This window comes from Cebidichthys violaceus, unplaced genomic scaffold (genome assembly GCF_023349555.1).
Source record: "Cebidichthys violaceus isolate CVI_PGR_0920_01 unplaced genomic scaffold, fCebVio1.0.p SCAF_25, whole genome shotgun sequence".
NCBI classification, from domain to species: domain Eukaryota; kingdom Metazoa; phylum Chordata; class Actinopteri; order Perciformes; family Stichaeidae; genus Cebidichthys; species Cebidichthys violaceus.
The window spans coordinates 4879417-4940364 of record NW_027176428.1 but is presented as its reverse complement, the minus strand read 5'-3'; the positions used below and the strand labels follow the sequence as shown (position 1 = coordinate 4940364).

General features: G+C 40.7%; 8 protein-coding genes across 11 annotated transcripts in view; 4 read left to right on the top strand and 4 right to left on the bottom strand.

Annotated features, from left to right (window-relative positions):
* Positions 1–287: 287 nt before the first annotated feature.
* Positions 288–3843, bottom strand: b3galt6 (UDP-Gal:betaGal beta 1,3-galactosyltransferase polypeptide 6). Its single transcript, XM_068720083.1, has 2 exons — positions 3524–3843; positions 288–3012 (listed from the first exon to the last, which is right to left on the bottom strand). The coding sequence occupies exon 2, from the start codon at positions 3000–3002 to the stop codon at positions 1983–1985; it is 1020 nt and encodes a 339-aa protein (XP_068576184.1). The 5' UTR covers positions 3003–3012; positions 3524–3843; the 3' UTR covers positions 288–1982.
* Positions 3844–4870: 1027 nt separating this feature from the next.
* Positions 4871–14123, top strand: dnajc16l (DnaJ (Hsp40) homolog, subfamily C, member 16 like). The gene is made up of 15 exons (XM_068720082.1): positions 4871–5269; positions 5471–5537; positions 5686–5831; positions 6656–6831; positions 8322–8506; positions 8712–8816; positions 9273–9431; positions 9511–9641; positions 9931–10108; positions 10267–10449; positions 10538–10614; positions 10872–10952; positions 11238–11327; positions 11694–11864; positions 12143–14123. The coding sequence occupies exons 1-15, from the start codon at positions 5082–5084 to the stop codon at positions 12612–12614; spliced, it is 2409 nt and encodes an 802-aa protein (XP_068576183.1). The 5' UTR covers positions 4871–5081; the 3' UTR covers positions 12615–14123.
* Positions 14124–14212: 89 nt separating this feature from the next.
* Positions 14213–16194, bottom strand: LOC137879400 (cytidine deaminase-like). The gene is made up of 4 exons (XM_068720084.1): positions 15954–16194; positions 15246–15357; positions 14745–14802; positions 14213–14582 (listed from the first exon to the last, which is right to left on the bottom strand). Exons 1-4 carry the CDS (start codon positions 16138–16140, stop codon positions 14460–14462), a joined length of 480 nt encoding a protein of 159 aa, XP_068576185.1. The 5' UTR covers positions 16141–16194; the 3' UTR covers positions 14213–14459.
* Positions 16195–16900: 706 nt separating this feature from the next.
* On the bottom strand, positions 16901–20974 carry si:dkey-33m11.8 (trypsin). Its single transcript, XM_068720484.1, has 5 exons — positions 20914–20974; positions 20609–20759; positions 20258–20399; positions 19123–19380; positions 16901–17050 (listed from the first exon to the last, which is right to left on the bottom strand). Exons 1-5 carry the CDS (start codon positions 20972–20974, stop codon positions 16901–16903), a joined length of 762 nt encoding a protein of 253 aa, XP_068576585.1.
* Positions 20975–24500: 3526 nt separating this feature from the next.
* On the top strand, positions 24501–29638 carry si:dkey-33m11.7 (trypsin). Of its 4 annotated transcripts, none has more exons than XM_068720482.1 (5): positions 24501–24740; positions 25863–26022; positions 27422–27482; positions 27647–27973; positions 29156–29638. In XM_068720482.1, the coding sequence occupies exons 1-5, from the start codon at positions 24683–24685 to the stop codon at positions 29321–29323; spliced, it is 774 nt and encodes a 257-aa protein (XP_068576583.1). In that variant the 5' UTR covers positions 24501–24682; the 3' UTR covers positions 29324–29638. The 4 variants fall into 4 exon arrangements, with proteins under 4 accessions (XP_068576583.1, XP_068576581.1, XP_068576584.1 ...); XM_068720480.1 differs by having other exon boundaries at positions 24502–24740; positions 27341–27482; XM_068720483.1 differs by having other exon boundaries at positions 24504–24740; positions 27341–27482; positions 27647–27908; positions 29156–29282.
* Positions 29639–32066: 2428 nt separating this feature from the next.
* On the top strand, positions 32067–35047 carry camk2n1 (calcium/calmodulin dependent protein kinase II inhibitor 1). The gene is made up of 2 exons (XM_068720537.1): positions 32067–32919; positions 33726–35047. Exons 1-2 carry the CDS (start codon positions 32751–32753, stop codon positions 33797–33799), a joined length of 243 nt encoding a protein of 80 aa, XP_068576638.1. The 5' UTR covers positions 32067–32750; the 3' UTR covers positions 33800–35047.
* Positions 35048–48672: 13625 nt separating this feature from the next.
* Positions 48673–55002, top strand: ddx19b (DEAD-box helicase 19b). Its single transcript, XM_068720148.1, has 12 exons — positions 48673–48873; positions 49348–49387; positions 49494–49589; positions 49705–49840; positions 50140–50232; positions 50486–50588; positions 50745–50859; positions 50970–51147; positions 51353–51590; positions 51962–52124; positions 52460–52651; positions 52834–55002. Exons 1-12 carry the CDS (start codon positions 48817–48819, stop codon positions 52893–52895), a joined length of 1473 nt encoding a protein of 490 aa, XP_068576249.1. The 5' UTR covers positions 48673–48816; the 3' UTR covers positions 52896–55002.
* A 106-nt stretch (positions 55003–55108) lies between these two features.
* The window catches only part of pusl1 (pseudouridine synthase like 1), an 11014-nt gene continuing 5174 nt past the window's right edge, over positions 55109–60948 (bottom strand). The window contains exons 5-8 of the mRNA XM_068720150.1: positions 58411–58581; positions 55787–55841; positions 55395–55557; positions 55109–55247 (exon numbers count right to left, since the gene is read on the bottom strand). Of these exons, the coding sequence (XP_068576251.1) occupies positions 55183–55247; positions 55395–55557; positions 55787–55841; positions 58411–58581 (454 nt within the window). The 3' untranslated portion in view covers positions 55109–55182. The remainder of the gene's footprint in view (positions 55248–55394; positions 55558–55786; positions 55842–58410; positions 58582–60948) is intronic.

Here is a 60948-nt window from a genome sequence, read left to right as displayed (position 1 = left end):
GTTGTCAGTTAAAAAGACCATTGATTGACAAATACATTTATTTCAGATTGGAATTATCTAAATTAATTTCAATGAGACGTGCTTAATGTTTAAGTGCAAATTGATCCTGGGAATTCAGATGGCAATTTAAAGATATTAAGCTCAAAAGTGTTTTTTTGCACTAGAATTATTCCTAGATAAAATGGCATAGAGTTTTTCTGGTATTTTTGTAATATTGTTTAGAAAACATTTCATCAAGTCCTCTTAGAAGTTATTCTGACTTTTGTAGAGAATCTTACAATGTATATGCTGTGACATATACTTTAAAAAAAATGAATAAATAAGAATAAAAGTGACAAAAATACATTTCTTTTTTTAATAAAACATCAAGGGAGGCTGACCATGTACGTAAAAACAAACACTGAAACTTAGGTGATATTGAATCGCAATCTGCTGACAACAGTGAGAAAAAAGTTACGTCATAATTGACAAAAACATTAACAGCCATCATAAAAACGAGCTTGGACGCAGCCTGTTTTCCAGCATTCACAGCTGATGGTGCTCCAAACATATCGCACCCTTTAATCAATGCTGTTGACATTTCATACGTTTCGGGACACAGCTAGTGACATCACACAGTAAGTTCAGGTTGGAGACCTTCAGCAAAAACAAAACAAAACAATGAATTCACAGAACAATGATGTATGGACTTTAAAACTATAATTCTTGTTTTTAAAAAAAGTGACCAAGTGCCAGCTGGTAGTCTATATCAAGTTTCTCAATCTGAATCAAACATTTACAAATAACTTGACATTTCCACAATAGATGTATTGACCTAGCCATTACAGTGTGACTGTTTCATTGGAAATGTAAATATCCTCGTAACGGCTCCAGTATAAGGAATAAGGCGGCCTGCTGAATAAAACACATTCAACCCTTTTTCTCTTACACATTCTTTTCATGAAACCTTGTAGTACCATTGACCGTAAACAAAAGTTTTACATTTAAAAAGTGACTTTTTTTCACCCATTCATTCTGTGAATTACACATTATTCCACCCCGACACATGTATAAATACAAATCCAACTCACAAGTAGCAGCCACAGCCACTGCGCTTGTGTCCCAACTCAACACAAGTGTGTTGTTGTTTGCTGCAGAATAAATTAACAATAAATTAAAAAATACCAATAAAATTGCTTTCACAAATAAATGTAGACATCATGTACTACACTGAAATAATCGTAAAACATAATATCCCATAGTGTTGGAAAATATTTAGCAAGAGGTACAACAGAAGAAGAAGCACAGACAGAGGAGAGAAATAGGCCACCGACGTGGTAAACTGACGGCAAGGAGAGCACTGACATGAGCGTGGGTCCAAATAACAAGGCCGAAGGAGCTTACTGGCCGAAAAATGACACAAGGCTGAAGTTGGCTTCTTGTTTGAGAGTTAAATACTTTTCAATCCCATTGTTACACCACTTGAAGTTATTGTAAAGGCTGTAATGTTGTATACAACTTCATTCTACTAGCGAAAATAGAGAAAAGGTGGGATTTCATTACTTCTACTCCATCAAGACCACATTAAACCAGGTCGAGATAAAAAAGATGTTTTTTTTTTTACTTGTCACACCTGTACTAGATTAAAATGGAGACAGTACAAAAACTACAATACCTATAAATGTCAACCTATTCTAAATGAACCTGAAAACCCTTAAGATTGTTTAAAACACAATTTAAAATCGGTGGGAAAAAAAAAAAGTGCGTTTGACGAAAAAGCAGTGAAATTTGCCATTTTTGTGTTCTTGCAATAAGAAAAAAGGTTCTCCGAAGCTGAAAAGGGCTTTTTATCAACATTAAGTCATTTACTTTGTTGCCTGGAACTTGGTACATAACTTTAAAAATGGTGTAACACTGAAGAATTGGTCGAAAAACATGATCCCTTCATTTTTTCCTCACTTGAAGGATACGAATCGGAAGCCAACTTCAGGTCCACAGAAAAATTAAGGAATGCCATCCTTCCTTTGGCAGCACTGTGAGGGCGGCACACTCCAGTCATACACGTAGGACAGTCGCAGCTTGACCTCCTCCTTGCAGAGCCTGCCGTCACGCTGCAGAGTCTGGTGTTTTTCCAACATGTCCTCCAGACTCTGCTTGTGTGTCACCAAGTATTTGTTGTTGCAACCACGCGATTTATACTCCGTGTCAAAGCGCGGGTCATGTGTCCGCCGGACATCCACCGGTGCCAGCCAGGCGCCCAGCGACACATCCTCACTCTGCCATGTCTTGAAGTAGCCCGCGTTAAGATGGACATAACGTACCAGGTCGGCCGAGAGGATGTAGCCCCCGCCCAGCGCATAGGGCAGGTAGTAGTCACAAAGCTCCCAAGAGCTCTCCCGCCACTTCCCAGCAGTTTTCACTCGCCCTCTCCCTGAGAAGAAGCCCCAGTATAACCGGCTGGGCTCTTTTCCCTTCAGCTCCTCCTTCAGGAGGTCCAAACGGGCAAACGTGTCATCATCGGCTTTCAGGACAAACTTGAACTCCACATTCTGGTCCAGCCAGGAGTACATGTGCAGCAGCTTGAGAGTTAAGTTCTCGTAAGAATCCCGCAAGTCGGGCAGTAAGAGCAGGTCCTTGTGCCGCCCTTGCTCTGTGTTGAGGTTCTGAAGGTCCTCACTGGGTAGCGCTTGAGTTCCCACCACAAACATAGCCAGAACATCAGAGTCCCGCTTGGCCAGCCAGGTGCTGCGGATGATGCTCCTCCGCTCGGTGTACTTGGGTCCGGTTGTGATGAGGACCACCAGGAATGCTGACAAGTCTTTGGATGTGGAGGTGGGATTATTCTGCTCGGGACGGGATTGCAAAGCATTGGCACGAGGTGCTATGCCTGGAGGATCCTGGTGGCCCTGTTTCAGGGTTTCTGAGGTACACTTAGCCAAAAAGACCAGAACCACAGCGAAGCTGCACACGGTGCCGATGACCAGGGCAGTCTTGTGGCGGCACAGTAATCGTAACAGATTCATGGTGCCGAGTCTGGGGTGAAAAACACAAAAGATTGGTGGCGTTATTGCAGTTCAAATTACACAAGTTAATCAACAAAACAAAACACCCAAATAAGAATGCAACCATACTTTCAGCAAGCATTATCAGAAAACTGAACTGAAAATCTAAATGCATTTTGTGTGTTTCTCATCTTATGATACATTAAACGCCGGACTGAAGGTGGACAACAGGAACATAAACATAAACAAACATGCATTAGCACCAGAAAAGATGTCTAGTGTTGTCTATAAGTTTGATTGAAGTACTACATGGCATTCAATTTGTGCGTTTTAACGTTTGGTTGCATTTGGATCAGAGGCTTTGCTTTGAACAACGGTAGCTGATGAAGAAGTTAGCAAAAATAGTAACGTTAGTAACCCCACATCAGCTGCACAGCCATGTCTTTGTAGCACCATGCCTGCTAGTTGAACAGCACACTGTCAATAACGTTACGTGTCGATGTTGTAAAGCAGTAATGCATTAAAGAGGATTTGTTAGTTACCTTAGCTAATTGAAAAGTTCCTGTCCCGTGAATGATGCAGTCAGAGCGGGCCACCGATGGCAGCTTCTTCTGCAGGGCTAACGCTAGCTACCGAGATAAGACCCTCTGCGCACTTTGTGAGCTCACTCTGCAGGATGCAAACACACACGGGTTGTTCATATTGGTCAAAACAGTAGATGGAAGCCAGAGAGCTTAGTAGTACGTCAGGTAGGTTAGTCGTCAGGTAGGTAAGCAGGTTAACTCGCTCGTTTACGTGAGTTCAGCCAGGTATCCGTGTATTCATTTGGTGTCTTTTAGTGTAAAACCAAATCAGTTCTGTGTGGCAGTGACGAAGCGGAAACGGAAGTGAAGCCCCTCCGTGAGAAGGGAATGAAAATAACACAAAATAAACTTTTTTTGGGGTGTGTTTTCTTTAAATAACTGTCATTATAAGAACATGTATAACCCACACCAGAGGAAATGGACTAACCCCAAGCCTAACTTTGCCAAGAATTGTTATGACATCACAATTACACTTACCATTATTTAAAAAAAAATAATGTAGCAGTGAAAATCTTTTCTTAGTTAAATATGGAATGTGTAATGAGAAATAAATATTTGATTAAGGATAATAAAATGAAGGGGCAGCAGTGTGTGGACAGCTGCTGATCGGCGCATGCGTGTTATCTCAAATTGGAGCGTCAAGTTTGGAAAGATAGCCTGAACAAGACCGGACGTTGTTTTTTGTGCTTCAAAAATAAAAACACATAAGTGGCCTTTTGGAAATCGGTAACTGCAATAAATAAAACTTTAGTTTTATTGGATAAAAATGCCAAATTGCTAAATATATATTGTACTTTAAGTATGTTGAGTAATGCATCAGAGTTCTGTTTGTAAATTAAAAGATCAAATTCGTTCAAATGTTGCTGACGTGGGCTGATTTCCAAACACTATTAATCATTTTTCCTATATGATTACGATTATTAACAGTGATTTGAGATCTGCTCTTACTATTACTCATTCATTAACGAGTGTTCACACATTTTTGGCACTAGTTCTGGACATAAAACATCAATATGCAAATCTATCACATGTGACAGTTTAGATATTTTGACTCTTTCAACAGTATATATATAATACTATATATATATATATATATATATATATATATATATATATATATATATATATATATATATATATATATATAATGTCACAGAGGCTCATCTCTTATGGCAATCTAGTTTAATTAATTGCAAAGAAAATTACCATTTTTACAGTTAATTTGTAATTCTAACAGGGTTAGGGGGATTCTATTTTGAAATATACAAGCGGAAGATGAATGTTTCATTGCGGTCATGACGCTAACGCTTTGCATTAGCTAGAAAAATAATGGCCTCATCGTAGTAAAATACCAGTATGTCGTCTATATTTAACCTAACGTTCAAGAAGTCAACCGACCGTATCACGTAAGCTCTTAACTTGACATATTTGAACGGAATAGCTGCGTAACATTGCGTCACCTGATAGCTCGGTGGCTAACTGACGTTAGCGTTGGGACGAGGAACAGTGCAAAGCGATGACGCTCGGGAGAATCCGCCGACATCCTCGGACATGTCCGCTGTTGCTCGCTCTCTTTCTGCTAATTTTGAGTGTGCAGTTGGTGAACGCAGCTTCTGAATATGACCCCTACAAAATCCTGGGTGTCAGCAGGAGTGCGAGTCAAGCAGAAGTGAAAAGGGCATACAAGAACCTCGCCAAAGAATGGTGAGTGACATGACATGCAAGTCTCCTGGCGGTAGGCCAAGCACACATCTTTGACTGTATATCAGATTAGCCCCTGTTCAGTTAGTTATAACAGTGTACGTTTGACACCTTGACTGGTGCTTGTTATCCCACCAAACCCATCACGAGCTACTCTAACTGGGAGCACTCTTAACCCTGCATGTCCTGTGTGGGCTTCTCTAGGCACCCAGACAAGAACAAGGACCCTAAAGCTGAGGACATGTTCATCAAGGTGTCCAAGTCATACGAGGTAGGTGTGAATGCATCACAACATATCATGTAACTTTATTTCACAGCTGACATCCAGTATCTATGAGGCTCACTGAGTCTGTTTCACTTTCTGTCATGGTCTTTCTGCAGTTGGTCTAACACGAATAACACTGTCCTCTCACACACAGATTCTTTCTAACGAGGAACGACGGTCTAACTTTGACCGCTATGGGCAGATGGAGGAAAACCAGCCCTTTGGACAGTCTCAGCATCAAGGTTTTCGCGGATTCCACAACAGCTTTTACTTTGATGAGTCTTTTTTCCATTTCCCCAGGTACAGGCTCATATTTGTTACATGCATACATGTCCCATTGTTGCATGCTTGTGAAGGTGCTATTGGTAGAGGGGTACTTTGGACATAAGGGAACACGCCCTTTTTTGCTGTCACTAATTACAAAACATGTATTACTCCACAGCCTCATAACTGTGTTCCTAAATATTTATTTCCCAGCATGCTGCTATGTCTAGCCTATAGTGAGTGGTGTAGGTTGGGCACCTCCTTGTGTTTGCTTTTGGTTATTGATAATAATAATAAAACGACAAAACTATTGTCAGCCATTTTTAGTTGCAAGCAGGTATTGTCCCCTTCCTAGACTTTGGTCATGTTTTGAAAACGTGTTTGAATTATACTGCTAATCAGTCACCAGAAAATGGATGACAGATTAGTTGAATACCAATCATTTGCTGGCTGTAGCTTCTCAAATGTGAGGATGTAGTTATTTTTCTCCTTTTCATACCATTGTGAATGGAATACCTTTTGGATTGTTTGCCTGTCAGTCAAGCAAAATAAGCAATTTAAAGACATCAGCTTGAGCTCTGCATACCTAAGATTGGAATTTGAGTAATAAGACATGAAAATGATTGTTAGTTGCAGACTCATTGGACTCCTTATATTTTGATTTTGAGACTTAAAGGAGAACAATCTTTTGTTAGATTAATAAACTAAAGTAACCTCTTTGTGAAGATACGTTTTTTAGTGCACCATGATTTAAAATGAGTGAACAAATTAAAGTTAGAGAATGCTTACTCATGGTTCATGTCCTCTGTAGGCTCTGTCTAAAAACAGGCTCACTGTCTGGTTTTCCAACCCTCCTCCAGGTCCAGGGACTTTGCGGACAGCAAGTACCTGCTTCACCACGCACAGTTTAACAGCGACGTCCTCCCAGACAGCCACAAGAGGCCGTACCTCATCAAAGTGACCTCTGAGTGGTGCTTTGCATGCATCCACATTGAGCCTGTGTGGAAGGAGACGGTGCTGGAGCTGGAGCCACTGGGTAAGTCTGCTGTCATTGGACTCCCAGTAGTCTCCCCCCCCCCCCCCGCACCCTCAGGACCAGGGTTGGTTTCCCTAAAAGCATCATAACATAAGGTTGATGTGTGCTCGGTGGCAGGCCATTAGGACAAATGCAATTCCAAGTGTTAAGATGCTTCACAAGGAGCCAGCCGTTTCATTAATTATTCTTGAGGGTTTATTTGTTCTTTTCGGTTCCTGAAACAGAAAGTAAAGCCAAGGGAGGAATTCAACTCGCAAGTGTCTGGCGCTGGAGATGAATTTAAAGTTGTTGAGTTAATTCTGCTAATTAAAGTTTGCCTGCCTCAGAAAAATATCCTCCATATCTATGTACCCAATGGCTTTGCTATGCTAAAGTCATCAGTCATAACCGGTAGAGTTTGTATTCAGTATGGATGGGTTTGTAGCTTTTGCCTTAAAGTAGCATTCATTACTTTTTTGGTCTGTTTGGAGCACAACAGACCCCTCTCAATATAATGCAGACCTGGAACTATGACCTCAATGCTAAAAACCTTGTTTAAAAAAATGTGTTTAATGACTGTGTCAAAAAACAAACAATATAGCAATCCTAAAAGTAGACTTTATGGCAGCACAGTTGTATTGGTCACTGAGTGGATATCTGGGTCTCTAGAGGGTAAATGCTCTACAATGTTTTTAGCTAGGTGCTAACTTTGTTTGCCACTTGGTGCTGGGTAGGTAGCTTACAGTGTGTATAGAGCATCAGAGCTGCCTTCTGCTGCTGGAAATGAGGTTGATTGGAGCAACCTAAGAGGTTTGTCATTATAAGCAACACCTCTCACATTTCACCCGTTGTTCAAATAAAAATAAACAATGTCTATCTCAGAAGCCGTCTAACATAACTCCTTTTTATAGAGGGTTAAAAATCAAGATAAAGTCAGCTTTGGCTTGTTTTTGTCACTGTGGTGGTACAGATACACAGGATTCTGTCAGACATTAAAAACAGATGTATGCATCTTTTATGAACTCTATAGTCAGTCCATCACGAACTTCCAAGACTCGAGTAAAAATCCCTCTGCTTGGAGTGGTTCTTTTTCAGAGACTTTGAGTGCCTCTGTTTGGGTGAAGGAGACAATTCACTTTAAAATAGGATTCACATTTGTCATGTCTATTATTATACTTCTCGGTTTTAATATGAGGATTTGAGTCCCTACTTGAACAGCATCCAATCAGTTGAGATTTTGCTGGAATATAGGTGTGTTTTCTGCTACAATCGCCTTCAAATAATAAATAACTAAAGGTCTATGAGCCCACAGTTATGTCACCAGTATGATGTCAGAAGTGTCCTTAAGAAATCAGCTCTCTCTACTTGCATGTACTGATTTTAGTATCCCAAATCATTGGAATAACACGATGTGAAATTTGTTTTAGGTTATGACCTAAATTTAAATGTTTTGTTCAGTGTGAGAACACGGTGTCAGGTACAATAGCAGTCTATTTTTACTGTTACATCAGGTGTTGGCATTGGCATTGTGGACCTGGGTTATGAGCGTCGCCTGGCTCACCAGCTGGGAGCTCACCGCGCTCCCTCCATCATCGGGCTGGTGAACGGCCGGGTGACCTTCTTCCATCAGGCTGTGGTACGAGAGCACCTGCGACAGTTCATTGAGGACCTGCTGCCCCAAAAACTGGTGGAGAAGGTAACCGATGTTGATATGCTACTATGACGTGTGTGTCTTCAAAGGTTTATAAGTCAGATAATTGGATTTTTGTTTTTGTTTTTCAGTTGATTATAATAGAAGATTTTGACCTGATTTTATTATCATATATTTACAAGAGGCTCACTGTTATTTAATACAACAAATATGTATTCATGAATAATAATAATAATAATTGTTTCTCCAGATCACAGATGACAACTACCTGGTTTATCTGGATAGCTGGCAGGTGGAAAATAAGCCCAGCGTTCTCTTGTTTGACCAAGTCCCTATTGTTCCCCTACTCTATAAAGTAAGAAATGTATTTACACACACACACACACACACACACACACGGGCAAGTGTTGCACTAATCAGACTAAATGTTACAGTGGGAAGCAGAAAGCTGTGCAGCAATACACAAGAGAGCAGATAGATTAGACCCGGACGGTAACTACAGAGGCATGTGTTCGAGCATCTGTTCCTCATTTCTCTTTTTACTAATGAGTCAATATTTCCTCTTTTGTTACACAGAATTATACTCTTTTTAATGTCAGTAAATGTGTTTGATAGAGACAGACAAAGAATATTTCAGAGACAGTTGTGAGAACACTGTTTCAACCAATCACATTTCCTAGTTATAATTATCTAATGTATACAGTTATGAGTTTATATGAAAGCAGCTTTCAGCCTCTTTTTGTACACCTTCTTCTATTTGTTTTAATGTATTTATTTTTTGACGCTCTCATCTTCCCACTCCACTCTCCAGTTAACAGCGTTTGCCTTCAGAGACTACGTGCGTTTTGGCTTCGTGGACCAGGGTGAAACGCACAACACTCGGCTACTGCGGCAGTTCAACATAAACACATACGCCCCCACCATGCTGCTGTTTAAGGAGGATACAGAAAAGCCTGTTGACATCATACAGGTACAAAAGTGACCCATTCCAAGTTTTTAAACGGGAGTCTAAATTATTTGTAATATTTCATTTTTGAATTATTTTTCAGGCCAAAGGGATGAAGCGACAGATAATGGACGAGTTTGTCTCCAACAACAAGTTCCTGCAGGTGCCAAGGCTGGTCAACCAGCAGCTTTTTGATGAGCTGTGCCCTGTGAAGCAGTTCCACCGACGGAGGAAGTAAGACATTTCCTTAGCTTCTGGTCCTGTAATTTATGTAATACCTCTCTGAAATTGACCCCTTGTGTTATAAGACTTGATCGAAAGAGGCGTCTCTCTGCTGCTTGTCTCCTCCTGCTGAGAAAAATACGCTAAGCCTGAATTGACCGTTAACATCATATGACAACTGTAATAAGCGGAAATCCAAACAGAATAGTCGGACAGGCCTTTCAGTAGCTGTCACTCTGAGCTGAAATGTTGTGTAAGGAAGGCTGCTGCAGCAGGTGAATTGACCGTGAATGCTTCGCAGGTACTGTGTGCTGCTGATCACAGGGGAGGACCAAGCCTTTCTTCCGGGCAACAAGGCCTTCCTAGAGTTCGCATCAGTTAACAGAAAAGACGTGCTGCGGTTTGCTTACGTCTACCAGCGTCAGCAGCAGCCTCTCTGTCAGGCACTGCTTCATAATCAGGCTGCAGTCTCACCTCAGGTCAGTGGCAGAAACATCAAATGCATGCCAAAAAAAAACAATTCAGTCATCCACTTTAAACTAATGTTGAGGACAACGTGCACTTGCTGTAACTGTTTATACGTGTCAGATAACCAATTTGTGCATCTTATGACTCTGCATTTTATCGCCACTGACAGGTGGTGATTCTTGAGAGGCGGAGCCATGCTGGCAAGGTTATGTACCGCTCAGTGAGCGGTGGCTGGAACGGCAGTGAGGAGGATAAGTACCGCCTCCACGAACAGCTGGAGCTCCTGCAGAAAGACCCCACCTATCTGAGCTCAGACGCCACCCTGCCTGAACTCAACAACGAGATGGCGCCTGTAAGACACTGCAGACACACTCACCTTAGTTCTCAGACCAGATCTTTTTTTGATTAATCTCATTGTTTCATTTTTCTAACCTCCCCAGATTTTTATTATTCAGTGGATGAATGCTGCCTATGATTACATCGTTCAAATATATGATGACCTTCTCTACTCGAACTGGTAAGACAACACTCACCCAGAGAGTTTGCAGCATTTAGTGCAAGAGAAAGACAGACGACGTGGTGTACTTTCTCAAATTTATCTAAAGCTGAGTCATGCTTCAGCATCAAGATGTCATAATAACCTGATGGGGGCTCTGTAGGCATGCATTTAGTGTGATACACCCATTCAAAAAGCTAACTAAAATTAGAGGTTAGTGTAATTGTTTATGTGTTTTCTCCTAAATGTTTTAAAAATAAAAAATTTCTGTCCTCAAGGAGAGAAATGATGCCCATTCTGTCGTTGATCTTCTCCGCTCTCTTCATTCTTTTTGGCACCGTCATCATTCAGGCCTTCAGGTGAGCATGGCATAAGCCTTTTTTATTCTGCAATATTATAATCATAGGCCCAAACATTTGAAATGTTAAATTAATTTCATTAAAATGTCTTATTCTTAATGATACTCACTAGATCTACAATAGAAATGTGTTATTCAGCATCTTTTTATCTTAATTGTCTTCTAATTCTACATGATGAGTCCTGATTTTGATGTCAAGTCAGTCAAATCCTGGCTGGTTAGTGTTGCCCCGAAGGAGATGTTAGTGCCCATACTGATACTTTCCTTTTTTCTGGTGCTTTTCTAGTGAGCCAGGTGAGAACAAACCCCGGAAACCAAAGCCAAAGGAGCAACCACAAACCGAGGAAGATGCGTCAAGTAGAGCCAGTACTTCAAGGTAGTGTAGTGAAGTGCCAACAAGATGGACGTAGAATACACCAGATGGTTTGCTCTAACTTAAGCACATCCTTGAGTTGTCAGAGCAGCCTCTATAACTCCACAGTAAATGTTCTCATTAATAATTAAACATGCCTTAGTGTTAACAAATGTATATTTTCTGCCATGTAGCCGACACATGTAGTGTTTTGCTGTGTTTTGCACAAAGGCCTGTCTACAAATGGAATACTCGCATGCCACATGTACATTTTGAGTTAATACTAGCTGTAATCATTCCTCCTCTCAATACTGTAAAAGGGAGCCATAATCCATAAGTAATCCCCCCTTTTCTTTCCCCTCCCTCTATCTTTCTCATCGGTCCACATAGCCGTCCTCCTAAGAAGGACTTTGTGGAAGTGACGGAGCTGACCGACATCACGTACATCAGCAACCTGGTCAAGCTGAGGCCCGGCCACATCAACGTTGTACTGGTGCTCACCAACGCCTCCAAGAATGCTCTGCTCAGGAAATTTGCCAAGGAGGTTTTTTCTTTCTCTGGGTAAGTCTCAGCAATGCACAACATTTAAAAAAAAAAAAAAAAAAAAAAGTTTATATTGTTATTTATTTCTATTAGTTTATTCATATAAAAGCCTTGTGAACGCAGACTATAGCTGAACATGGTTTCTGGTTTAAGAGAACCATTAGTAATTTTGTTTCTACTTGCCTCAGTGATATTGCAGTTGTTTGCTTTTTGAGCATGTACCTTGTCCTCTAAGATGCCCTGATTTGGCCCCTGCTTGGTCCACCTAATAACCCTGAAGCCCTCTGCTACTACAGGACTCAGACTCTCCACTTCTCCTTCCTCAACGCTGATAAGCACCGCCACTGGATGCCATCACTCCTTCGCTCAACCTCTGACGCTATGCACAGCGAGGGCCATTCGGACGAGGACGAGGAGTCTCCAGACTACGCCGGCCATGTGCTGGCCCTCAACGGCCACAAGAAATACTTTTGCCTCTTTAGACCCGTCTTCACAGGTGACGATCCCAACGACTCCTCGTCCGAGACCTCCTCTGACAGCAGGAGAAAGTCCCGGTCCAGGTCCAGGTCCAGCTCCCACTCTCGGTCCAGGTCCCATTCCAGGGAGGATGGGACAGTACCCAAGAGGGGCTCCAGTAGGGCCACCAGCATAGAAGTCCACCACAAGCTCGACAGGCTGGGACTGTGGATGGAGAGGCTAATGGAGGGCACCCTACCCAGATTACAGGTCCCTGCATGGCCCTCCCTGAACTTCTTCACAGAGAGCTGAGGTCAAAGTAAAAAAAAAAAAGGTTGGATGGTAGTGGATACACTTTGTGTATTTGCGTCCTGATTACATTCTTCAGCAAAAAAACAACTGTAGAACAATGTTGCAGTTTAAAAATCATTATTTAAGTTCTCTTACGCAGAGGTAGGTTGCTACAGTGAACTGTTGCAACCTGTTTACAGAATAATTTTATCCATGAAGCAGATGGAAGTTGAGGGCATAGAGTAGTGTGCAACCGCAAACCTTCAAAATGTGAATATTGAAGCAAAGGTACAGAGTCTGCGCTGCATGATGCTGCTTCATGTTTTCTGCACAGAGACAGAAGGAGGAAAAAGGAGAGACTCTATAGGAAAACAACAAAAGCTGTAGTACATACACAGTCAATCTTTACACACGTAGAGATCCTGTTGAAGGCGGTGTACTCATTCCCCAAAAACAGCCAATAAGCATCATGGTACAGACGAAGGCTGCAGCTAGCTGTGTGCGAAACAGATTAACTCTAGTTCTTTGTGTTGTTTTCCTCTCTTTTTAACTCATTATGTGATATCATTCAGGTCGGAAAAAGCGCAAATTGTTTTGCTCTACTGAAGTCCTTTGAACCCACATAGAGCCTTTCAAATTTGCTTCGAGTCTGAACACATCGTTTCGATTGACAGCCTCCTATCATGAGTTTTTACTTGGCAGTAGTTAATACAAATATAGACTTGGAAACTGAACCTGATGCACTAAGTTTATAGAAGAATGTTTGTCTTTTTTTTTTTACTTTTCAGAGCCTTCATTTAAACTTTATTATTGATCTTTGTAAAGATCTGACGACCTTTTTGATTCCAGACATTAAGACAGACAAATCCACAGCATTGTTGGAATCAATAATCAACTCTCATAACATCATTTACATTTAAGTATGTTTTTAGAATTTAGTTAATGATTAAATGGGATTCTTCCTGGTGTTTTCAGCTTAAACCATGTTGCCATGTCATGCTGCTGTTTGTCTAGGGATTTAACATTAAATATGCTACCAGCCAAGTTACTGATGAAGCTAAATATCATCTTGGATAAGTGGTACCCAAAATGTTAAAATCTGCCTTTTTGTCTTTACACTTGCTGTTTTGTTTGGGGCTGGTTTCACTTTTTTTTAAGTTGATTGTCTGAATCAGAGGTCAAAGATAAATGTTAACAAATATACTTTCTCTTTTTTAAGCCTGTGCCCTTAAACCACTGTAAATGTCAATGCATGGCATATGTAGATCTAAAATCACTAATAAATGTTTAGTGAATTTGCACTGGCAGCTGAAATGCTTCACCCCGTCTCTCTCCTCCTCTTACTCTGTAATTGAATAATTTGCTACTCAACAAATATTTGCAGTACACTGTAACCTGTAATCCTTATTTTTCTTCTTGTATGCCCTTTGAACTTCATTTTTGTCTGTATCCTACTTTGAGAAATGAAGTGTAAATTATTAAAAGAAACTCATTTTAAAACCGTTTATTTATTAAAATGTATGAATACGATATGTCATTTTCTGTGTTGCTTCCTTAAACCAAATATTTGTATCTCAAACAATACAGCATTTAAAGGAGTCAATGGATCACTAATTAAGGCCCAATGCATTTTCCAGCTAATAGTCTGACAGCTGGTTTCATGTGTATAATAATATACTTAAAGTAAATATAAATATGTGACGTTCAGCAGATAATACAAGAGCAAAAATTTACCATAAATGGAACTTCTGCTTAACATGAAAAAACTTTCAGCAGCCTGTTAATTATATACCGTGCATGTCAACTACCCTTGTGTCTGTGTGTGTGTTTCATACAACAATGCAGGCTCAGTACTCAGTAGGAATGTCAAAACACTTTCTTCATGGACAGTTCTTCAGGGCCAAAGGAGACAGGTAGCAGCTCGTCCACAGCCATTTTCAGGTACGATCCGTCGGGCTTTGACATGTACACGTCCCAGTGTAATCCAAACTGAGGGAAATTACATCAAAATCAAATATAGCAAGTAGTCAAGTCCTCTCACAAAGCATCCCTTGTCCTGATAAGGACAAGTTAATAATATATCGTCACAAACTGGAAACTAAAAGCTCCTTGAAAAGCTGCACCAAACCAGTAGACCAGCAGAGATTGTACCTCTCTCATGAACTGCCTGCAGCCACCACACGGGGAGATGAACTTATCATTCAGGTCACTGCAAGGAACACACGAGGAAAAATGTAGTTGAGAAACAAAACTGGGAAAAGGTATTATTGTTGAACACAAATACACTGTAGCCTCTACTGTTTGGGAGCGATGACAGTGTCTCGTAGTGGTGTGACTTCACTACAAATCTTGGTATTTTTTTCTAAAGTCGCTCTGTTCTATACAGCTTTCTCACACAAACCTTATCACAAGCCATTTAAAAGAAGCTTCTGCTCATTTTGGTTCAGCATGTTGATTTCTGCTTGACAGAGTCTCACATCCAACTTTTTCTTGCCTCACCTTTTGGTAAACCAACTGTTGAAGTTTAACCAGAGTTTTACACAAGACAGATTTGTATTGTGTGAAACATGATGTGTCGTGGTTTAGTAATAGAGTAATGGTGACTGCCGGGATAGATGCTGACACCTTGAACATATTAGATGCCGACATTACCTGGCAATTGCGATTGCCTTGAAACTTCTGTGGCCTTCTGACACTGCCTTTGCGATCGCATTCCTTTCAGCACAGACACCCAGATTGTAACATGCATTCTCCACATTGCAACCTGCCAGAGGACACAAGTACAGTCATGAGTTATGTAAGTGTATTTGCTTCAGAAAAATGAAACTTACACAAAAAGAGGACTTTATGCCATCAAAGTGGGCTGTGTATTTACTTCTTCTCTCCTGATCAAACAGTTACTCAACAGGTCATTGCACTAACAGCAGTTTGCCATGCTATTTTCCCCACGGAATACACGTGACTCGCTTTGTACAGTCAAGCAACATGAACCGGAGAGTTGCTTCTTTGCCTCATTGTTGACATTGATTTGACATCCCTGCCAGTGTGTACATTGCTGTTGATGCAGGTAATAATTAACATAGCACAGCAAAATTAAACTGATCAAGCCAATGATCAATTTCCTTTTTCCTTTTAATGAAATGTTGTTACTTCTCACATGTGTCAAATGATCACATACAGCAAAAAAAAGGAGCAAGAGAAGACTCAAGAGTAAAACAGAAGTAATTCCGTGACTCTGATTTGTTCCCGATGGTAAACCTTTACAATGCTTTCTCATATTATTCTTTAAAGTTGACATGATGGCATTTAACTTGATAGATTTGTTTTATGAAAACACTTAAAGCTTCTTGTGCATCTTACCTGTAATCACAGAGTTGTCTTTCATCAGGAGAGCAGCTCCCACTCTGAATTTGCTATAAGGACAGTGGGCTTGCTGCTTTGCCTCCTGAGACTGTTGGATCAGCTTCTCGACTGTTTCCTGAGACAAGGGTCGAGAGCTGTGTTCCTTAATATGCATCACACCACCGCTGAACTCGACTTGGTCCATGATTGCTCTTGGGTCTTGGAAGGCGGTGAATGAGTCAATTGTAGCTCAGCTTTAAATAGGAATGGGACAGAGGGAAGGGGGAGAGGGAGCGGTCATAGCCAGTCCCTGGCTATGACCGCTCCCATAATATAATGGGCGGCGGCTTTGTTGTTGTATTCATACATATGAAGTCCTGGCAGGATGTTGTGACACACATGACTAAACAAAAATGTTCCCAATTACTTTTGTTCCTTGCTCCTTATCGCGTATAAGGGTCTGATAAATAACCAAAAACAGCAGAGACAGTTTTAGAAAACATTTATCTTTATTGTTAAGTCCAGCTTTTATTTCAGTGGAGAAATGGAGGCTTCAAAGACCGAAATGATCCCTGACATGATCACCAAAATCTGTGACATGGTTTCACATGTTTTCTGGAAAACACCACAAACATGTTAAAATAAGTAAAATACAAAGTGCATTTAGTTGTAGTAGTAGTCATTGTATGTCTGACTTTTATTTCACAATAACCCTGAGTCTTCTCTCTCTGGTGTTATTCACTAAGTGTTAAAAAAACGAAAAAAGAAACTTCACTGTGTTTATTACCTGTGGGTTCACACTCATGGGGTGTTTGTTACAAATGATTTCTTATTAGATTTTTTAAAATAAAAGCACTGTATACAAGTAAAAAAAATAATCCATTAAGGCCTTTGGTTCCATTAGGATCCATTTGAATCTTCATCACAGTAGAGTCTTAGGTGAGTTTGTTATTAAGAGTTTGTTATTAAGAGTTCTGGGTAACCCAGTTGATCCATTTGAGGTAGTTTCTGACCTTGGTGTAGACGCCAGGGTAGTAAGCATAGGCACAGCCGATGCCCCAAGATACAATGCCCACAAATTCACCATTACAAATAAGAGGTCCTCCTGAGTCACCCTGAGGATGGAAGAGGAAACAGTAAAAAGTTGTTATTCAGGTTGTATGACAAACGGTGAACATAGTGAAGCATTTAGCAACTAAAGAGACAGATTTTTTTTTCCACCTGACGTTGGTGAAATCAAAAAGAGAGTTACAAGGCAAATGATAATGTTAATGACAATATTGACATTTCTTACCAAACTTACAACAACACTGTAATGAATTTCTGGAAATTTACGGTGGATTTTCAACGATATCTTACAATATTTCATAATAAGTGTAACATACAGTTAAATGTTCATCCATCGCATGTAAATTAACATTCAATACCGTCAATTAACCATAACAGCAGACTACTGTAATTTATCAGCATAATACAGTATTTTCTGTGAAGTGGTGGAAATATGCTTCTCATCCAGGAGAATGTCATAGAACTTTCCAGAAGTTCAGAACATTGTGTTTCTAAAGTTGTTATTTTGCTTGTTTTACAGTCACTTGTCATCAGAGATTGAGGATACCAGCCAGACGCTGCAGTCAAGTCCTCTTTTAGGGTGTTCTCTCTCTTTACTGTTTTCATTCATGTGTGAGTTCATGCAGTTCAATTTAACTATAAATGTGTATAAGACTTGTTAACAAGCTAGACTATGATGCAGTGCGATTACACTGTTGTTGATACTATTTTAATTCAGCATTCCACTCTTAATACTATTTTAATTCAGTGTCTGAGGGAGTAACGCCGAGATCGAAAAAATGGCCGATGGCATGCTACTGTTGTTCAGTGGTAGGTACCGATACCTGGAGTGGTGTGCTACTGTTGTTCGGGGTTACCGATACCTGGAGTGGTGTGCTACTGTTCTTCAGCGTTACCGATACCTGGAGTGGTATGCTACTGTTGTACCGTGGTACTTTTCCAATGGCACACCATTTCGTGAAGGCAGGTGCCGCTTGAAAGCTCATATTAGTGGTATACCGTTGAATCAGAGTGGTATGCAATTCATATTAGTGGTATATATATATATATATATATATATATATATATATATATATATATATATATAAATAAAATAATGTTAACAGTGGTGTAATCAGACCACCTTCTTCGTGTCAGACATTTTTACTTTTTCCATAACCGCTGTGTAAGATCACAATCACAGCTGTTTTCTCCTGTCTGTTTAACTGGAAATTACCAAATCTGGTGAATCAGTGTTAATGACTCATTATCTGCCAATAGCAATGTGCTTTCCTATGTTGTAACAAGAGTGTGTAGATGGAGCATTAAGTAAAATTTGACTAGTTTAGCAGCTAGCTAGCTAGCTAAAGTAAGCTTGCTAATTCCACTATGTTTTCTGCTAACGATACCCTGGTTACAGAAAATGAGCGGAACAGCAGGCTGGTTGCCAGCAGCAGCGCTAAGTCCCAGCTCCCTGCCACTAGGAAACAACTTCACCGGGAGGAGAGCAGAAGGCCGCTCTGAAGAGAAAAGCAACCAGAGTTTGCGCTGGCTGAACTGAAGTTGCTACAGGCGCAGCGATCCGTCTCCGGAGCTAACGTCTGCTCTCCTCCCAGCAAAATAGTCACCCAGTAGCTGCGAGTGAGACGGTGGGACTAATTCTTCTGATAAACAGTAAATTCATCAAATTCAGTGCCCCATATCACTCTTTTGTCAACGTTGTGTGGAAGTTTTCGCAATAGGGAAGCGGCCATGCACATAATCTCTCACCCCCTTGCCTACTTTTAAGTATTTTTCAAAATTATGCCCTGGGTGGACTTAACAAACCTTGGGGGGAAGTTACACTTTAAAATGGTCAGTCAAACACAACTCCAAATAAATGTTTGCTAACACATTTGTCTTTCATTTTTACAAGGATATAATATGTGAATGATGTGTTCCATTGTTACACTGCCCCCAAGTGGCCAAAACAATCTATTGATGCATATGTAACAGTGCCAGAAAATGATGTTACTCAGATAGTAATACACGTTTCAGTCAGGTGGAAGTCCTAAAACACATTGTTTTGAATAATACTGCAGCAAACTCCTTAATGTGACATCTCATTATAACAGTACATGATTACAACTTCATGTCTCACCTGACAGGAGTCTTTCCCACCAGAGCGAGATCCAGCACAGATCATGTTGTCTGTAATCCTGAAGTAGTAGTAGTAATTGCAGTTGTTAAAGATTTCTACATCCACAGACTTCAGTACAGGTGACAGCTTGTAGCTGTACAGCCAGGTCACACCCCAGCCACTGACTGTGCACCTGGCAAAGTTGGCCAAGGGCGGTGAGTCCGGGTCTGGCAAAGAGGCCAGCTCGACCGTGGAGTTGATGTCAGCTGGCCGGTCCAACTGACCCACAGAGAACATATCCTTCAGTCAGTCAATGCAGAAAGCTAATGCTGAAGGTAGCATTGTACATTTTCTATTTGCATGCAAATGCGAGTGAAGAGGGTTATTGCTCTTCTAAATTACCGACTCTGCTGTCTGTGCTATTGACTGATGACTCATAGAAATTGCATACAAACACTGTATAAAACAGAATACAATAAATAAAACAGGAACAGACGGAGGCAGAGAAGATAAATAAGTACATCAATGTAAAGCAGATTATTGAATAAAAGGTATGAATTTAACAGCCTCTCAATCAGGTCTCTAGTTCAATAGGTAGTAAGGATCATTTGTAGTGTGTTTCAATGGCAAAATTGTTAGAGTGCACTGGGAATTCAGTTTCATTAATAATCTCCAATATGCACAATAATGATTTTTACTTGCAACAAAGTATTTTACCTTGTTGTATTGGTTATTTTACTAAAGTAAAGTATCTGAATACTTTATCCACGGCTATCAGAGACTGCAAATGTATAACAGACATTCATAAACATCTTACATTTTATGAATTGCATCTGTGTTTACCATAATATGACACATCTGTGTGAAGGGTCATTTGAGGAGCAGCACAAATATGAAACATTACATACATCATTTAGAAATGGAAATATTTGGACAGCTATATATTAAAGAGTTTGCAGGGTTTATTGTATTCATCATGGCATTTACTCTGCATCAGCATTGTGTTGCAGGTCACTGACTCATCAATGTTAATTAGAAATCTAATCAATGTCTGAAATCGGTTTCAACTCAAGCCCAAAAACACAGGATCTATATCAAATCCATATCTGTATCACAACGCAACCCTATGTCACATTCCACAGTCATCCACATTTACCTTAAGCAGCATGATGTCATTGTCAAATGTCCAGTGTTGGTACTGGTAGTGCTTGATGACCAAGGCGACATTGAACCTCTGCTCAGTACCCTCCTCCTTGTTGATGTCATGCTCACCCAAGACCACTTCGATCATGTGACTTCTAGGAGAGCACAGTAGAAGGCAAAGGACAAGACCCTTATGGTGCTTGTTCATCAACTACAGATCAGACCGTCCAACAGTTCTTTCAGAGTCTCATAGTTGTTCCAGATCATTCTAATACACAGCTCTGAGATTCGTATGCAAGGTGCAGTATGTGCGTCCATGGTCGTTAAGTAAATCTGTCCCAGGTGTAAAACTGCAGTAACTTACGGTCTCCAGCAGTGGGCAGCAGACACCACCCACTGCTTGTGGATGAGGGTGCCTCCACAGAAGTGGTTGTTCATGAACAGGATGGAGGCCTGATACTTGATGGAGAGGGGTGGTACCTCTGCACCCCCGATGATTCTCGTCCCGTACACACCTAAGAGCCGAGGAGGGCATGCGACACACAGAGTTGGAGAGGTTCTATTCCACAAAAAGCTTGTAGCTTTTAGTTTTTACTTAGGTGGAGTTACATGAAGTAGGCCCTGTGTGACTGAAGGTTTAAAGGTTAAATATATTGTCAGATGCCTCACCTGTTAGGTTTACAACAAGCAGAAGGAGCAGTGAGAGGTGACAAGATGGAGCCAGGTTCATCTTAATGGCTACCAAAAAAGTAATTAAAAGAAAGAATAGAGATGAGAGCTGGTTAAAAAAATGTTCATTGCAGCATCCTACTGCACTATTTATGTATGTTCTTATATTTAAAGAATAATAGCATCACTTTGTTTGAAGATCCTGTATTGTCAACCACAATAACCAAATGGTTGTGAACGAGAATAAATGTTTTCACTCCTGCACATCTGAGGGTTTTCTTCCGCAGGATATGGGCAGGAAAAATCAGTGCTTTCTGTTCAAGTCTTACTGAACACCAAATGTCAAGAAATTATTCTTGAACACGCCTTTGAACTTCTACATCATCTGTTCCCAGTGGTTTATATTTTATAATTACAGTACACAGTCAGGAATTAAGTAAGCAGGGGGACACTTCCTATTCATTGCTTCTTCACAGTCACTCAAATAAGCAGAGGATATTTTTTCTAACTAGTTTCAAGTTTCAACTGATTAATTTGAACTGATTAAACTGGTACAGCTAATGAATACAATAGACAATCAAACTGAATTTAATTCGATACAAAGCTGTCTCACCTTGTCAAGAGTTAAGTAAGAAAACAGTCCAAGCATCCACACAGCGGCACGCACAATCTCACACGCTCCTCTTACACCGCGAGATACAGCAAAGCTTGAGAACTCTCAGGCCTCTTTTATAACCATGCACCTCACGCTCATTGTTCCATTCCATTGTCCGTCATATATCTAAACGCATACAGAGAGACAAGAGTGTGACCTAGTACATGATTTTTTCCCCCTTCTCTTTCATTACATCTCTCTTTCTAAGGGCTTTGTTCTCAGCAATTCAGCCTATTGGTCAGAAGTGGACACAAAGTGATGCTTGAAACCCAACCAGCCACAGAAATGACACAATGTACTCGCCAGACATGTGTATCCAATGATGTTAGAGAGAGCATGACAAATGATGTCTGGGTATGATATTTGTGCCCCATACTATACTCTCAACCTGAGACGTAGCGTGACATGACACAATTTATTCAGAAGGAACGACTTTTTCTCAGGAACCCTGTTTACTGTAATTGGACCGAGTTACAGTAACTGAACATGTCTTTTATGCTTCTATTTTCCCTAAAGTCGACTAAGGGTCAACATAAAACAATCAAAACCAACTCAGTGCCACAGCTTGACCTGTGTTCATGCTGATCAGTCTAATCTAGCAGAAATACACTGTCTTGTAACTCTTGTCTGCAGTCACCTTCCTCTCCACTCAGATTTTTCCATCTCCCCAGGTGTCACTCTCAATTAGTTTCCCACCATTTCTTTTAACTTTTATTTTTTCATTCTTTGTTCCCATCCACAGAGGCATTTGGTCCGTAACTCATAGCCTCCATACAGTCTGAAATCCCCAGCTGCTAAGGTGGAAGGTGATAGCGTGCCCCGCTCTCTCTTGCAGGTGCAAAGCTGAGATGACAAACAGGACACCTCTGTGTGTGTGTGTGTGTGTGTGTGTGTGTGTGTGTGTGTGTGTGTGTGATATACAGAGTGAGGCAGATGCCTTGTACAGAACCGCATGTGCAGTATAGACGTAGAGTATGGTATTTAGTATTGTATAGATAGAGTATTGAGTTTGAGAGGAGCACGTGTTGCTGAAACGTAGTCAGTACACAGACACGTGTTCCAGACATTGTGTTGTTGTTTCATTAACAAAAACGTACTAAATTGTAGTTGTATCTCTGACATGGTACTATAAAAATCAATATTGTATAGCAATAGATTTAGAATTCATAACATTTGTTCACAATGGCTGAATACATGCTATAATTAAGGATATACCTCTGTTGGCAGTTCTCTGATGGTTGACAAATGTTTTGTCATAATTATGATCCAACCCTCACAGCATTCAAAAACTACATTTAACAAAATAGAGATTTTGGGAAATACACATATTCACACTTTTGATGAAAGTTAGACAAGAAGATTACTACTACTCTCAGATATGTCCGTTAAGTATGAAGGTTAGCTTTGGAAACGTTAGTTTAGCTTAGCATAAAGAGGCAAGCAGAAGCTGGTTCTGTTTTAAGGAGCAGAATAGCACAAAAGCACAAAAGCAAAAGATGACTAATTGACACATTTAATCTTGTTGGTTTAATTTGTACAACAACTTAGTTTTGTGGTGCAACAATTTCAAGGGCGGGAGCAGTGATTTCCTGGAAATATGAGATTTGTATACATTTTCTCAACAAACTCTTAGAGAAGAAATAAATAAATGTGTTTTTCCCAAAATGTCAAACTATTCCCTAAATAATGTAACAGTAATAAAGTTAGTTATTAAGAGTAGTCCCTTTCTAAATCAGACATCACAAAGTGCCTCATAATAAAAGATAAAAACCAAGACATAAAGCCGAGATACATTATAAAAGCAAAGAATAAAATAGTGATATAAGTAAATAAAACTACACAAAAGCAGGTCAAACCAGGTGCATCTGCTAGAAAATGCCCCCATTGCTTTGGATAATCTAAAGACTTTGCTTTTCATAGGGGCGACTAGCATAAAGTAAAGCCGTGTTTCATTGCTATAAAATGAAATTCTATTCACCTCCATTGTGTTTGCAAATCTATCTGGATGGCTAGATGCCACGGTGGGTAAGTGAGAAAATATGTTTTTCTGTAACTTGAATAAACCCTTTAGAAATGTAAATATATTGTAAAGACTAAATTCAGGTCAAATATAATATTTCCAAAATGTTTGCATGAGTCATGTTTGCTTTGTCTCCATGAATGAAAAAAGAACCTTGACATTTGAAGGTGATTGCCTGTGAAGTCGGCAGGTGTTGGTCCAGGAAACACCTGACAGTGGGAGGTTCACACAAAGCCGTCTCTCCCATTCTACTGTGTGGAGCATCAATTATTCAGCTGGCTCTAAATGTGGGACAAGAGGAGGTCAGGCAAGAGTCTCCTCCCATGCTGGGGATGATGCTGACTTGCCAGAAGGCTGATGATGATGATGATGATGATGATAATAGTGATGATGATCAGGCGGACAATAATGAGTTATCATTGCAGACATGATGATTCATTCTCATAGAGAGAAAACACTTGAGCATCGAGTGCATAGAATACCTCTGTGTTGTCTTGACTCAATCGTGGATCTCCCCACAGATACAAAACAAAGCCATGCACACACACACGCACACGCACACGCACACACGCACACGCACACACGCACATGCACACGCACACGCACATGCACACACACACACACACACACACACACAGTGGGCTATTGAAACATTTCAGCACGGATAAGCCTGGATGATGACACAAACGGAGCATGCTGATACAGTATGGATGAACCCACTCGGCACAGTACCCTGCGTTACCATGGCAACAACACAAGGCCTTTCGACAAGTCGGGAGGGTCAGGAGAAAGAGTTGTGATAGCGCTGGGATGGCAGTAGGAGATGGAGGGGTGGGAGTGGTGCTGGGGAGTGTTTCAAGGTCAACTTTGTTGCTCTCTTTCCTTTTCAATCAATGCTACAGTGTTGGACCCTGGTGCTGCATGTCATGGTGAAGGATGAAACTCGAGGATAAAGGGTGATGGGACTGACTCCTACTGTTTCCAGAAAGGAGTGGATGTCCAGTGTTGGGCTGGCAGACAAGAGCAGAGGACACTGGTAGCCTGGCTGCATCGGTTCAGCTGCTGTTATGGTGTAGGATAACTGCCTACAGCCTATGATGAACCTGCTCATGTGTTTATGTTGTGTGCTACTGGACCTCATGACAGTCCACAGTGAGTACATGGTTTTTTCCAGTTTTGCAAACAAAATGTGTGAGGATTTGTTTTAAACTTATGATATGAACATGAAATATGCACATTTGCTTCTTTTGCAAAGAGCTGGATGAGAAGATAGATACCTCATGTTTCATTGTCTGTGCGGTAAATATGAAGCTAAAGCCAGCAGCCAGTAAGCTTAGCTTAGTATAAAGACAGGAAACAGGGGGAAACAGGTAGCCTTACCTGGCTCTATCCAAAGGTAACAAAATCTGTTTACCAGCACAACTAAATGACAATTTTGCTTTTTAAAGAGGGTTATTCGCCAGACTTCTTGGCTGGGAGCAGCAACCTCCTGAACACATAACCCTCCGTGAAATGGTGAATTCTTGTTTTTACACTTCAGTGTTTGTTTAAACAACATACGTGAAGGTGGCAAGAAAGCAAATAAGTTCATAATGTTGAAGTTGCTTTCCTCAACTTTACAGCGTCAACCGTTTGTGATTTCTCCTCAACAGTGTTCACCAAAATTTTTTATATATTTCCGCCTATGATTAAAGTAATCGTGTAGAAGTTTATATTTCCAGGAGATAGTCTTTACTGCTCCAATGTATAGTATTTGAACTGTTGCATAAGGCAGGAAGGGAGAGCCTCCACTCTAATGTTTCAGAGCTCAGAGTGAGGTGGTGACACTAGAAGGTCAGGTTATATTGGATTACACAGTGGCCTCCCAGGTGACAGAGTACCACTAATTGTGAGGCCGGGTCAATGGGCTTGAAGGGGGGATTAGAAGGGCCTCTCTCTTTATGCTTTTCTTTTGTTCTCTAATGTTTCATAAGATGGACTTTTTAAGCATGACTGAAATCCATACCAGGTGAGTTGTTACTATATGTGCAGGATGACATTGTGTCATGTTTCTACATAAGTAAGGGAAAGTATGTTTTTGGGAAAGCGGTTTTAATGTCCGCTCTCCATCAGCTTTGTGAGCACTGACTTGGAACAATTTCAACAATTGTCAGTCTCCACCAGAACTGAAGAGGCTTGCGGATGAGAGGCTGAAAACGGCTTCAAGAATCTACATCAATGTTAAACAACTCTAAATCCATCTGCCGTCCTGTAAATGTTTTTGTTTCCGTACAGGTTATGTGTTCATGCAGGGCCGTATAGTAGGTGGTCACACAGCTGCACCAAACTCCATCAAATACATTGTGTCACTGCAAAGCACAAGGGGCCAACACTTCTGCGGTGGATCACTGGTTCACAGGTACTGGGTGGTGACAGCAGCGCACTGTAACATCGGGTAAGAATGAAATTTGGAACAGACACTTGTTTTCCCCGGATGACAAATCCCAATGAATTGGGTGATCCCTTAACTTTTCATTTAGTGCTATCATCAGATAAAAAAACAATTTGTCCTGCATTGCATTACATTACATTACATTACATTACAGTCATTTAGCAGACGCTTTTATCCAAAGCGACTTACAATAAGTGTGTTCAACATAGGTATTCAAGAGAACTACTAGTCACCAGAAGTCATAAGTGCATCTCCTTTTTTAAACAAGCATCTAACTAACTAATGCAGAACTAATGACATACCTATTAATAATCATCAGCAAATCCTACTAGTTTTTACGATGTGTTGATCGACCACCTCTAAAGACACACCCTTCCTAAAGTATTTGACCATCCAACACGCAGTTCTGATGAAGCATTCTGGCATCTTACGTTAGCATTGTCATACTGACATTAGTTTTTAGCTCATAGCACTACTGTGCCTTATTAGACTCTCTAGGAGCCACTGGTTGTAAACTATTAGTCATATACAACCTTTCGTTTTATTAACCATACACTAATTAGTTAGAGGAAGGATCATCAAGCAGCAATCAAGGCTGTTTCTCTGCCTCCTGAATAGATTGTTTTCAAATCCCCTTATAAATCTAAAATGCAACCTTACAGTTTTGCTTGCACTTTACTCAAGGTAAAGATGAAACTGTATCTGAAACACTTGCGCAGGCAGAGATGTTCTTCTGGCATTCTCTCAGTGGACTCTGTAGAAGTCACTGTGTGGAAGCTTACTTGGCATGATTATATTCTGTAAGCAGATGGTCCCAACAGATGCCTAAAAGCAAACATCCATTCTGCTACAGGGTAGGTAACGTCAAAACGATGCTGCTTGGTCATGACGCATAGTAAACCTGTATGCAGGCCACTGGGAAGTTAAACAACACTCAGATGCGGTCGAGTCAACTGACCTTGGCACATCATCAGTGTGTGTGTGTGTGTGTGTGTGTGTGTGTGTGTTAAGTGGGATATTGTCTGGATCCAGGAAATTGGCTGTATTTCTGTTTTACTTTCCCGGGCCCTGCCTGCACACAGTAAGCCATTGTATGCTGGCAGACAAACACTTCTGGCTTCGTGTGTCTTTGTGACTTTGTATCCTGGTCAAGAACTCTCATGTATTCCATTTCACTTTTCTGCCTGATATATTACTCAATTCAATGACTAATAAATCACAATCATGATTATCAGTGATAATCACATGTCAAGGCTGTGATCTACTTGGTGTTGTATTAGTTGATAAATGTGATGTAAAATGCAAATGCCCTGTCTTTTAGGGCAGAGAACATGATGATAGTGGCGGGTGATTACATCGTAAACAGCTTTGAGGGTACTGAGCAGTACGCTAAACCCCACAGGCTGGTCACCCACCCCCTCTACAACAGGAGCACCAACAATGCTGACATCATGCTCATTAAGGTACTGCAGACACAATGCAGACATTTAGCCACAGAGCAATTGTTATCAAACTTAACAAATATATAATATTGTATATTTTGCTAATGTTTGAGAAGATAGTTGTACTACATTTCTTTCCTTCTTCACATGCCATCTCTATAACTCTCTCCTGATTTTCCATCCAGTTGCGGGCCCCCATGGTGCTGAACAAATTTGTGTCGCTGGCGCCTCTCCCCAGGCAGGGGACAGGAGTGGTCGAAGGCTTGGTGTGTTGGGTGTCCGGGTGGGGCTACAACAATCTGGGAGGAGGCCAGGCCCCCTACACCCTGAGGACGGTCACAGTGCCCATTGTTTCAACTGCAAGGTGTAACAACAGCGAGTCCTTTAACGGAAACATCACGGCAAACATGATCTGTGCAGGCTACAGGACCGGGGGAAAAGATGCATGTAAGGTACAGGGGACAAATGCTATCGTACCTTCCTTCACTGGTAATGATTTTACCAGCAATCAGGTAAATGGGTGTTGCACATCAATGGCTGCTGAATTTGCCCCATTGTAAAAACGTGATGATTTGATCTTTAGAAAGCCATTAAATCCAGAAATATAAATTCTCCAAGGTACTGGCCCTAGTTCCCAGTGTATATCAAATAGCACAGGGACATACTCTTTTCATCAGCTCACATCGCAGCAAAACAATAACTCAGTTTTGGGAAGCTCATCCCCACGCCAGTATATGAGTATATTCCGTTCATCATGTCAGTGTTGGTTCAGCTACAAGTTTTTATTAAGCAGACATGGTAGCCCACCCTCAGGAATTGTATTAGTTATGATAGTTACAGAAGAGACACAAAATCAACTCCAAAAGCAACAGGACTGAAAACCTTGCTGTAATTTTGAAGAACAGCCACAACAGCATGCTCTGATTTGGTTATTGGTATCATGAAAGAATTTCAGCCCCAACCGTTGATGTGAGAAGGAAATGACATGAAATGCAATGTGTGATATACCAGCCCTAGACAAAGAATGACTAATTAAAATGTGCTATATTTAACCCTGCAGTAGGCAACTTTGTGTGTTGGCATTTCCAAGTGGCAGCAAGAGATTAGGATTTGATGACTCCAACCATCCTGAGAGTTTGTTTCTCACATCTCTGTTGGCCTCGCAATTTCCCCTTGGCACATACAAATTCATCACATTTGTGGAACATCTTTCACATGTGATAAACTCGCATGTAGGCCCATGTGATATCCAGATATTTTACATTTCACGTAAAATGTAAAAATATCAATGCTGTTTGTAAGGGTGTGACAATGTGTCAAGACATGTGACAAATTCACATAAAAGCCAATGTGGAGATAGCATTTCATATATATATATATATATATATATATATATATATATATATATATATATATATATATATATATATAAAATTACATGTATGATGATGTGGTTTTTGGACATTTCACTTGTGATACAAATTCATTTGATGAAAGCATGGCATTTTCTGACATTTCACGTTATAGTAAATTTCCTTGAAACTGCTCAGACTCTTGGTATAATTTAGTGTAGCACTATCAAGGACATTAAAATGGATTTACAGTAAATTATGAGACACTCAGATCATTTGTTTCTTCAGTGTGAGATCAGTGTCACATGATAACTGATGGAGGATGTTGTCTCCTTCTTGCAGGGAGACTCTGGCGGGCCACTGATGTGTAGGGGGGCTGTCTATGGAGTGGTTTCCTGGGGCAATGGCTGCGGTGATCCTAAGTTTCCGGGAGTCTACACGTCGGTGTCCAAATTCCGTCGGTGGATAGACCAAACCATCTATGGGTCATATCGCTGCAACAGATACTGATATATCATATAACAAAAATTATGAAAGTAGCCATTTATGCCTGAAAAGGGTCATTACCCTCAGAATGTTTTTGCTGGCATGGACAAAAGCTGGTTCTGTGGAAAATATGAAGAGCTTCCTTTAAACCACTGCTATGATTATTCTGATCATTTTTTTAATACCAATATAGGCCTTATAGTGATGTTCTCAAATTATCCAGTTGTGGCTGGTCTCTGCCTGCTGCAGTAGCTGAAGGATCTTCTGCAGTGGGCACTTTATAAACCCTCTGTATATGTAATCCAGTGATGTCAAATTCATTAAAAAAAATGAAAAGAATGTGTAGTGTTGTGTCAGTTTAGTGTTGAATGTCTACAGCAAATTCTAAGTTTGCCCTCACATGTTCATCAATTATCTTTTCTTAATTTTTGCATTAGTGCACCTTAAAGGCTTTGAAAACCTATTTTTTTTCTATTAGCCACTTGAGCAGTGAGGTCATACATGAAGACAGCATCCTCTGTTAGAGCAGTTTTGGTTCTTCCACACATGACATTTCTCTAGCCTATTTGTGTTTTTGTCTGTGCTCTTCTCACTGGTTTGAAGTTACAAATCCCCCAAAAATCAGATCTTTAAGACAAACTGTAAGCACAGTTATCTGCAAGTGATCCGATCGGATTTGTGTTTCGAGACATCAACAATTCTGCATAGGTTTCTCTGGTGACAAAATAATTGTCAGTATTCTAGCTACACTGGTGATGCGGTTTTCTAATGCGGAAGCATGAAAAATGGAGATTCTTCATTTTGCTCTCCAAACAATCGGCTGTCAAGTCCCAGTGCTAAGAAACACCCAGTCGTGTCTATCATCGGCTCACTTTCTGTCACCAGCGTCACATTATCGCAGCACAAACCTTTTCTTTCTATTCTTAAACTGCTGGGCTTGGTCTTATTACTTTAACATTCAGCCGAACTTTATTGTTTTTGTAAATACCGTTCATGATAGCCATTACCTTTTCAATGAGCTGATTCTCATCACTCCGTAAATGATGTAAAGGGTCTGTTATAGTGACAAAATACAGTGTAAATATAAAGCAGGTCATTTAAAGTGAGACTATGTAACTATTGAAAGAAAAAGAAACATTCTTACTGACGAAAAGTTTCATTCCTAAGCAATACAATACACCCTTGCTCAATTCAGTACACTCAGGGATTTTGCTGCTACATTTTTACTTATATGACCAGTAACTGACATTACTGAGTCTGTTCATTGACTCATTAATGTCCCTTAGTGACTGTTCTCTGCTTGTGTTACTCTTACAATAGGTTTTAGTATGATCCTCCAATAATAGTCATTTGTGGCCGCTGTGCAAGAGTTATATCTTGCTTAAAGAAATGCCAGCCTGATTGTGACGTTGTCGTGATGATCAAATGTTGGATCCTTTGTTTAGCTTCAATGGCATTTTTTATCTGAACTTGTGCTTGTTTCGTTGTTGGGGGGATTGTTGAGTTTAGGGTGTAGTTATGTCTATTCTAGTTTATTTTTCCCACATTACGTCTCATTTTCTATCCCTTCTTTCTTCCTTTTTATCATTCTTCTTTCCTATGTTAATTGACACCAATATTCAATGCCTTTGTGCCTTTTTTTTGGTATGAGACAATTTTGTGTTTAAACTCAATTTCTCCGCTCAAAAACGTGTGATCTCTCCGTCACCCATGCATCATTAGGTGTCTGTTGCACCTGTGCCCCATTTACAATTTACCTGCCCCACTAATCCACACCGACACCCATGGTCAACTTGAGGTAGGCTCCCAATATAAACAGACATAATACACAGACATATCTAATGGCTCCTACAATTACTAATGAATTAAGATGTGAAAGATGTGAAAGATGAGCCTCTGATAAAATCATGGCTTCTGTCAGTCCAGGCAGGGGTGTCGTGACTGCACCCCCATGAATAGGCATATCAAATTAAGTTATGTTGCAGGCTCAGATATCACCTTTCATTTCATTGTCTGTGTAATGATATTTGGTTAAGTTCCCTTTGAGAAACGATAGTCTGTGTCAAGACTTAAGACCTCTCCATTGCGCTGTGTCCTTTATGTGTTTCATAAGATCCCTTTGTGCTTCTCTCCCTAGAAGACAGATTCCTATAAACACTGCAGACAGCAGTGGGCGGTAAATCAAAGGAAAATTTGTTTAAACCTAAAGAGAATCCCAGTCGGCTTCATTTAACAGAGCAGCCCATTTTACATAGCGCCCTCTGATCTTGTAACTTTACAGCTAGTGTGATAACAAAACAGAAAAAAAGCGTTCTCAAACTGTATCCTATTAGGTTTATAGTTATTATTAATATGTCTACAATGAATTATCATCTCATAAATTAAAAAATTTACAGTTGAAGGTCATTTTAGGAGTAATGGAATTTATGTAGCCTATCTTATGTTGTAGCTATTTTTAAGAACATCTTAATAAGAAGTTTGACAAGTTATCTGGATAATTTACTAAGTAAAACCTGGAACATCATCAAATCCGGAACAAAGAAGTTCCCTGATTCCCAGGTTTAGCATCTTCAACCTATATCCACAAATTCCATCTTGACATGAGCTTATAGCTCTCTAGATATTGTGGTGAAAACAGGTGAAAATAGCACAGAATCGTTGTATTAAAACTGGAAGTGCGCCATGGGGGCCAAAAGTCACATCTCAGCCTATAAAACACTGCCACCATCTGGTGAGCTCTGGTGGACATAGCCTATGTAATGCTCAAAACCCTGCCAACAAATAAATCGCAAAATTTGTAAAATTGTAAAACAGGTTGGAAGATTTGAAATCTATACCACTCGTCGACTGGTGGCGCATAAACGACGTCTTGCAAAGACCTGAATTGGTTCACGTTTTGGTGCCATCTCTGGTAATAAAGTCGCCATTTGTTTGATTGCATCTAGATCCCGGAGAGTGGAGCATTGGGACACCACGACTCCGACTGGAAGCTTCTCTGGGCTGCACCAGAAAACCCCCGTACAGCTCCCTCGCCAGGTCTCCCCGGGATCCGTGTTTTGCATCGCTCCTCAATTTGCATTTCTTCCTCAGATTTTCCGTGCGACGGGTTCAGCCGCTCGAAACCAGCGGGCGCTCCACGGCTCTAGTGTACGTGCGCCTCCATTTCCAAAGCAATACGCGCAGACAAAAAAAAACCTCTGGAAATTTTGAATAATGTTGCCGAAGCTCCACGAGCGAGAAAATTGAGGACGTTTTCACTTACTGTTATTTCTGTTGCGTACCTACGGAGACAGACACGTGTCTTCGGGGTAAACAGAAAAGGCTAGATCGTGTCAGCAGAGAGCATTGTTTTTCTTCCTCGCTTTTGTTTGTTACAGACAAGCGGGTTCAAGCTTGGCGACGAGCTGTACATTTCAGTTTATGCGCCTTGGTGATAAAGACGCATTTGGAGATGTCGGAAGTGCTGCCTTTCAACGAGGAAAAAATGAATCATTATGGAAATGAGGGCGACGAGGGACACCTTTCCTTCACCTGTCGTCTTCAAGACACAAACAACTTCTTCAATGGATCACAGAATAAACGTCCGCCGAAACTCGGACAAATAGGCAGGAGCAAACGGGGTAATTATATAATTAAGGCGTTTTCGTTTGTATGGTGATGTGATGAATGCGCACGTAGGTTACTAGTGGACCATAATTAAGGATGGTTCCCTGTGAAGCCAGAAAGGCAACACCTTTGCCTCGAAGTGGTCTTGAACCGAGAGAAACATATACCAGAAACATTGGCTATTGTGTGCATGGTGCGATGTACGGGTTTTTAAATATTTTATTCGCATTGCAACACAGGTTGGATGCGCAGTGCGTGCTGTTAAATGCCTTGTGAATGCTGCTCAACAGAGTTGTGCTGAATGTCCCCTCCCCAATGATTGGATGGAATGATTGAAATGTATATGGTTTGTAATTATGATTTTTGTGTTTGCATGATACATTGAGGCTATTTGTGTTTTGGGCTTTGTGTGTATTGCATTTCCTGATGAGACCCATGAGATGGTCCTTGAAAATTGACGCTCACTTGTAGTGGTGCATGCATGGACAGGCAGACACAGTTGCATGAACAGTAATGCACAGACACTACACGGACCAACATGGAAAACAGGCAGACATGTAAGAATTGCATGTGTATGTGCTGATGACCCGCACAGCAAGAAGACCCGCAGACATTTAGGCACACTGACTCACGCAATCGCGCTAATGGTTATCTTTTTGCGTACTCTTACTCTCTCATGCATGCACACACCGCTACTGCTCATGCAGCGCAGTGCTAATGGTTCTGCGCTTTAATGCCCTCCTGTCAGCCGGTGGTGAATTTCTGAGACGCCACACCAAGATGAGCCTCCCTCATTAACTCTCTCCCATGTCATCCACAGTTGTGATTGAGGATGAGAATGGCGACGCTGAAGCACTGAAAAATGGAACAGAGAAGACCCCGGCAGAGGCTTAGAGCGCTCGGCTCAACACCCCCCAAAAGACACTCTTGAAATTTTGTATGGCGATGTTGACCAGTTTTAATCCAAAGACACTGTATATAAGCACTTTCTCTCATGTGGCAGCAAGCAGCACTTCCACGCCCTGCTCTCCCAGTCAGTCATGGCCATCCGAGTGACATGCACTGGCATGGGTGGGAGATGGCAGCAAAGGAGACCCCCAGGTGGACCCCCCCCCCCTGACACACACACACACACACACACACACACACACACACACACACACACACACACACACACACACACACACACACACACACACACACAACAAACGCACCCTCGATTGCAGGGTTTCGCCATAAATCCAAAAGCAAGAGAAGACAACAAGAGGGGGGGAACGAGGTAGAGGAAGGAGGCGACGCTGTCGAAATGCAGAAATCAGGGACAGGATACAGAAATAAATCTAATATATAAACTAAAGCACACACTTCTCCTATATCTTATCAATCAAACCTATGGTACCATCATTTCTGCTCTTCATTTTGATCGAGGGCAACAGTTTGTAAATATGGAAAGGGTAGCCCATATTTTCTTGCACAAAGTGGGAAACTGGTTTGTTCTCTGTGTTGAAGACTTTATTTATTGATCCTTTGGAATATGTCTTTTGCAGTGACTTAAGGCCCGAGGGAGTGTTCTTTTGTATGTTGAGAAAACTTGAAATGAATGGGAGTGACATTTTTTTTTTCACTTAACAATTCTCGATGTTGCCTGAGTGTTTTTTGTTACCATTCTTTGCAGCTATTGAGTCATTTATAGACAGTGTACCTCCCACCTGTTTGTAAGCTTCCCAGGCTTTCACCTGGATTGGTTGAAACTGTAACTTGACTGTATACACCCTATTGATAAACTATTTATATTGCATTGTGCATTATTGTGTGTGCCAAATATCATGAGGAATAATACTGTACCAGATAAGTTCTTTTTTGTGCTTTATACATTAACTCAACATCAATTCAGTTGTTTTGTTGGGTCACCATTTTTTAGGGCCCTTTCTTAAAACACTGAGATACCAACTCATGCATGGCAAATATGAAATCATGCATGCACGGCAGAAGCTCTGAAACTCTTGTGTATTCTTGAAGCACCTCGTATACAGCTTTGAATGACAAACCTCGAGAAACAGTCTTAATTCTGCGTTGTACTGTACGATTCACACTGATTTGTACAGTGGCCTAATATCTTGTAATAAAGATTATGATAAAGTACTATTTACTGTTAAGTGTTGATTGTGGTTTAAGGATTTATGTACTTGATGTTGCTTTTTGTTTTTTTAACTAACTGTTTTAAAACTAGCAAAAACACAAAAATATAGTTTTGTATCAGAAGGATGAAGACACTCACACTAGCTTGGCTGACTTTTGGACATGTTCCTTGTACAGTTTCTCCTGTTGTTATTGGATTGCCTATCTGGGCGCCAAGGAAGGTCAAGTCAGCATTTTCCACTGTGAGAAAGTAGCATCCCACTCTTTGGAAAGATCAGATATGGGAGGAGACAGAAAATGGAAAGAAAGACGAGCAAGTAATCCCATCAAGAATTTGAAATCCACAATCCTCATTTGTTGAGACACTCGGCTCGGACGACTGCGCAACAGACTACGATATCAGAAAGTACACTATTGCAAATGATTCTGTGGGGAAAAAATGTACACCACTGCTTCCCAATGCAATAAATGTCTGTTTGCATCTAAAATCTCAGCTCCTCTCTTTAATCAAGGCCTCTTTTTAACTCCATTGCCAGGGATGTAAATGGTTCAGGGGCACCGAGGCGTGAGGAACATTGATGAGACGTGACATTTCCAACTCTGCTGTGGTGACTAAATGATTCATGTTGTGTGACGAGCCTCTGTCAGCATACAGCATCTTAAACCCGGACCGCCGGGATGTGAGCCGGGAACACATACATGCAGCAACACACACACACACACACACACACACACACACACACACACACAAGGGCACACACGTCTGTTTCAGCTCCAACTGCAGGCAAGACTAAAATATAGTCTCTCTCCCTCCCCAGTCTTGACAGACATGAAAGGGGCTGCCTGAGCTGGGTACCATGGTAACAGATACACCTTATACTCAATGGGTGCTGCAGTGGTTTTTCGGCGCAATAGTCTTCCCTGAGCCTCGGCGTGATACCATCGCTATCTTTAATGGAATGTTCTCCATTATCTTATCTCTGCCCTCTTCTCTCAAGACCCTCTATTCACTCAGTGGCGTGACCGCATTATCCCGCCAAAATAGTCCCTTCTTCCAAGACGGCAGTCGAGCATGACGATGGCGCCTACTGCAGCAACATCCTTTCCCCTCGCACAGAATGACAGGATTTTACATTTAAAGAGCAATGGTCTATGATTTTTCTGCGCGGTGGATCCTTTCATCCGAAATTAAGGCGTGATGTGATCAGATTGAGCTTGGCTCAGATCAGTCTAAACAAAGGGTCAGATAGTATTCAAACACAGTCAACCCTGTAGGACTTAACTAGTCCTACATACATTAACATACTGCAGAAAATCTGAATTCATTCATTTAAAATGTTATTTGTGTTGCACATATTACCATTATTTGCCATTCAGTCAATTTGAAGGTGCATTGTTATTTGTTTGATAAAGGTTCTCTATAAAATATTCAGAGCATTAATAGCATGCATAGCAGCAAACAACTATTGTCTGTGTAAAGATATAGTGGAGTAATGTCTCCCTGAGCGGAGAATGAAGTCACTCTCCCTCTGTATGTGTTGTCACCAAGCTTCTCTGTGCTTTGTTTACATAGCCAGGCCGGCAGTGTGTCTTTTAGTGGATATTAGTGCATGTGAGTGTGCCCCATTCACTAACTCATGGCCAACGTTCTGCACTGCGTTCATATGGTGTTTACAGCTGATATTGCTGTCCCGAACGACTGGGCTGTCGTGGAAGAGTAGCACCAACCCTTTGGATCCCCTTAGGTAAACACTGTTTCTCTATCAGCACTGTTACCAATGTTTACACTGTTCGTGCTGTTAGCACTGTTAGCCGTGAGCCACCGGCTCAGCTGTCACCATGTTAAGAGCCGTGTGAAGGCAATAGATGTGCGCTGAATTTCATATTGAGCACCTTTAAGTTTTGTTGCATTTGCCATTATGTCATACTTTTCTCATGGTAAGTCAAATACCAATTATCAGCAATCATCACCTTTAGGCTCAAGGTTACAGGTGGATTTTTTGAGGCATCGTAAGGTGACCAATAGAGTTACAAAGATGCCAAAGAGCTATCTGAATTGCTGAATTGCAGGTGCATCAGTCACAAACACTGAATAGTTATTGCATTCCAATAATCATGACTACAAAGCGACAAACTGCATCATCATAGACGATCACCACTGACAGAGGCTAAATGTATGATTTTCTTAACAACGTCCCACTTCAGAGGGACCTCAAAATCAAATCAACACTTTCGACAGTGTCAAGAAATATTTAAGTTTATAAGCCTCTTTGTACACTGGAATTGTATGATTACAGTCCCCTCTGACATTTGGAATGATTTGATCTATATACTGTATCAATTGGTTGATATCAAACTGACATATTTTTAAATTATAAAACTAACCTAAGTTGAGTGTGCATTTTACTAAAGAACAATTTACAAACTTAGTCTATAGCAAGACTTTAGAATATATGGATTTACAACAGTAGTGGTTGTAATAACCACGATATACAATAATTAACAGACTTAGAAAAAAGTGACCAGTCAAGCAGTGCACCTCCTTTATCGATGCATTAGGAGAAAGGAGAAAGGAGAAAGAAAAGAAGGAGAACAATAATGAGAGAAGGCTGTCTTTTTATATAATTTCCTGATCAACAGTTGGTTGGAGCATTCTTGTTATTATAACTTTGTCTCCTGGGAAGGAACTGATGCTCAACTTAAGGTCTACTTTAGGATATCCATTCAAAATCGTCTTGCTCATTTGCTCCTTCCAAGTATTTAAACATAAACAGGTATGAGTGTCAAAGGGCTGAGTTGACTTCACAAAGATCTACCTCTATCTCCTCACTGTCACATCTCTGTCGCTATTGACAGCCTCCTCCTGCATTTAATCACAGGGATAATCCGGGAAGACATATTTCTCAGTTTATTTAATACAGCACATATCCAGTTGACATGCATTACTCATATTCATTGATAAACATATACGTCTCAAATGCAGGTTATGTGTTTATCACACAAACCCCCAGGCAGTAGCTGCACACTGACAAGATGCTAAATCCTAATGCTGTTATCACAGAGATGCAGCAGATATTGCACACCTCAGGCTGGACAGATAAGTTCAAATTCAAGCACAGACTTTGTGACCATCGCTGTTAGAAGAGGCTCAAAATTACACTGAAGAGAGAAGAGATCATCCATTATTGTCATTTATGTAATGGCATGCTCTCTATTACCCATAGTCAGTCACTATTTGGATAATGTTGTGGCAAATGGGTTTTGTAGTGAGGAGCGATGAAAGGCTAATTACTGGTGCTGTGAAAGGAGGGCAGACGGAAGTCAAGATCTGGGTGGCTGTTAGTTATAAGCTCTGACAGGTGAAGAAGAGAAAGACAGTCGGACAACAGGAAGGAGTGAAATAGACAAGGGAAAGAGACCGGTGAGAGCATTCATAGGTCACTGACACAAGGGGGGGCGAAACCACTCCCTGCAAGCCCCCTGTAAGCTGCACACACACAAGCATGCACACACTTGTGCACACACTCAGCTGTCATCGAGGAAAGCCAGTGCTAGCCTCTGCTTCTGAATCTCCTGAATCTGACCTTTGTGTCGCAGCATGCTGAACCACTCGCTGGGAAAACCATCTCCTCTCTTACTTGGAGCAAATCAATGGGCTTTTTAAAAAAAATATATGATGCAGTAATATAATGTGTAAGGCATGCAAATGACTGGGGCAACATTTGCATTGTATTCCACTGCATGTGCATCTTTTGTCTGTGTGTACATGTGCAGATGTTGGTGTATTTATTCAGATTTTGTGTGTGTGCATAGATGTGCGCACATATATGTGTGTGCATTCCTGCGTGTGTGTGTGTGTGTGTGTGTGTGTGTGTGTGTGTGTGTGTGTGTAGTGGGCAAGCGCAATTGGCATTGGGATCAGGTATTCTCTCGCTGATTTAGACTCTGCTGGGAATTCAGAACTGCGACAGCTGATAACAGAGAAAAGGGAAATGCAGTCTTGGTTACAGTCCTGGTTGGAGACATATTTAAATATCCCATTTGACACCACACCAGTATATTTTGTTTGCTCTAGAGTGTTGCTTTTTCCGTCAAGTTTGTTTAGGCAGAGCTGAATCAGAGGGTTTGACCAAAAAAACAACCCTGCCTATGATATGATGGTAAAACCCACTTTTATTGCAGCTAAATCGTGATTGCAGATGACGTCAATCTTTCAAGCAAGTTCCCTCTCAGATATCAGTCCAGCTTCTACTTATCTCCAAAACCTGAACACCTACCAAATGCTGGCTCTGTGCACATTGTCCTCATGCGTTGTTCTTGTCTGAAAAAGGTTAAGAGTCCAGATTTAACAGATGGGACTCTCAGGACAGAGTCATAGAAATGAATAAACAGCCAAAAAGACTGGGACCACTTTAACATTCTCTCTCTTTCTCTCTGTTTTCCAAGGAAAGTGAAGAGAGCAGGAGGAGGGGGGAGAGAGGGGGGAGGAGGTAGGGCAGCATGCAGGCAGATCGGAAGGGAATGGGACGGCGGCACGAGAGGGAGATGAGGAGATAAGAGAAATGGAGAGCCAGGAGAGAAGGAGGAAAAGAGTGGGATAAACAAAAGTGAGAGTAGAGGAAGAGAGAGAAAGAGAGACAGAGGCTCAATATGATGAAATGAATGTCAGGGAGGAACAGTTCAGACCCACCAGATGGTTACTATAGCAACCACATCCCCAGTCTCTCTCTCTGTCTCTCTGTCTCTCTCTCTTTCTCTCTGCCTAGTTGCTTTGTTGCTGCTTTAAGTCTGTGGAGGGAAACCAACAGCTGAGAGAGACAGCTTTTTACATTTTGGTGCAGTGGCATCGTAAAGCCTCATTATCAACTTTACATACTTGTGTGCGCACTTATGTAGACTCAGTATTTTATGGTTATTTCTTGCCTCCTGGTTGTGGATTTCTGTCACAAACACCACCATGATATAATTCCCTGCAAAAGCTTTTGTATGTTTAAGGATTAGGAATGAGCAGCAATGCATTACAGCGCAGTGCACCAGTGCAGAGTCATGAACAGTTCAAGGAAAAGGCACCAGCAAGAGTCTCTAGTGACCTTAACAAATGCCATGTTTTACCCATGACCCTGCCTTACTCACAGACACACAGGCATCTACTGTATGTACAAATGTGTAGGGTTTGCATTGCGAAGTGTGCATCGCTGTAAACACCCCAGACAGATTGAGATGCTGCTGCTGAGCATTCTCTTCAAGCTCAGCAGCAGCATTGGACTTCTCCATCGAGATTATATTCGCCTCTGCAACATGTAAAAAAAACTCACCCATTAAATACACAAACACAAGCATATGCAATGCTCACAAATGCAAGTCTGGCACCATGAATGCATGCACGCCCTGCAAACACGTTCACACACACCAGCCGAGAAATATCCAAACTGGGATACACAACAAAGGGAAGTGCTTGTGGGGCCCCCAGCTAATCTCATGGATGGAGATCATTTTCAAAACAGAACAAAATGGTGGGCCATCGTTCGGTGGCTGAGTGGGTCTACACAGGCCCCCAGGGCGGGATGGCATGTAACTGTGTACTCGTGCCTCCTGAATAAAAGATGCTGACCTAGATGGAAATCTGCCATTGGTCACTTAATTTGTCCTACATGTGTGATTGGCCCATGCCCATCCACACAATATGGCTGTCCAATTGACCGAGAGAGCGGAGGTAGTGGTGTAGGTGAATGTCGCAAACTTCTCTCTACAAGTTTTCACAGAATATTTTTTTTAAGATGAAAACGCAATAATAGGTGAGGTAGGTTTAAGAATGTATGGTATATATTTTTAATCACACTAAATCAATTTAATAGTCAAACTATTTATCATTGCTCCAAGTCTTTGTAGTGTATATGTTGTTCTCTCCTAGCCCAACCTATAAAAAGCTTAATTTTTCACCTCTGGGGGCTTTACTCTGCACACAAGACAGAATCACGAAAAGGAAACATGAAACACATTTATAGCTTCTCCATCATCAACTAACGTCACACAGCTCACTGATGCAGATTGGATTCATGCGATGTGCCAGCGCCGGACCACGTGGGACTAAACTTAGTACATATGTCTGCAGGTCTGTGAGCATGAATGAGCTCAACTGAAAGGGCGTTTTGTATCAACATTGTACTGAGCCCTTCTACATAATTGATATGCAATTTGACTGCTCGCCATTAATAACTTATTAAGGAATTGAAAATTGTTGAGCTGGGGCTTGATAGCCTTGAAGCTCTGTGGCCCCAGTAGATGAATGAACACGGCCATGGGATCGTCAATAACTGTTGAACTCTAAACTGCACGAGCGAATGAAAAGTCTGCTTAATCTTTTTTTCAGGTTTTTCAAAGGACTCACGGCTATTTAGCCCCACCTTGTGTTATGTAATAATCCAGCTGTTTATTGAGTGACGTGGTTGGGGAGTGAGAGCTGGGTCTCCTCCAGAGAAAAGAGGGAGGCTGGTTCCAGATGCTCGTGGTTGTGTGGCAGACCTTGGGGGTCTGAAACCGTGTTTAGTCCTTGAGTCCCAACACACTGATTCTTAAATCTTACATTTCTCACATATTTGTAATAAATAATCCAAAAACGGATCTTTGGTAACTAGTGAATTATTTAAAAGGATCACTGAGAAATACATTGGTGGAAATATTTACATGGCCTACTGTAACCGTTACATTTGACAGTCACTCAAAGATCAACAAGTGAGCCTAAACCTGCAGCAGTTATAAACCCTCAGGGAACTAAAGACCAAAATGTAGAACAATACTCAACAAATAAACTAACAGTTGAACAGAATTATTGTTGCACTTTAGCAGGCATTGTGAAGGTAACCAGGACTTAGAAGCAGCTGTTGCTCTCACCAGTTATGAAGCAGTACTGACATGGTTAAGTCAGAACCAGGAAATATTGTTTCCAAAACGTCTTACTTTGTACATTTTTGTTTTTGGGCAGATTTCCAGAATACAGTTTAGTGTACCATCAACCACTAACATCCAGTTTCCCCCCTTTTATTTCCTCTTAAGTAGCTTTACAGGGACAGTGTTTGGTTTGTATTCTCCACTTTAATTTAAAAAGACCACTGCTTGTTAAAGGGTTAAAACTGGATTCTGAACATAAAGATGAAGCAGTCATTTTCATCCATAACAAAGGCTTAAAACGTGTCCAATTGTTTTAGAAAACATACAAACAGAAAAACACTTTTTATGAATAGTATGATTAGATATAAGTAATGTCGGTGATTTTCAAAAAGAGGCATCTGGAGCAACATTTTCTGTTAAAGCAGGTTCATATTTAAATCGGAACTAATGCATGAGCAGCTTTAGCTTTACTAAACACATTCTCGTTACTAAAGCAGGCAGGTGTGTAATATAAAGGTTGGAGCTCTGACTCTGACGAGAGCAAGCCGTTCCATCCACATTGAAATTCCTTGGTGATGTCCACTCTGCACCATCAGCCTCTCTGGCTAAGCCTCAGGAATACCAACCAGCTGTCAGCCCCTTACTCTCTCTCCCTCTTACCATCTCTCACGCTATCGCTCTCTCTCTCTCTCTCTCTCTCTCTCTCTCTCTCTCTCTCTTTCTCTCTCTCTCTGTATGCTCTCTCTTGTTGACTGAAGACAAGTGCTGCATCACCATTTTAATTCAGGCGTGGGCGTGCAGGTTTTGTTTTATTTTTTTTATTCTTGCCAAATATGCATGGAGCAGGCAGTGAGGAGCCGGCACAGAGTGAAGGATCAGGGGTATGAATCTTAATGACTTCTGCCAGAAGAAAGTGGGGAGAGTATGTCTGGGGAGACTCTGCCCTTAATCTCCCCCTCTGGTTTTCTTTCTGTCTTGTTTTGTCCAAGCAACAGTCCAATACCCAAATATATTCAGTTTACTATCATTTCTGTCAAAGAGAAGCATCAAATCCTTACATTTGAGTCACTGGAACCAACAAATGTTTGTCATTCTAGCTATAAAAAAATTACTAAAGAATAGTTTTAGAATAGTTGCAGATACATTTTATGTCAATCGACATATTCTTTTACTGATGGGTGTGATATTTGTGTGTCCATTCACTGTAACCTTGTAGTGTATTGTTGATCCCACCACAACAGTGACGGGCCGTGTGTTTTATACTGTACCTGGGCCTTCAGTGCTGTCCTACTACAGTTGAACCACCTCCTAGTAACCTCATTATGACGCCAGCATGACGGGATGCTTCGTCATTAACAGGCAATGCATAGTGTCAAAATCAATGTAATTAACACAATGACAAGAACAAACCCACAAGAACCAGTCACATATATTTGTATGACGACAAAGCAGGTAGAATAACATAAAACCCAAATAACAGGATTTAACAGGCGTCTGCACATTCCAGCAAAACTGCAGCACTTGGTTGAAGACTATGACAATCAACAATATCGTCCACATTTACTTAAACTGCAAAGGGATTCACTTGTAATCTTGAAGGCCTCCGGGCATATTTTTTTACTCAGAGACAGCATAGAACACACACAGAACACTGAACACGGAAGACACACGGAACACGGAACACACACAGAACACGGAACACGGAACACACACAGAACACGGAACACAGAACACACGGAACTCAGTCATGCCAACTACTCTTTGATCCTCTTGTTAATTTGATTAATATGCACCATACATATTAAAGCAGCAAGCTACTTACCGTATATGTCTACATGAACAATGGTTAAATGACATGATGAGTGATGAATGATGTGTAATGTCAAAACTGTCTCTCATGGCGACCAACCCAAACTCTGCAGTTCCCTTCAGCTCCATAAAGTGTTTAAGCGTCTTACAGCTCATTGTTTTGGTTTAATGGCCAATAACTTGGTTCACTCTCACCACTCTCATTGACCTCGGCAGCTGATTGAATGAAAAAGCTTCAATGACTCCAATGTATGCAAACATTTAGATGCTGAAGAACCAGATATCTCTTTGAGGAGTTTGTGGAAACAGAGCAACAAGGAGAGTAAATATTGAACCTGCAACAAACCACATCCATGAACCAATATTCTGGTAGTCTGGTTGCCAGAAACACAACTCTACATAAATGCTACTTTTGCAAACGTCTGCTGTGTAAGTATGGACATGTAAATAGGCAACTGTTTGCTAACACATCAGCCATAACAACTTTATAAAGCTATATCGAATGTGTTTGTAATAATCTGCTTGTTTTGGGGCTCTGCAGCCAAATGGTAAAAAAACAAACAAACAAAAAACAATGAATGCTACTTTCAACATCTCCTGTCTTTTCTAGACTTGCCATTCTGCACCTGCCCACCAGTTGTCACTACAGAGCCCCCACCTCATCTGTCTCAGACACCTGTCTACACAGCTGCTCATCAGACCCAGTATGTATTGACGACAGCTAGCGCTTGCTTTCGCCCTAATAGTCTGCTGCTGCTACCTTTTGCTCAGTTCTGCCTGTCTGGTCTTGTTATGCCTTCATGCCAGCCTGTTCAACCCTTATTGAAAAGACTGTCTTCTCTGTACCGACTGTAAGTGTGCCATGTGACCAAGAAAAACTGTTTTTACCTCACCTTTCCTGCCTTTTTATTCTGCATATGAGTTCATGTCATGAACTAGACTGTGCACATTTAACCTGTAACTAATCTGAACCATCTGGTGTGGTTGGCCATCACAGAATGTATTAATGGTTCATAATTAGATTTAATTTATTCACTAATTGTCTGTTACTAATTTGTATTCTGTATTTTGGAGGGCTTTCAGAATAAAAGTTGATAATCATGACACAATCTAACACAGTTGCCTCCAAATTGAAGGCACACCTGGCACACCACATTGGTGAACTGCTCGTTCATTCTTTCACAGGTCAAAACTGCCTTGAGGCTACGTATGAATGATTGGAACAACGACTGAATATATTTTTTATTTTTGGGTCATACCACTAAAATGGACCATACCACATGGGATTACATGACACACGATTATACCACATAAACAAAGACTCATTGCTGCATACTTTGTATTTTATAAATTAAACAAAAAAAAGGAAGTTACACATTTTACACAAACAACAGAACAAAGACAACGTAAAGGACACCTATTAAACACGTTTTTTTAATAGTGCCCATGCATTGGAATTAAAAAAATGTTCATGTCCAGATTATCTGCGAATGTGAGAGTTTTTTTCATTCATTAAGTCTCCCAATAAAACAGCAAGAAATCATCAAAAAACAAAATAATGTCCAGTTTCATGATGAACAACAGCTGATTTGGGAACAACTAACTAAATTAAATTTCACTCATGAACAATTGTGAATACTAAGAAAAATATGTTTACCTCCTCTACTTCTTATTCTGTCAACATTACCCATAAAACAATGTTTTTATTTTTGCATTGCATATATTCTTATACTTGTAACTGGTGGTAGATCATCAAGCTTAAGCTCTTGTGTTAGTACCCTGCTGAAGTGTTACTGTACACATTTATGGAGAGCATAAGAGAGTGTATATACTGCATACTTGTGAGGATGAAGTAGTGTTTGAGGCGGTCTTACATGATGTATTTGTGGGCTGAGTGCTTACCTTACCTGAGATTATTCACATAGAAAACTATTTTCTACTGCGACCACTTCACTTTGATATCCTCTCTGTCATATTCAGCACTTGAAATGAGTCCTTATGTGGCAATACAAAGTTCTTCTCTCTGTCTCTTTCAAATTCTCTGGAGACATCAAGCCTTACTTTTACTCTTTCAGTTGCCATGGATACCTACGGCAAAGCAGCTAATTTGAGGCAACAATAAACTCTGCGCTTCCAAGCCTTTGACAAATTTGTCTCCAAACTGACAATCTAAGAGACTCCCTGTGTCCCCGCTCACATGCTGACACAAACCAACTGTATCCACACATGTTGATGACAATGAACTTGGACTGACGCACTTGACCGTTGGATGACAGCGGAACCGCGATCAATGTAATCTCCTTCAGCACAATCCAAAGCCACTGTCATCATCTATCTATGTATCCCAGTGGAACAGGGGGAATGTGTGAAATCAATTCTGCATTCATTTAAGGAGCAGCCAGCCTCATCAGTCGGGCCCCAGAGGTGACCCCGAGTGCTCCAGCGCGGTCCTTACTGAAGTTCAGCTCTGGTTGATAGCCTGGTATCCACTAATGCGCCAAACCGGGATAACTATGCTGTACTTTACCTAAACAAAGTGCAAGAGTAGAACTCTCAGATCTGTATGTAATTAAAGAGATAGTTAAATATTTTGGGAAATACACTGTTGGGGCTTTTCCCCATGGAAAAAGAAAAGCCTAAACTGGTTTGAACCGCGCAAAGCCCCCATCAGGCGTTGAAACCACAGCACTGGTTTTCAACCACAACACTGGTTTTCAACTGCAGAAGGAGCATTACGGTACTCCCTGATTCTTCATTCTGCCACATGCGGAGCAGCGCGCCGCTTAACCCGCCGACAGAGGGCGTTACGGTCCCGGTTATCGCTGGAGAAACTCCCCCGAACGCGTCCGAAGAAACGACACATGTCTGGGCAGAGATGGAACATAGTGTGTTTTTGTAACCTTGTTTGTTTAACTGTACTGTCACTGTGTTCTGTATATGTTACAGACCGCCGAGTCATATTCAGTGCCGTGAAACATAATTGTTGTGCTGCAGCTGTAATAAAGTTGATCCACACTGCTAAGCTTTGTTGCGTTTTAAATCCGCACCCATCAGGAAAGTCGGTTATATTTTATCAGTTAAAGGACCAGTGCCGCAGCTTTCAATCCTGACTTTGCCCATCAAGCTTCTGTGTGATAAATTTAGAGTTACTGAACTTACCTGTTGTGTTGAGGATTTACTTTGCTTTGAGTGCAATCCCTTTCTTTTCCAGCTAACACACACACACACACACACACACACACACACACACACACACACACACACACACACACACACACACACACATACACACACACACACCGTTACGTTAATTCATACGCGGCCTCCATTGTGTGTCTCATTCTCCCTATAATCGCGGCCATGCCGCCATTGTTAAGTTTTGCGTGGTCGTAATCACTTACGTGACTACGACTGCCAACTTTCTCTTTTTCTCTCTCCTCCCCTCCTTCCACCACGTGCTTGTTTGTTGATTTTAGTTAGTATGCTTGTAATTGTATAATAGATGTGTTGTTGATTTATAATATTATAGATTTTTTCATCAGTATTGTTAAGATGAATAAACTATAGTTTTAAAGAGCAGTTTCTGTGACTATTGTGTGCATATGTGTTGCAGTAAGAGCTGGTTGTTATAGTCAATATTCAAAACTTCACTGTTCACTCTATAAATGAGTAAATAGTACCTTAATTATTGACATTTTGAGTGAATACCAAGGAGACTTAATCCACAGTTTGGTGGATTCATGTTTATAATCCTATTGATATTAATAATTTTATTAATATTAATAATTGTATTAATATCAATAATTACATTGTTATACATAACCAAACCTGCTCCTGCCAGATCCCAACAACACTAATTTCTAATTTCCAGTGCAAAAATTTGCTGTGTTCAGTAGTATTTTGTGATAATTTAATTAATTATGTTCAACTGTATTTAGGAAAATACAGTATACACGATATTAACTGAAATATTACTTGCATTTTACATTTTGACACAGCCAGGGCCTCTCTGCAAGACAGGGCCTCAGGTAAAAAAAATGCAGGAGCCACTTTAAAGGTCTAGTGCGTAGGACCTGGTGGCATCAAGCGGTGAGGTTGAAGATTCTCCCGTGTACCAAGTGGTAGAACTACTGTGGCCGACGCAAAAATACAAAAACTAATGGCCTTATCTAGGGGCAGCGTTGGGTTTGTCCTCTAACAAAAACACTACAATTCTTTTTTTCAGGTGATTATATGCTGATGAAAACATACGTAATAATATTATTTATTTTATTATATATATATATATATATATATATATATATATATATATATATATATCCCCCTAAATGTTACACACTGTATCTTTAATGCCCTGACAGTTTATATTGTGTGTTAGTGGTGCATAATACCAAACACATTTGCAATTCATCAACTTTCTACAAACTTATGAATATAGGGTCTTGGGGCCTTAAGGGTCTGGGGCCCCGTGGCACATGCCCCTGTTTTCTGGTTGGTAATCCAGCCTTGTCTATCCATTTTGTCAAACAGGTGGGCTGCCTGGCCCCTGGTTTGGATTATAAATAAAAAAGACCTGCATCATCCTTGCTAACAGTTTGTGTGTGTGTGTGTGTGTGTGTGTGTGTGTGTGTGTGTGTGTGTGTGTGTGTGTGTGTACAGGCAGGTATAAACAGCATTTTTGGAGGGTGAGTCGCTGCAGACCGCTCTGGCGCCACCTACAGGCTATTCAGTAAAATGTCTTGAGATTCAGCCTCCAATCTACCGAATCCTGTCAAAAACGTTTTATTTTATTTTTTTATTTATTTATTTAGTTATGTTAAATGTGTTAACATTTTGAATTAAAGTGTCAGTCATACCTGCAACTTTCTGTAATTCGGATAGGAACGTTACAAAAACATTATATTGTGCACTTGCGTTCTACCCGGACATGTGAGCGGTTGCACAGTTGCCCAGAATCGGTTTCGGCACGCCATTGTGGAAAATAGTTACTTTCATATTACTGACTCCTCGCTGAGAGCTTATCTTCGTAGTTGAGTCATCCCGGGTAAAATAACGAAAGAAGAAACTGTTCCACAATGGCGACGGACTCCTGGGCACAAGCAGTGGACGAGCAAGAAGCCGCGGCAGAATCGGTAAACCGTAACTTACGCAACACGAGCTAACGTGTTGTTAGCATGTTTAGAGGATGCGTTGGCCTGTTCTGGCTCAGTGTAAACGAAACTTTAACTGCTCAGCATTACTTCCTACATTATAAACTTTCCAACGACAGCGCTGCCAGTGAATAAATTGACTTGAGTGAAAGTCTGTTTAATAACTTATCAACTTAAGAATCGAAACTACCGGTTGGCCTCTGGTTGTCGTGGAAGCTAAATTAACTAGCTCGAGCTGAGTTGCTGCGTGCTCAATGAGTTACTAGCTTTAGCTGATTAGCACTCAAATGATGCAACATGCTCTAAAATAGGTCTAACGTTACTAATGAATACGTGACGTTAGTCACGACTTAACGTTAGTGTATCGCGTGTATTACCCTGTCCTGACTCGTATCATTTTAAGCATTATTTAATCAGAGAAACAACTCTTTAAACTTACTTATGTCCCCCTTACAGATCGGTAGCCTCCAAATAAAGGATAAACCAGAGGAAAATGGTAAGTGTGTGTGCAACATTAAGTGGGAGATGCAATAGTATGAATAAAACTGTAATCCGATAAAATGTTTGGGTTGTAAATAGAAGTACAATATTCACTATTATAGGCACCGTTGCAAATGCTACAGAGTCCAGCAGTGCCACTGCTAAGACAGAAGTTGAGGTAGAGAACAAGGGAACAGATGAAGAGGAAAATGACAAAGGTGAGCACTTTATTATTTAGATGCTCCATATTTTTCATGCTAATGTTTTTATTATTGTGATATTTGGTTGTCTCTTGCATCGTTACAGTCATGACATCATAACTTGTTTTTCCAGATGACAAAGCGGCTCAGTCGTTATTAAACAAGCTGATCCGGAATAATCTCGTCAATAACACAAATCAAGTGGAAGTTCTTCAGAAGGATCCCAACTCTCCACTCTACTCTGTGAAGTCCTTTGAGGAGTTGCGACTGTAAGTGAATCTGTTTGTCCGTTCACCTCTCTTGCTCTACAATATTACTCAATCGTGCTTACTAATATTTATGACGCATGCATGTAGCCAGAACGGATGTTTTGGAACCAAAATGTTACCACCAAGAGCCAGAGGTAAACCATACCTGCTCCAGGGGTGTTCCTTCAGATATGTTAAGGAGTGTGCGCATCTGCACTGCAATTTGCAATCAAAGCTGCTTAATTAAAGAAGCTTTCAAAAAGATCTGTCTTTAAACTTTGCTGAAGATGTGACATCTGCCTATTTTCTCTCGTGTGCAGCAAACCACAGCTGCTTCAGGGCGTGTACGGCATGGGATTCAACAGACCATCCAAAATCCAGGAGACTGCCTTACCTATGATGCTGGCCGAACCGTGAGTACACTTTGCACTGTACATGCATGTTGTGGAGTCCTCTAGCAAGGCATTATGCCTCTTAAGGCTCACTGAAATTGAGTTTAGAAACAGTTTAGTTACTATACAACTAATTACATTAATCACACCTCTTTTAATTAACTTTAAAATGTAAAATACATTTTATAGCCCCTTGCACAAGGTACAAATGCATAGAACCAATATGTATTTTGCCTCTTTTGCTTGTGAGCTAATTCTTTGTTTCTTCCTAAAGTCCACAGAATCTGATTGCTCAGTCGCAGTCGGGAACAGGGAAAACAGCTGCCTTTGTCCTGGCCATGCTCAGTCATGTAGATCCCAACAAAAGATATCCCCAGGTTAGTTTTCACCCCCTCTCCACTTCTAAAAGATCTCTAATTATCATCTTGTGTTTTAAAAGGCTGTTGGGAGTATCTGACAGCCTCATCCTTCCTGTCTCTCACAATAATTATTAACCTTTTATAAATTTAACTGAATTTATTTTTTTCCTTCAGTGCCTGTGTGTGTCACCCACCTATGAACTGGCACTTCAGACTGGCAAGGTAATCGAGCAGATGGGCAAACAATATCCTGAGGTCTCACTAGTCTACGCCATCAGAGGAAATAAATGTAAGGCTTCTCTGCTCTCTACAATGCTGCATCTACATCTGATGAAATCATTAATGCGCCGGAGAGATTGCTCTGTGTTGATGACTTCTTGTTTTTTGTGAATGTTGCAGTGGAGCGGGGCATGAAGCTGCAGGACCAGATAGTTATCGGCACACCTGGTACCATGCTGGACTGGTGCAGTAAATTCAAGTTCATAGACCCCAAGAAGATCATGGTGTTTGTGCTCGACGAGGCCGACGTCATGATCGCCACACAGGGTCACCAGGACCAGAGCATCCGTATCCAGAGGTCAGAATAAACACCAAATGAAAAGTATCCGCGTGTGATGATCATTAAAAAATCTTGATAAATAATGAGATCATGTTTTTAATTAGAATAAATTATATATAATTTCTACAATTAAGGAGTTTCTGCGGTGCACAGCCCCAAATTGTGAACACTTTTTTAAATCCACAACTACCTTCCTTTCACTCCTATCTTCTCCGCTACACAGGATGCTGCCTAAAAACTGCCAGATGTTGCTGTTCTCAGCCACGTTTGAAGAGACGGTGTGGAACTTCGCCCAGCGCATTGTGCCTGACCCCAACATCATCAAGTTGAAGAGAGAGGAGGAGACACTGGATACCATCAAACAGTACTATGTGTTGTGCAACAGCAGGGAGGAGAAGTTCCAAGCCCTCTGTAACCTCTACGGAGCCATCACCATCGCCCAGGCCATGATCTTCTGCCACGTGAGTTCACTCGCTTCATAGTCATTCAATTCACTTAGATGATCTGATCTAAAAACACTGATTCTTCTCTTAAGTTTCTCCTCTGTGACCCTATAAGGATGTCCAACAAACCCTCTGTTCTCCAATGCAAAGCTTTTTATATGTGAGAAAATAACTATTAGTTTTATTTTACCAAATACTTTCAGCACAAGGCCTTCATCACACCCTAACTCTTCCTGTAAATCAGCTAGTGTTGCTAAGTCATGTTCTCATATTATTTCTTGTTTTAAATAGATACTTAGATTGCTGATGTTGTTGTAGTAGTAGTAGTAGTGGTAGTAGTAGTAGTAGTAGTGGTAGTAGTAGTGAATACTTTCCTCTTTGTAATCCAGACGAGGAAGACTGCGGGCTGGCTTGCAGGGGAGCTGTCCAGAGAGGGCCACCAGGTGGCGCTGCTCAGTGGAGAGATGCAGGTGGAGCAGAGAGCTGCTGTCATCGACCGCTTCAGAGAGGGCAAGGAGAAGGTCCTGGTCACCACAAACGTTTGTGCCCGAGGTAAGGACCAATCAACAGGCCCAATCAATGTCATCATTAGACTTTCTATTCAAATTATTATTGAATTATAAAAGGTAAAAATAGAAGAACATCATGTGTACAAACATAGATAATTGGCACAGTAGTGACACATTTTATACAAACACCTGATAATAAATATTCAATCAATGTCCTATTAATCAAATTAAATTGATGACAGTGGAATTTAAATGCATAAATATGGGTATTTTACTGTTTAATATACATAAACAGTAAAATACAAATATACAGTGCTGCCAATGGACAGTGTTTCTCTTGTAATATTTTATCTTTCTCTACCCTTTTCCTACATTCAGGCATTGATGTGGAGCAGGTTTCTGTGGTGATCAACTTTGACTTGCCAGTAGACAAGGATGGTAACCCAGACAACGAGACATACCTGCACAGGATTGGTCGCACGGGACGATTTGGCAAAAGGGGGCTGGCCATCAACATGGTGGACAGCAAGATGAGCATGAACATCCTCAACAGGATCCAGGAGCATTTCAGTAAGTCTGCAGCTGCTACACACAGACACCTTCTTATGCACACAAACAGTGGGATCAAGTGAGGGACGTTCATATGTAAAAATAAAATAACTACTCAATTTAGGAGGACTGTGGCTTCCAGTGCTCACCATCTGGCAACCCTCTAAATGATACCCACCATGTTCTGTTTTCTCCCTCTGCAGGTAAGAAAATTGAAAAACTAGACACGGATGATCTGGATGAAATTGAGAAAATCTCCAGCTAAAGAGGAAGGTGTTTATCGCATGAAGGACGACCACCCGACTTCCCTTCCCCTCTTGGATCTCCAAGGACTGTACGCTCCTACAGTGTTTTACGCTTTTATTTTTTTTTAGCCGTCGGAGAGAAGAGCAAAACCACAAACACAGCATATGTTTACACTTGGATATGTCTCCTCTCAGACGAGTCTCTGGAACATACCCCATCTCACTCTTTGTACTTCTTTGAATAAAGTTTATTGTTGAGTTTATTACCGTGTATCGTGATGCTGCTGAAGCAGCCATAGTTGACTCTGTTTTACTGAACACACATAGAGTTAAAAAACACTTTTTGGTGTTGGCTGTAGTGGTGGCATGATACAAGCTATTCTGTAAAGAGATTCACAAAAAAAAACATTCATTTATTAATTAATTACTAAAAACATGTGCCACAAAGTTCTTCATTTTGAAAGGAGCAACGTATAGTTGAATGTAACTGTTTTACGTAGATGACTACCAAACCTCAGTACAAAGGGTGAAGTTGGGTATGCTGCTCCGAGCAGTACTTTTATCATTAAGATTGTTATCAAGATGGTGGTGGTTGGGTTTCAAGGGTCTATGCAAAACTTATCAACATGTGATAGCATTCTCAAATACTATCAATCTGTATTTACATGTCAAATTAATCCTGAATTAACCTCAGCTTTAGCATCAGGTTGTGTAGTCAACTGCCAAAAAAGGCGGCCTAGAGTGATATTACACTAACTCCCAAGTCATGGACATTTAGATATTTGTTTTTAACCAGTAATCAATCATCAGCTAACCGCACATCTCACACACACATATCATTTTATAAACGATTATGGCTATTATCAGGACAGGCTCGGCACCACTGCTGAGCTTTAATCGTTGGTCTTCTTTTTTCCTTCATCTGTTGTAAAACCTAATTTTTAACTCAAAATATGGCCGTTAAGGTCTGATGTGATCAGTTTCCCTTTGTGTCTCACTGTCCCACGCAATCTGTTCAATCAGGGTCTCCAGTTTGACTTGAGCTCAGCTACATTCTTCACCCAGACTGTGCTGATTTAAAGGATTGTGAGTCAAACAAAGTTACACAATGCCTTCCTCAAGTGCATTATATATACAGATATGATTTAGTTTTAAAGACATTGGGCTTAATATTCTGACTAACACTTGAAATTTTGGTTATATATTGAATTATGAGCGTCTTCAGGATGTATGAATTATCTTAAAACCAAATGCTGAATTGACTTGAGCACCTATGCCAATCAGATTCACTGTGTTGCTACAACATGGTCACATGGATAGAAAACATGTACTTGTGTACATATTTACAAAAAATAAAGAAAAAAAAATAGGTCAAAGAAATATTGTGACTGACATATTAAGTTTGTCACTTCTAAGAAGTGCTAAAAACAATCCTCGTGAGGTTCAATTTTGACAGATGCAGCACTTCGAATACAAGCCTAAATCGGTTAACCTTGCATCAGTGGATGACCGTACAGCATTATGGAAACGTTGGGATGTCTGGCGTATTTGACCAATGTGCTGGAACATTAAGGGCAGCGATTGGTCCATCTGAACCTTGTTCAAACCTCACCCGGCTCCCACCGGCATGGAGAAGACTGCTGGTGGTGGTCCGGCTTAAATGGACTGTTTACGGACAACTTAGCCAAACTAGAAGCAAGTGAGAGTGTGCTGAAAATCCACGAGAATGCTATGTGAAGACTTTCGGGTAAAGAACCAATGTATGCAGTTTTATTTGGACATTTGGATGTATACATTATCAGTGAGTGTGTGCACTTTGTTGATCCATAATGTAATAGCACTGTACGAGAGCCATGGACAGACAAAGCAGTTTTAGCTATAGAATTCGACACTTCTCCACATGTTGTATACCGTGTTTGATAATTGTCAGAACCAACCAAATCCCAGTACATACATGTATACATAGGAGTAATACTGCCTAACTAGGCTTAAAGCAAGTTGTCTGTTGTAACCTGAAGGTCTTGTGTAGACAATGATAGGTTCAAGGTGTGTGGTATTCTGTAGCTGAGCTGCGTTCATGGACACAGTCATGTATTAATATGTTGAATTAAAAGAACATGTAGTCAATCGCTTATTTGTATAAGTGGGGGAAAAGATTTGTTACAAACACCAACTGGGGTCACTGACTCATAGTGAAGATGCCAAGTTCTGTTGTAAGTGAAGAAAACAAATATACACATAAATATAAAACTTTATTATGACATTCATTATAGAAATACAGTATCAACATGACTGAATGACGCAAAATCAATCCTTTGAATTTCCACTGGAGGTAAATTGCTCCTCTGATGTCTGTTGTGAAAGCTGCAGGTCTGAGGAGGCAAATAAGAGGTTATACATCTGAAAAATCATGTCTAAATGAGCTCCATGAGCAAATATGTTATTTTGTAGTAGATAGGTTAATAATATACAATACTGGGATGTGATTTTTGATATGGAATCAGATTCTGCCTCCTCACCCATCTCGCTGTAGTTCACCCTGGTGAGGAAGAGGCCGTGGGCAGGAGCAGCCAGGCCTTGTGGGTAGGCAAGAGAGTCCCGAGCCTCCAATATGTCCTGCAGCTGTGGCACTGAGAGCTGCCCCCGGCCTACAGCCACTAGAGCCCCTGTCATCCTCCGCACCTGGAGCACAGGGCCAAAGCAACCTTTTGTTTTTACAATAATATTACTGAAAATATCATAAAATAACTGCTTGCCTTCATCTCAGACATTTTTATTACCCCTTTATGCTAGAGGAACTTCAATTATGAGCCATAGTCAGTCATCACCAGCAGATGGCGGTACTTACTAACAATGAACTGCAACACAGATATTGATTTTTAAATAATTGAGCACAATAAGAGGAACAAACCTGCTTATAGAGAAAGGATCTGCTTGTAAAAGTCAGCTCCCAGAATGGTATCTCTCTGGGAAAAACAAACAAAAAAAAACTTAAAAATGTGCACAAATGTGTGAACATCATGTACAGTATACACACACAAACAATTGTTAAACATCACAGCTGTATATTTCTTGAGATGTTCGCATATTGGGCAAAAGGAGCACTGGCTGTAAGGCATATTCCCGACACTCATGAAACGTTACAACGACAGCATCGAGTCCTGAAGGCATGGCGGTCTACTTGGCGTCACTGACTGAATGTGCCGTACGAAGGAAAGGTTAAATATTGCCACAGGGGTTAATGAAGCAAAACAATATCTTGAATGGTTGTCAGATGTAATATAGCATTACTTGATCACATAAGCACAACTATAGAGAAGAAGCATGGATTGGAATGACAAAGCTTGACTGACTGAAGAAAAAAACGAATCCAAAAATTTCTTTAACAAATGTATTTCACACAATTTAAGTGAATCGACTGAAAAAAAGCTCCTGTTTTATGTCTATTATACGTTGAGACGTGTCTCTCTTTATCTCTCTTTTGTTGGATATTTCTATGCTTTCCCCCACCATGTGGACAGAGTTGGAGGCTGATGTGACATTCAGGCTCAAGCCAGACATCAGATAGAGTCGAGACTCTCCTCGTGCACAGATTTGTTTGAATGTCACATGCTGAATACTGCAGCTTAGGCCCAACAGGATTATCTTTAATGCAATAAAAAATATGAATCTGCGTCTTTTGCAATTTGACATTGGATTTTTCTTTGTGTTTGTTATCTTAACATTTAAGTCCCCCCCCCCCCAAAATAAAAGCTGACAGACTTTATATTTTTGGGGAGAAAACAGTGAAGTGAGCAAACAGGCACATGGGAAGAATTGGGTCAAATGCAAATTTGACTCAGCGCTTGCTGTTTGATTACATTTGACATGTAAGGAGTGCAGAGATAGATTTATACATCATGGACTCTAGTGAGGGACAACATCTTTACGTGGAAAGATGAAGGCTGACCCATGTTGCACAATCACACATATGTATCTGCTGTGTGTGTGTGTGTCTGTTCATGACATGGTATGACAGAGGTCATGATGAAAGCAAGGCCTCCAATTTAGAACAAACTAGCTTGATTTTTGATTGAAATAAAGCTGAAAGGATGAATTAATTAGCTTATCTAAAGAAAATTATTTTGTAACTAATTTGATAGTTGATGAATGGTTTAAGGCATTTATCAAGTAACAAGACGGCTATAGTCATGCTAGCAGGACTGTGAGACAGTTCTTATGCAGAGTGGTGCTTTGAGCTAAATGCTAACATGCTCACAATGGCAATGCTAATAAATAAATAGAAAACAGGAAGCATAAGACGCACACTAGCAATGAGGCTCTACTACAGTGATGCTTTGAGCTGTTTTTTTTAGTTTGCAGCAGATTAATTATACAATAAATCCCATCCAGAAGTGAACACACTCAGCTACACTACAGTTGATGTACCAGAGCCTATGGCCAACAACCCAAAGTTCAGAAATGGTGCACTGTTCACTTGTTTATGACAATGAGATGAGAAATATCCATTTTCTTTCAAGTCGAGCAGAGAGCACAGAAATATGCCTCAATATCCTACAGCTCCTCATTTTAGGATCAAATATTTAGTTCAAAATTCTGCTTTTAAACAATTCACAACTCAGTTTCTTATCATCTTATCACTGTTACTTAGAATAGAAACCCTTATCAAAAAATAAATACTCTTTTCTCTACTTTTGTAGAGAATAAAAGAGAGAAAAGACTAGTTCGGTGAAAATGCAATGAAACAATGGACACTTTAGTGCAAATGCACCATGTTACAGGGAATGTAACAAGTTAATGTGAGCATTTAAGTTAATGCTCCACATGTGTTGAGGTTAAGGGACTATGTGACATTTACTCTGAGAACTGCTAACAGTCTGCCTGTGTCCATATTGTGCGCCATATTTTCAGGGCAAATAATTAATGCCCACGGAAGTGGTATTTGGCATGCAGAGTGACCCCCATGGACGTGTAATCTCCCAAAACCCACATGGTCCTCTCTCTATTTCGCACTCTCTGTCCCCCCCCCCCGCAATGGATTATGTTGAATTGTCATTGTCTAAAGTACCTACATGACATACAATCACACAGCATTTTTTTTTACTTTCCTTTTGAAAAAGATTAGTTTGGTTTCCAGATCACAGTCTACTTGACCTGTGATTCACCTAGTATCACATCAAACACGCCACTGAGTCTGACTGAAGCTTGAAAGGGAAATCATTTCAAGGCTGTACATGCAGTGGAGTGACTGTAAATGATTCAAAACTTTAGCTTCTTAAGCATCAGTTGATGCAAGATTGAGAAACACCAGATTGATCTTTTGAGGGGTTGGAAAAGCACATGCATGCATCATTTCTTTATCTTCTTGGTTTTCTTTTCTTCTCATTCTTCTTTGTTACTGCAGATGTGAAGAGTGTATTTTGGACTTACTGTATATTTATCATTCTAATTTTGCTACGTTTGCTAACATGTCGAGTACAAGCAAAGATTATGTCAATGTTTTGTTTACAGCTAGTTATTCTGCCCCCATTCTACCTGTGGAAGTGTGCGTGTACGAAGGAGCTTCCAGGCTGTACGCTGGCCACATTCAGCGTCTTCACAGGGCTTTTAAAATGAATGTCGGAGTTGACTGCCCTGAAGCTGCTGAAGTCCTGAGTCCCGACCAGCAGTGCTGCTGCCTCACGCATGGCTCCCACATCCAGCTTCCTGATGAAAGACAGAAACAGGAGACACTTTTCTATAATAAGTGATCACAAAAAAAAACACGCAGTTAATGTAGACAGACCTTTTCTCATTGTGTTATTGAAACTTGACCCGAAAGTGACCAGCATGACCAGCGAGGTCCAGCAGCTGGGACGTGATGTACACATTAAGTACAGGTGCAGCCACGATGCAAAAACTATTTTCCTTCACACCTGTAATTTTACCATGGTCAGCACCTTTTACCGGTGTACGTTCCTCCTCTCTCTCAGCCTGAAAGTACACATTAAGTACGACCATGTTCCTGCTTTCCAAGTAGAATAATTTATTGGTTTGCTTATATAATATGAACTTCTTTGACGCACATTGCCACGTGAGAGAGCAGAGCATGTTGACGACCAGCTCATTTGAGGGAGTAGAGTGAAAGTGGGCCCTGTGCTCAGACTCTGTACAGTCTCATGCTTCTGTCACTGCTCAAATAGGGTCTCTCTCTCTCTCTCTCTGTGTGTGTGAGTGTGAGAGAGAGAGAGAGAGAGAGAGAGAGAGAGAGAGAGAGAGAGAGCGAGAGAGAGAAAAATTAAGGAGTGTGCCAAGTGACTCGCTAATTAAAATCTTAAAGCACCGATTTAAAATCTTGAACAAAGATGTGATGGAGCGCTGCATAAAATAGTGGCTAATTTATCGCAGATCAAGTCAGTCTATAGATTACTTTGTCTTAACTAAAAGCTTAATCTTTCCAAGGGGAGTTGGAAAATGGCACACAGTTCAGCAAAACATAATACTTGACTGACTGCATTAATATGGTGTAAAACATATGATTGAAATCATTTTCTTTAGTCAGTACTCTGTTTTATAACCAAAAAACCTATGAAACTTATGACATTTTCAACATCATCATCAGCCGTACTTAGTGTTTAGTGCTAATGAGCAAATGTTAGCATGCTGACACACTACACTAAGAGGGTAAACATGGTAAACATTATACCTCCTAAACATCAGCATGCTAGCATATGTTAGCATGTTTTAGCATTACTCAAAACACCATTACAGCCTCAGAGTTGCTAGTGTGGGTCTGCTTTTACTTAATTGACTAATATATGTCTATCTTTACTTTTTCTCATACTTATTGTTATTTTGTCTATTTATTTGTGGAGATCAGAGATGAATCGATCAATTAATTCAATCAATAGTCAAACTAAAATTGTATCTGCAACATTTATGATATGAGGTTAAAAGTGAGATTTCTTGCTTTTCTCTTTGTTACATCACTTTAATTTTAATCTCCTGGGGATTTCCCGGGAGTGTTGGTCAGACAAAACAAGAAATTACCGTGGACATTTTTATTCATTTGAAACAAAAAGTAAATAACTGTAAGTTGCAGCCCCTGTGTGGTGTCAGGTGTTGGTTATAATTTTTAAAAAGCTGGCAATGTGCAAAAACCGAATGTGAATATAAATACCAAAGAATTCAATTCATATTTCAATAATTTCAAAAGTTATGCCGCAATATGATCAGTGAATTTCAAAACACAAAGAGATTATTTCCCTTGTTCTAAGAAATGCAAGGTTTCAAGGCTAAATTCAACATTAAAATTAACTGTGGAGATGAATATTTTTTGCAGTGGTAAAGATGGGGGTGTGTGATGACGAGGGAGAGGCAGATCAAAGAGAGAACGGAGATAGGCTGCTGAGGCGGAGAGACGCTTTGGGGTGGACGGACGAGATGGATGCTGAAAAAAGCATCCATCTCGTCCAAGCAGAGACACCAGAGAGATAGAAACAAGAGAGGAAAGGAGAAATGGAAAGAGGTAGAGAGAAATAAGTGTAGTGGAGAGAAGGACAAGGGTGGCAGAAGGAAAGAGAGAGTAGAAAATACCCACCGTCAGGGTAATGTGCGTGGGTGTTGTTCTGCATGTGTATAAGCCTGCAGCTTATCTTGCCCTACTTTTTGCCCAAAAAGCGGAGAGAGAAGAGCAGACAAATGTTCATACGTACGCTCTCTGAAATGTGCTTCTTCACGCTTCCTCCCAGCTAAACGAAACATTGCCTAAGCTACGGAGCACTAGCCATTTCATCTGTTTCTTTCTCTCTTTCTGTACTCTGTCTCCCTCCTTCTCCTTTGTTTGTTTTTGGGATGTCAGCTCAGATAAAACCACTTTGTTTGACTAGCCCTAATTTGCAGTTTCGGCATGGCACGTGTGGATTATTCATGTCTTTAACATGCCATTGTTTCTGCAAGGCTTGGCATTAGCTCATTGAGGGCGTGTCTGTGTGTGTGTGGGTGTGTGTGTGTGTGTGTGTGTGTGTGTGTGTGTGTGTGTCTGGACCTACATGTTAGATTGAGTCTGTGCTCGATTTTTCTTTCTTATGGGAA

Coding starts and splice junctions, on each gene's coding strand:
- si:dkey-33m11.8 (XM_068720484.1), bottom strand. CDS start 20,974: ATGAACCTGGCTCCATCTTGTCACCTCTCACTGCTCCTTCTGCTTGTT. Junction 20,760..20,913: donor GCTTGTTGTAAACCTAACAG/GTGAGGCATCTG, acceptor CTCGGCTCTTAG/GTGTGTACGGGACGAGAATC. Junction 20,400..20,608: donor GCTGCCCACTGCTGGAGACC/GTAAGTTACTGC, acceptor GTGCTCTCCTAG/AAGTCACATGATCGAAGTGG.
- ddx19b (XM_068720148.1), top strand. CDS start 48,817: ATGGCGACGGACTCCTGGGCACAAGCAGTGGACGAGCAAGAAGCCGCG. Junction 49,388..49,493: donor GGATAAACCAGAGGAAAATG/GTAAGTGTGTGT, acceptor TCACTATTATAG/GCACCGTTGCAAATGCTACA. Junction 50,233..50,485: donor CCTATGATGCTGGCCGAACC/GTGAGTACACTT, acceptor TTCTTCCTAAAG/TCCACAGAATCTGATTGCTC.
- camk2n1 (XM_068720537.1), top strand. CDS start 32,751: ATGTCGGAAGTGCTGCCTTTCAACGAGGAAAAAATGAATCATTATGGA. Junction 32,920..33,725: donor AATAGGCAGGAGCAAACGGG/GTAATTATATAA, acceptor TGTCATCCACAG/TTGTGATTGAGGATGAGAAT.
- LOC137879400 (XM_068720084.1), bottom strand. CDS start 16,140: ATGGACCAAGTCGAGTTCAGCGGTGGTGTGATGCATATTAAGGAACAC. Junction 15,358..15,953: donor AGACAACTCTGTGATTACAG/GTAAGATGCACA, acceptor GTCCTCTGGCAG/GTTGCAATGTGGAGAATGCA. Junction 14,583..14,744: donor GCAGGCAGTTCATGAGAGAG/GTACAATCTCTG, acceptor AATTTCCCTCAG/TTTGGATTACACTGGGACGT.
- dnajc16l (XM_068720082.1), top strand. CDS start 5,082: ATGACGCTCGGGAGAATCCGCCGACATCCTCGGACATGTCCGCTGTTG. Junction 5,270..5,470: donor AAGAACCTCGCCAAAGAATG/GTGAGTGACATG, acceptor GGGCTTCTCTAG/GCACCCAGACAAGAACAAGG. Junction 9,642..9,930: donor CAGTTCCACCGACGGAGGAA/GTAAGACATTTC, acceptor AATGCTTCGCAG/GTACTGTGTGCTGCTGATCA.
- si:dkey-33m11.7 (XM_068720480.1), top strand. CDS start 24,683: ATGATGAACCTGCTCATGTGTTTATGTTGTGTGCTACTGGACCTCATG. Junction 26,023..27,340: donor GCAGCGCACTGTAACATCGG/GTAAGAATGAAA, acceptor CCTGTCTTTTAG/GGCAGAGAACATGATGATAG. Junction 27,483..27,646: donor CTGACATCATGCTCATTAAG/GTACTGCAGACA, acceptor TTTTCCATCCAG/TTGCGGGCCCCCATGGTGCT.
- b3galt6 (XM_068720083.1), bottom strand. CDS start 3,002: ATGAATCTGTTACGATTACTGTGCCGCCACAAGACTGCCCTGGTCATC.